Source organism: Anolis carolinensis, chromosome 4 (genome assembly GCF_035594765.1).
Source record: "Anolis carolinensis isolate JA03-04 chromosome 4, rAnoCar3.1.pri, whole genome shotgun sequence".
NCBI classification, from domain to species: Eukaryota; Metazoa; Chordata; class Lepidosauria; order Squamata; family Dactyloidae; genus Anolis; species Anolis carolinensis.
In genome coordinates this window covers 187,720,199-187,792,287 of record NC_085844.1, presented here as the reverse complement: position 1 = coordinate 187,792,287, position 72,089 = coordinate 187,720,199, and the positions used below count along the sequence as shown (strand labels likewise).

The window sequence follows — 72,089 nt, the reverse complement described above, 5'->3', positions numbered from 1 at the left end:
GTTTTTAAAGTGTAATCTTTCTCGCCCAGACTTGAATAGTCACAAATGATGCAAAACACTCAACAGAATAAGACTCTGAACATATGAAAGTGCCATATGGAAGCTACATAATATAACACAGTAATGCTTCCTGGCCCCATAGATGGAAATATATTAACTGAGTGAATAAGATTTTCTGCAGAATCTAAATGCCCTCAGAAATCTGATTACTGTAATGGAGAGATTCACACTTCTCTACAGTTCGAAACACAGAGGCTTAAATCAAATTATTCATTCCAGATAGAAGGGAACCACTGGATGAATGGAATGTACATAGCTATTGGTTTACGATTCCCATTGATTCTGGCTGGGATTATGAATTAGACTAAGGGGCTTAAGCACATGAGAAATATGTTTACTCATGTAACATTCACAAAATATAAGCTATGTGATTCAGTACATTCTTTTCTTGTGATTCTGAAATATAGGGGAAATGTCAATGTGTGTGTGTGTACATGTCAACTTCTCTGCTACCTTACGAATTAACAGTTTTCTTAAAAAGTAAACACTCACAGGTGGTTTGCCTTTGCCTTCCTCTGTGTGCAGCTAACATCATTTGGTATGCCTTGCAGTCTCCCCATCAAATGCAAACCTGACCGTGTGTAGCTTTCATACCATTTCCTCTTATGTGTTTGTGTATTTGGAGTGTTAGTATATTTTATAAATGGCCTGAAATGTTCTAAGCACTCTAATGTTCTAAGATTAAAAGGCAAAGCAGCCCTTGTTTCTTGACCCACAATGTAATAGAAATTAATCTAATAGCAAATTATAGGAGAATTATAAGAGATATCCACTCTAGGAATTTCCAACTTGACTCTTATCATAACCACCAGCAGAAGCATACCATAGAATTTCTTGGAGATCCGTGAAAACTCATAGAGAGGACATATTTTGTAGGAAGGTAGAACCACCAGGACTGGTCCCGTGGATATGGGAATTGTACTGTACAGAGTTGACAAACTAAATCTATTTTGCACATTAAGAGATAACATTATTTTATATCCAAAAAGTATGATTTTATATTCAAAACATGGGTAGTTCTTTTTTTAACTACAAGTCTGCAAATTCCCCACGTTGGTTGTTGGTTTCTGTGAAACTGTGTTGGACAGGGTTACACTCCCACTGAAAACACAGGCTCACAGCTTGGGAGTTCTCTTGGACTCATCGTTAAGCCTGGAACTCCAGGTTTCAGAGGTGGCCAGGGGAGCATTCACTCAATTAAAACTTGTGCACCCGTTGTGCCCGTACCTTGGGAAGTCAGACTTGACCACAGTAGTCCACGCTTTGGTTACATCCCGAATAGACAATTGCAACACATTCTACGTGGGATTGCTTTTGAAGACTGTTCTGAAGCTTCAACTGGTCCAACTGGCAGGAGCCAGATTGCTCACTGGAGTGGTGTACAACCCCCATGTTACGTCAGATCCACTGGCTTTCAGTCTGCTACCGAGCACAATTCAAAGTGCTGGCTTTAGCCTATAAAGCCCTAAATGGCTCCGGCCCAGCTTACCTGTCCACAAACCGATCTCCCATGATAAACCATTTCAGAGTTTAAGATTGTCTGGGGTGGCCCTGCTCTCAGTCCTGCCTCCTTCGCAGGCGCGACTGGTGGGGACAAGAGACGGGGCTTTCTCAGTGGTGGCCCCTCCGCTGTGGAATTTTCTCCCCTGGGATATTAGATCAGTCCCCTCCCCCCTGAACTTCTATAAAAGAGTGAAAACGTGGCTTTGTGATCAAACCTTCAGAGAACTTGGGCAATAGATATTGAATTATGTGCAATGACTATTGGAACGGCCTGGATTACGCTTGTGGATAACGTGGTCAATAGCGAAGGTATTGTTTTAAATGTTTTTAAATGGTTGAATGCAGTCTATAATTCTATTTTAAAATGTTTATTTTAATTGTATGTTGTTCTAAGGCATCAAATTGTTGCCTATGTGTAAAGCCACCTTGAGTCCCCTCCGAGGTTGAGAAAGGCGGAGTAGAAATGTCGCAAATAAATAAATATTTCTCCAGAGAGGTTTTTCTTTAAAAAAAAAAATGCTTCTGTCAAGCCTGGTGAGTTGTCTATCTAGCTTCTACCTAACTCAGGCAGGCAGCCACTTTCTGGAATCTCAGGCAGTGGTCAGGTCAGGCATCTTTTACCTGACTCTTCTGAGAGAAAAACGTGAGTCTGAAAACAGCATTTTCTACACCCAAAGCACTGACTTACAGACCTTTCTCTAGAACAGTATTAAGTTGGTTTCTGTTTAAGTTAACCTCCAGGCGTCTAACAATGAAGATTAAGTCAGCATTTTGCCTTGTTAAATGTTTCCATTTTTCACACATTCCTTATAGTGGCAGTGTGTGTACATGTTTTATGCGGTTTTGTGGCAGGAAAGGGAGGCAGTGCTATACAAAATGTGTGGCTATACATAATCTTTTTTTGCATGTGTGTCTGTGTCTCTGTGTGTCATAAGCATTCTGTTTGTATCAGTATCTAGCAGATGGTCTTCGTATAAAAATCTCATCTAATTTGAATATATAAATAAATTGTTATGAATAGCAACAACCTATCTAATTTTAGCAGAAAATACTTAACTCTTCACCTAACCATATGCCACATTGAATTAAGTCATTAATCCAAGGAAGAACAAAATTACATTCCCTGTGAAATGCAAGTGCAATGTTTCGTTAGAATAACCAAACATTAATACACAGCTCAGGGTTTATATTGAAGAGAGATAATTGTTTATCAAATGACATTGGGCATGATAATGACCATCATAGGGCCAAATCTAATATTAATCTGAACTAGAGTAGACCAAGTGAAATTAGGTGTACAAAGCCCATTCATTTCATCGGGTCTACTCCAGGTAAGCACTGGATTTAGCCCTATGCTTGCAATTTGTTATTTGAATACCCAATTGCAAAGTATACAGAGAAGGAGAATTTATCGCTGGGATATAATGTTCTTATGCTGTCTCCATTTATTTCAGTGAACTGGATTGTGCCCAGCATCATCTTAGCAGGGGGTTGGACTGGATGGCCCATGAGGTCTCTTCCAACTCTACTATTCTATGATTCTATGATTCTAATGTGAATAGTCAATGCGGTTCCTTCAGACTGTGGTCAGACAATCAACAATTTAAAAAAACTGTAAGACACACTTGCAATTCTATGATGCACCCTGTTTTTAGAAATTTTATATAGGGGATGTGTTTCTTAGAATTGAAAAAAAATATAGTATTAACATTTAAATAGAAAAGTGATACATCTCACCAGAGTGGGGAAGGCTGCAACCAGATGAGTTGCAGTACCTGCAACTCGCACATGGTTTCTTATCTTGAAACTGAATTTGCAGCAGACAGGCTACATGCCAAGGACACCTTCAAGTATTTTATTTATTATGTCAGAAGCAAATAATTGTAATGTATTTAAAAACACAAAATTAAAAACTTGGAATTATACTATATGTCCTTTGACCTGTAGCTGGCCACTTGGAGTGCCTCTGGTGTTGCTATAAGAAGGTCCTCCATTCTAAAACCCAGAACCTCAACCCATGGCTGATACCGAATGAGAGACTCCCTCCTGGGCACACAGAAGACTGGGCAACTTGGAAGGCACTGAACAGACTGCACCATGAGATGCAGAGCCAACCTTAAGAAATGGAGCCACAAAGTAGAGTCCATGACATGCGAGTATGGAGAAGAGCAAACCGCAGACCACCTATTACAATATAGTCTGAGCTCTGCCACATGCACAATAGAGGACCTTCAAGTACAAGAGTATCTTCTGAAAATAAGGACACATGGTCACCTTTCCTACAGGTCTATTATTCTTGTGTCTGCTGTAAATTGTTCAGAATCAATTCCTCCATGGTTTTACTAGACATTCTGTACAGGAACTTCTGAGCTATACAACATGATTAATTATGTTTACAGTTTCGTTTCTCTCAACATTTTTCCATTTCATTTGTTTAGAGTTTCATCTCCACCCCTCCCCTTTTCTCATTCCCCATGGGAAATGTTTGTTGTCATGGTAACCTCCTCCCTCCTCCTTCCTATTTTCATACTTTTTATTTTTGATCTATTTATAGCTGTTGTAGTTGCCCCCTAACCCTGCTCTGTAGTGATGGTAAGATCAAGCCAAGGCAAAGACTTTTTTTTCTCACTGTTATTAGCCAGTTGCCTTGAGGAAATGGAGGCCTCCCATGATTTTCTATGTAGTTGATCTTAAAGAAATCCTCTTTAAATGTTTATTTCCTTTCTGGAAGACTTCAGATGGATTAATTTGATCTTTCTGGGGGAGTTGTGCATAATTGTAAATCTATCACTGCTGAGGCCTCAGAATATTTATATTTCACTCTGGTTCTTACCTGAGATCATGAGATTGTTAGCTAACTTCAGTTTCACATAAGGTGGAAACTGAAATATTATCTCCCTGTTTGCCAGACCAGGTTGCATTTGTTAATGGAAAAAGAAAATCCCTTAGAGACCTTTTCTATGATGCCTGGGAGAAAAAAAGCACTGCAGAAGATGCACCATCATGTAAAAAGTTATTCAGGTACAAAGCAAGTATTTGGTGCCAGATTCCACCTCAGAAGGTCTCTGCATGTCACACAGTTGCATCCACTTCAATCTTTCTCAATCTGCCATTTCTTAGACTACGGTTCCCATTCCCACAGCCAGGACTGGTCTTGCTGGCTGATGAGCTGAGGTTGTGGATGATTAATGTTGTGGCCCAACAGGACTGGAAGTTCTCATGTTGTCTCTCTTGTGTCTGCCATGACATGTTGCAGACTTAACTGTAACAAAGGGGCAAGTACAGGGCAAAGAAAACAAGTGGTTCCATGACTTCAGATCTGGAATATGGGATTTTCCACATTCACACGGACATCCACGGTACTGCACTTGTCTGGACAATAGGATCCAGTACCTTGGATAGCTCCAGTAAATGCAGGAATACCGTTTGTAAGAGCCAGCATATTTTCACCTCCACCAAGCATTTAATGTCTGCATCTGGTGTGTGTTTTTTATTGCTGCTGAGCAACTGTCAGATGTATTCCAGACATTGAAACATCATACACCTTCCTCCTGATCAGAAGCTGAAAGCTATTATTAATGAATCTTGATTGTGGGAATGTTTTTCTTGTACTCATATGTGCAGTTAAGTGCATACACATTGGGTTTCATGACTAAGTTTCCCACTGAGCTATTTAAGGTATAGCAGGCGACTGCTACATTGCTATCTGTAGACTGTACTGTCACAATTTCTCCATTTTTCTATTAACGTTTGGGAATTGGTACTTAATCATAACCAACACATTCCTTTCCAACCCCTATGGCAAACCCATGTGCTTTAAAGTAGTTGAAGATATAAAGTTGGCTCCAGAGGCAGCTTTCCCTATGGCTGTTCTTGCAGAAGGGCTAAACTGGGAGAACAGGGAGTGAAGAGATAATTCAGTAAAATAGTGATATGGAGGGTTACTTGATATTCATTTTGATTACTCTCCCACTCATGCCAATCCTACAAGTCTTCAATTTGGCATTTTGGCTGTCAGGATTTATACTCATGTATCATAATAGAGCCTCCGGTGGTTCAGTGTGTTAAAGCACTGAGCTGCTGAACTTGCAGACCAAAAAGTCCCAGGTTCAAATCTGGGGAGCGGAGTGAGCACCCGCTGTTAGCTTTAGCTTCAGCTTCTGCCAACCTAGCAGTTCGAAAACATGCAAATGTGAGTAGATCAATAGGTACTGCTCTGGCAAGAAGGTAACGGCGTTCCATGCAGTCATGCCGGCTACATGACCTTGGAGGTGTCTACGGCTCTTTGGCTTAGAAATGGAGATGAGCACCAACCCCCAGAGTCGGACACGACTGGACTTAACGTCAGGGGAAACCTTTACCTTTACCTTTATCATAATAGAGTCCAAATGATGAATTAGGGGGGTCCCCAGATCTGAATCAGTTGGGCGATGATCTCAATTGATCTGCTTAGGCAAGTCCTCCTCGCTTCCAGCTCAGTCTATCATCTGTAATATGAAAGAATACTTATAATACTGACTTACCTTAGGGTGATAGGATGGTGATAGGACTAAAACCAGATAATGAGTGAAGCACTGAATATCTGGGAGTGCTATACAAATGCAGAAGAAGAAGAGGATGAATCTTGTCTTCTGGGTGCCAAGCAGAAAGTGCCACTGTGGCTGAAATGTGCAAGAAGAACCCTCCATCTAATCTGATAGCATCCCCTAAAACAACCTTGAGTGTCTGAAAATGAATGATAGATAGGTTCCAGCCTCCTACAGAGGTTTATATTTCACTCATAAGCAACAAACCAAAGTAGAAGTGCCATGGTTAACTTTACATAGGAAAAAGAGGAACATTGGCATTCACACTATCCTACCTTGCGAGGTGAGGTCAGCAGAAGAAGGAGAAAGAAGAATGAGAAGCCCTGGCTCTCAGCTTTTTGCAACACTCTCCACAGGCATTAGCTCTTCCAAACACCGAGACAGCATTGTATCACGTAAGGGTAATCAATAGTGTTTATATTTCAAGGATATCTGTTACAGCTGAGTTAATGTAATGAACTTGCTTGTGAATGTACAGAGGGAGTTGTGTGCTTGACCCTCTCAAGACACTGTTTGGTTCCGAATTAGTGACGCTTTGATTCAACTGTTTCAGTTGAGGTAAGGGTTTGAACTCCACCGAAAGCACAATTCGCTCCCATGAGAGAGCCTACTGGAAACAGATGGTCTCCTGAGGATAAAGGAGCTTTCCTGTTGCATTTTGCACTAACACCCAGCATCGGAGAACTGCCACTCAGAGTAAATTTTGCAAACACTGAACATAGGATAGCACAGGTAAGGAAAAAAGAGAATAAACAAGAGAATAAACACACAGGAAAACAATTCTGCAATTTCAGTGACTAGTTGGTTGGGTGGTTGATCCTACAGAGTGTATTAGCTGCCTGTATGCTTTGATATTGAGAAAAGACAGTAAATTATGGGTAGTTTTTTAATGTCCTTTTTCTAACCTGGGAAAATGGAAGAAAGGTACATGTAATATTTCCTGCCAAAATAATTGGGTTGAATTTGCAGACTATGAATCAGGTACTTTACAAGCGGAGAACGATTATTTCTGCTCTATGTCAGGCAGCAAAATCCCTTTTGACCTCTCTTTGGATATGCTATGTTAAGGAGACACACAGCACATATCTGCATAACCATAAAATATCGTCAGTACTGAATCAATGTACATCAAAAAACACAAGGAATACTAAAAACCAAATTTCGTCTGGAGCCCGATACGTATCTATTAGGCTTAACAAACGCTAAGTTGAATGGAAACCAAGATAAAATATTTTTCCATATTAGTACGGCAGCAAGATTAGTGTTAGTGAGAGTCTGGAAAGAAATGAAAATACCAACCAGAGATGATTGGATTCTAAAAATGATGGACTTAATACAAATGGACAGCCTGACAGAAAAATTAAGAGATGGAAAAAAGAACATAGACTGGTAAAACTTCAAAGACTTTTTTCAAAACAATGGAATGCCATTTACAAGAGATCTGTCTCGTATATGACAGATTAAGTTGGAGAAGGAAAGCTGAAAATACCTACAAAGGACAATTGAATGGGGAAAAACTCTTGGAGTGGTAGATGGGAAATCAAAACAAAAATTCTTTTTTTCCTTTTTTCCCCCTCTTTTTTTCTTTCTTTTTTTTCTCTTGCATCCTTTCTTTTCTTTGTCTTCTATCAGCCTAAATTGTTTTCTTCACTTTCTCTGTATATACTTTAAAAACTTTAATAAAAATCATATTTAAATAAAGAGAAATTAGCTCCTCTCTTCTGCTGTTATCTGTGGCCTCGAAGATTGTTTTTCAGTTAAAACAAATAAGGAAACTACATTTCAAAGCAGATAAAACAAATCTTACCCATACTTACAGTCCTATGTAAGCAAAGGGATTTTGATCTTCAAGAGGGCTATGACAAGATGTTCATTTAGTTAGCATTCCTAATCACATCCCTTAAGGAAGACACGTCTGAATACATATTTGCATTTAGCCGCAAGGCATCAGATTTGCATATAAAAATGTGACTGTCAGTGCTGGTATTGACAATTTAGTTGCCTGGAGCTTACACCTCAAAAAAACCCATACTACTGCCAGCACTTTTTAAAGTCTTACATTATTATCCAGCTATTTGTTGCTGCCTTCTAGGTGTGTGTGTGTGTGTGTGTGTGTGTGTGTGTGTGTGTGTGGCAACTCCATGAATTTCATAGGGATTTTTTAAGCAAGGGATACTCAGAAGTGGTTTTGCTGATCGCTTCCTCAGAAATATGGTATTTGTTCACATCTCATCCAATTACTAACTAAATGGTATTGAATGTTTGGCGTATATGTATTCTGTAATCCGCCCTGAGTCCCCTTGGGGAGATAGAGCAGAATATAAATAAAATATATTATTATTATTAAAGCTGACCCTGCTTATCTTGCAAAGTTAGTTGGGATCTGGTCGCTTTAGTGTATTATCACTACATGATGGGAGATACAACTTTTAGATACCACTTTGGGGGTCTTAAAAACTCCCCCAAATAGGATTTATTTTCAGTTCAGCTTTATTTTCCCCTGAAAACACAGAAAGTCCTCCAAACATATAAACATTTGTAAAACCTTTATCCCCCCCCCCAACCAAACATCTCCATGTTCATCCATATCCTTCTCTATCCATGGGAAGGATATGGATAAGACAGTGTAACCTCTGGTAGCCATCTTGTCTGGAAAAAGATGCTCTTGGGGTGCTGGGAGGGAGTGAAGAAGAATTGGACCCTACCTCCTGTACAGTCACCAGACCAGATCAATGTGGTTGAGATCTAGAAACTATGGAATAAGTAGATTCAGTGAACCACTAGAATGACACAGTTCCCTTCTTTCTAAGGTTGGAATAATTTTTCTATGAGGCTGCTCTGGCTGCATATAAATAAAAGCCAAAATAAAGAATTTTGTTGCACCATAAAGACTTAACATGTTTTATTTGTTAGAAGCTTTTGTGGACTCCAGCCCACTTGCATCTGATGAAATGGGCAGGAGTCCATGAAAGCTTTTTTCCAAGTAAAACTTGTTGGTTTTGAAAGGAACACGGGGCTCTTTGATATCAAGTAATTGAAACCCCAAATTATGAAACATATGAAATTATATGAAATAAAAACTGCTTCTCCACAAAGCCCAGTGAGGACATGCCCTTAGTCTTTCATTACCATTATGTATAAATTGCCTCTGGAATGTTGTCCATTTGCACTCAAGATCCCTACCTTGATTTTCATAAACCCTTCACAATGAACTAGGAGACTCGGGGCGGCTAACATGGGACTAAGCCCAGAAAAGGCACAGTGTATACAAGTTAGAATATAAAACAAACAATAAAATAACAAGCAGTATAAAATCAGAATAAGTTCAAGCACAATTATACATAAATATATAAGACAAGATAAAAAGTTTTAAAACAATCTCAATTTCAACCACCAAAAGGACAAAATAAAGGGGGGGTCAGAGCAAAGTGCAGATTGGGGCTATCTGTGGCAAAGATCACCCATGCTTCAAGCCAGCTTCACCTATTGAGATGGTCATCGTTCCCAAGTATCCATTGTGCACACTGGACTAACCCTATTGTGCTAAACAGGGCTCACCCAATAAACCCAACAAGAACTCATGACATATACCACATCTCATTCTTTTCATTTATTTATTTATTTACTATATTTTTACCTCACTCTTCTCATCCCAAGGGGGACTCAGAGCAGTTTCCAAGCTGACAACCATGCCCCTTTCAGAGACAGACATTAAACGGACTGATACTTCAAATGCTCCAATTACACTTTATTGAATTTCCTGCCATACGAAAGAAAAGCCAATCTGCTAAGACAGCCAATGGAGACCTGAGCCCCTCTGGATACTGATCCTAGCTGGACTGTGTTTCAACCAATCAGGAGTGGGAGTGGCTTCACTGAATAGCTGTCAAATGAAATAAAAATGCTAACAATTGTAGTATGCTGGTACTTTGGAGTGCTTACCTCTGCTTTTGCCTTCTACTCATCTGTGTCTGATTTGGCCTTCTGCGAGACATGCCGAACTTCTGAACCCACAGTTCTTGTGGATGCTGAAACCACACAATACCTTAACTGTTTTATTTTGAATAATTTTCAAAGTTGTGATCCTGAATTTCAGTCATGTGCTGAATGATTTCAAAGAATTATTGCTTCAGTAAATCTCCAAATAACAACTCAGCCACACCATTCATTTAAAAAAAATCCTTGATGAAATTTATACAAGGAAGAATTTATTTGAAGACATCTTGAAGCAATCATATTCATAAAACCACAAACAAATATCCCATGCCAGTTCTACTTTAAGGACCTGGGTTTAAGAAGAGACTTCTCACACCTTATATGTGCCTGCTATTGACAAACATTGTCCAGCCATATGTTCGCCTTCAGGGTAATATTGGACTCAAAAAAAAAAAAAAAGCACACACCGTGTTGTTTGAGTTTGGAAACATTACTTTTGTGGGGTATAGCACACAGATTGTGTCCAAATAGTATAGTCATGACTGGAACATCTAAATGCTATAATTTTAAAAAGTAACCTTTTACAGTGGATAGCACTGTAGAAGACAGTCTGTTGCTATGCTAGATAGACTTTGAGTTACTAGGACATTTCTTATCTCCTTATGCAGAGGTGAGAGACTTCCCATTATCTACATTCCTGCTCGGGAAATTATTAGCATATGTTTCATATCACAGATCCTAGATGATGAAATGATTTTTTTTAAACCAAGTCTTGCTTTACATGCATTGATTGACAAAATTAGCTTATAAAACATTCATTAAAATGCCTAACACAACAGAAAAATCTTGTAAAACACTTAACATGGAACCATTTATTAGATAGCCTGGGCAAATTCCAACTTAATCCAGATCAGATTTTTTTTTTCTATAATGGGAAAGTTAAGCACTTTCTGCAAGTGAAACAAATGGGGGCTAACAGCCAAAGCACTCTGTGTATGTGTGTCACATTATGGAGAAATTATCAATAAACCAAGCTGGTTTATGACAACTAGGGGAGAAAATGCAATAGCTACCTCTCATAGATAACTGATTGTGGCAATTTTTTATTTTATTATTATTATTAATTTTTGCGGGGATGGGTTGGTGGGATGCTCATCCGCATTTGGTTTATCAAGTATTTTTCTCTCATTGTTGAATGAAATGAATAAAGATATACCAACTTCAGAACTGGCATTCATACTCAAGTCTTTTGGCAGCTTTTGATGGGAGCAAGAAGGGCTCTGGATGAGATCAGCCCCATACACTTAAACTTGTAACTTTGACAGGAATATTCCTGATTAGCCCTTTGTCATCCCACTTTTTGAGCTGCTTTTAAAATGTGCCAGTTCCTCATTCTTCCTCCCATTTTCCCACTTGATCCTCAGCTTATTTCCATCGAAGAAAACTGATTTCAATTGCAAAAGTTATTGTACTCAGTTAATTTCAGCAGGAGCCCTTGATGGCACAGCATATTAAAGTGCTGAGTTGCTGAACTTGCTGACCAAAAGGTCGATGGTTCGAATCCAGGAGTGAGGTGAGCTTCCACTGCTTGCCCCAGCTTCTGCCAACCTTGCAGTTCGGAAACATGCAAATGTAAGTAGATCAATAGATACCGCTCCTGAAGGTAATGATGCTCCATGCAGTCATGCCGGCCACATGACCTTAGAGGTGTCTACGGACAACGCCGGCAATTTGGCTTAGAAATGGAGATGAGCAAGTTGGACATGATTGGACTTAATGTCAGGGGAAAACCTTTACCTTACCTAATTCAGCAGGGGGAAAGAAGAGGGGGAAATGGAATCTTTTTCCTTCATATAGGCTCAGGAAAAAATAAACTGCTGCAACTTCTTCATTAATAGCTTTTATCATCTTGATCACACTCTGATGTTGCTTGGTCAGCCACACAAGTGCCTGTTTGTAGCTCTGAAAATCTGGTCCTTTCATGCCTCAGGAATTCTTAGCCCTGGCATCCACAAAGCACCGCAGCAGGGGAGGAATTCCTGCCATGGCAGTAGGTAATCCCAAACACAAAGTCTACAACATTCATGTGCTGCTCTTTATTAACAGCTTTTATTTGCCTCCTCTTAGGCTTGAATCTGCTTTGAGCAATATGGTAACGGTTGCACTTCCCAGACTGGAGGTGAAGGAACACAGAAAAACATCTCCAATGTCTTCCCTCCTTCAAGTCCCCTCAGTCTTTCTCCTCTAACTAGCAAACTTATATCAGCATACTGTGCCAGAAGGATTCCGGTCACATGGTTCCTATGTTTGGTTGGATTATTTCCTAAAATTCCAGGGCATAATATTTATTTAATGTGTCAGATTTCATTCACTTGTGATACTGCAAGGATTTTTCCTTATTCTACAAAATTATCATATAGTAGACTGTTAGTCTGAGAAATTTTTCAGCTGGCTAATTCAGACTCACCAATTCAACCTTAGTCATTCAAATTACTTTACTCATCAATAATATACAATTCACAGAAAGAGACACTTCCACAAGAGGATATAGTATTGCCAGCTACTTACAGTAAAATTGGATTGTGTTACTGCCTTGCTCCCATATACCCACTTCTAATCATTGTGATCAGTCAAAACAGTAATCAGTTCATAGAATCATGAAGTTGGAAGAGACCTCTTGGGTCATCCAGTCCAACTCCCTGCCAAGAAGCAGGAAAATTGCATTCAAAGCACCCCTGACAGATGGCCACCCAGCCTCTGTTTAAAAGCCTCCAAAGAAGGAGCCTCCACCACACTCCGGGGCAGAGTTCCACTGCCGAACAGCTCTCACAATGAGGAAGTTTTTCCTGATGTTCAGGTAGAATCTCCTTTACTGTAGTTTGAAGCCATTGTTCTGTGTCTTAGTCTCCAGGGCAGCAGAAAACAAGCTTGTTTCCTCCTCCCTATGACTTCCCCTATCATGTCTCATCTCAGTCTTCTCTTCTGCAGGCTAAACATGCCCAGCTTTTTAAACTACTCCTCATAGGGCTTGTTCTCCATACCCTTGATCATTTTAGTCACCCTCTTCTAGACACATTCTAGCTTGTCAACATCTCCCTTCAATTGCGGTGCCCAGAATTGGACACAGTGTGATTCCAGGTGTGGTCTGACCAAGGCAGAAAAGAGGGGTAGCATGACTTCCCTGGATCTAGAAACTCGACTCCTATTTATGCAGGCCAAAATCCCATTGGCTTTTTTAGCTGCCGGTTCAGTCAAAAGCAAGCTACTACAGTCTAACCTAATTGTATTTTCTTCCTTGTTAATAACTTCCTTCATCTTGACCATACTCTGTTGGTGGCTGGCTATTTCCATCTCTATTCAATGTGCCAAAAGTTACATAATCTCTTGCTACCATCTTTGGAACCAGACCTAGACCATAGAGTCCGTATTCTGTATCTGTATTCTGTTTCCATGCAGTGTTTTTAAGATGGTGTTTTGGAGTAATCTATTCCATACTTTTCTAGGTGGTTTTGAAAATGTTAGTCAGAGTGATTAACTATTATATTTGTTAATTTTTTGAAAACATGAGTGTGATGTGTTAGAAACAACCATTATTTATTTATTTATTTATTTATTTCCATCATTTCTATGCCGCCCTTCTCACCCGAAGGGACTCAGGGCGGCTCACAATCTTTGCTACTAATACACAAAAATACATCTTTCATATCATACTACTTATGCTGTTCATATAGAGATGTATTGTCAAAGGCTTTAATGGCCAAAATCACTAGGTTGCTGTGAGTTTTCCAGGCTGTCTGGCCATGTTTCAGAAGCATTCTGTCCTGACTTTTCACCCATATCTATGACATGCTTCCTTAGAGGCTGCAGGGTCTGTTGGAAACTAGGCAAATGAGTGACTAGCTGTGCCCGGCCACGCGTTGCTGTGGCGAAGTATGGTGGTATGGGAAATAAAGTATTGAGGAATTGGTGGTAGTTAAGGTAAAGGGTAAACATTTTCCCCTGACATTAAGTCCAGTCATGTCTGACTCTGGGGTTGGTGCTCATCTCCATTTCTAAGCTGAAGAGCCGGCGTTGTCTGTAGACTCCTCCAAGGTCATGTGGGATGACTGCATGGAGCGGTGTTACCTTCCCACCGGAGCAGTACTTATTCATGCACTCACATTTTCATGTTTTTGAACTTCTGAGTTGGCAGAAGCTGGGGCTAACAGTGGGGGCTCTCTCCGCTCCCCCAATTCAAACCTGCGGCCTTTCGGTCCAGAAGTTCAGCAGCTCAGCGCTTTAACATGCTGCGCCTTCAGGGGATATTATTTCCTAAAGGTTGTGCATATACAATATTTCTGATTGGGGTTTTTTTTTGTTTTTTTTGTCTGTTGGAGGCAAGTATGAATGCTGCAATTAGGGGAAATGATTAGCATGTAATGGCCCTGCAGCTTTAAAGCCTGGTTGTTTCCTCCTTGAGTGAATTTTTTGTTGGGAGGTGTTAGCTGGCTCTGATTGTTTCCTGTCTGGAATTCCCTTGTTTTCAGAGTGGTGTTCTTTGCTATAATTTATGTGCTTCTACTGTCTGTGGCCCTGAGAAAACAGAGGATTTGCCAGACTTTGATGATGGGAATACTTTGTTGGGAGGTGTTAGCTGGCCCTGATTGTTTCCTGTGTGGAATTTCCCTGTTTTCAGAGTGTTGTTCTTTATTTAGTGTTCTGATTTTAGAGATTGTCTTGTTCTATTTTATTATACCACATTAATTTTTATATATTCTGATTTTAGTGTTATTGGATACTTGGAGCCAGATTGTATTCATTTTCACGGTTGACCGCAACACAATAATAATAATGATGATGATGATGATGATGATGATAGTAATAATAATGACTTTGGTAATACACAGTGCTTCACTCCCTTCTCAGCTTCCTTTCTGGAAGAATCCTTTCTTGGGAGGTGTTAGCTGGCCCTGATTGTTTCCTTTGTGGAATTTCCAATTTCCCTGCTTTCAGAGTGTTGCTCTTTATTTACTGTCCTGGTTTTAGAGATTATATTGTTCTGCATTATTCTATCCCAGTAATTATTTCATATTAAAGTAGAATCTCACTTATCCAACATTCGCTTATACAATGTTCTGGATTATCCAAAGCAGTCTGCCTTTTCGTAATCAATGTTTTTGAAGTCAGTGTTTTAAATTCATTGTGATACTTTAGTGGTAAATTTGTAAATACAGTAGAGTCTCACTTATCCAACATAAACGGGCTGGCAGAATGTTGGATAAGCGAATATGTTGGATAATAAGGTGGCATTAAGGAAAAGCCTATTAAACATCAAATTAGGTTATGATTTTACAAATGAAGCACCAAAACATCATGTTAGACAACAAATTTGGCAGAAAAAGTAGTTCAATACGCAGTAATAACTGTATTTATTAATTTAGCACCAAAATATCACGAGATATTGAAAACATTGACTACAAAAATGCGTTGGATAATCCAGAACGTTGGATAATCGAGTGTTGGATAAGTGAGACTCTACTGTAATTACTACATAGCATTACTGCGCATGGAACTACTTTTTCTGTCAAATTTGTTGTATAATATGATGTTTTGGTGCTTAATTTGTATAACAATTACCTAATTTGATGTTTAATCGGCTTTTCCTGAATCCCTTCTTATTATCCAACATATTCACTTATCCTGCCAGCCTGTTTATGTTGGATAAGTGAGACTCTACTGTATATTGATAATCGTATATTATCTGCTTAGAACTGGATTATATGAGGCCCCTTCTTCACAGCTGTATAAAATTCACACTGAAGTGGATTATATGGTAGTGTGGAGTCAAGATAATCCAGTGCAAAGCAGATAATATAAGATTATAAATGGGTTATATAGCTGTGTGGAAGGGCCTTGAGTCTACACTGCCATATAATCCAGTGCAAATTAGATAATCTGTGGAAGAAGCCTAAGTGAGGCCTAAGTCTGCCTGTCCCCTGGGATGAGTTGGTTGCTAGGAGACCAAGTGGGCAGAGATTAGCCCTCTAACTGGCTGCAATTGGATAAAAACAATTCTTCCTTTCCCTCTAATTAGGACTTTATTTTTCTTTTCTTTTTATTGTATCAACCTAGAGGCATGGATGATGGGTTGTGTTGTCAAATTTCAAGGTTGGGGGGCCTGTAGTTTTGTTGTTTTGTCGGTCGCCGTGATGCCATCTCTCATTTATATATATAGATAGATGGTGTACACAAAATGCTCATGATTTCTTATATGTTAATATGCACCCCAGAAAGGCTAACAACTGTACTGTAGATCCCAAATAATCTTAGAAAATCAGTCTGCATATAAAGAATAAATCAGATTGACACTTCAAAGTACTCATTGCAGTGGTGTTACCCTGCAGCACCTCTGTGCTTTGGTAAAATCTTTTTGATTCAAACAAAACGTAACAGTACAGACTTTTCATAGTTTTATTTTCTCAACAGTCATAAATTTTAAAAGAAAGAAGTGTTTTGGCATTTTGGCATTTACACCCGAATAGGTATTGGGAAGAAGCCATTACATTTGAATGAAACAGCTAAATGCACCTATTAACCACTTACATCAAATATCAATTGGTATCTGAACATGAAATATCCTGTTATGTGAATCTGATTCTGATCCTATTTGTGCTATTATACTGGTAAATCAGGGATTACACAACTATCAACCTCATCAGATGGGCTCCCATCCCACAACATCAAACTACTTCCGAAAGGGCTCCATGGTGAAAACGAAGTAGGAATGTTGTATGTGGCAGCATGGGAGGCTTCCCAAGTTGCATTAGGATCAAGGGGTGGGTGGGAGCAGGACTGCAGGTGCATCTCCCGAGGGATAGGGTAAGAGGGAAGCTGGGCAAAGCACACACACACCCCATGGGGCCTTGATGGTAATGTGATAAGGTCATATGAAACTGCAGTACACTTGCAAATCTAGTTAATTAGTGAATTCATTAATTAACATTGTAACATAGACTTCTCCATGGTAATATAACCCTTTTGAATTCTTGTTTTGACCCATTAGGTGTGGAAACTCTAAGAAAGGTGTGATGGATGAGTTCAGTAAAGAAAGGGAGAGCTAAAAAAAGAGAGGAGCTGTAGTTGCCAGAGATATAGATTCAGTCCTTTACCTTGACGAACATAGCAGGATTTTGAATTATATATTTAGAAAGGGACAAAAGGATAAATTCCTTGTAGTATAATTGCTATTATTCATTCCCACTTGTTTCATATATATTTATTTAGTGTTTTAAGATTTACATCCAAATGTTGCAATACAAATGTGCAGCAATTGCAGAAGAGTCCTGTGATCATGACCTGCACTGAGACCTCATTAGATGCTTGAAACTTTTGGGTTGTTACATCTATGTCAAATTCAATATATAAATTGTTGTATTGTTACAATATAAGCCAGACTCCTGTATGATACTTATGTACTACCATACATAATGAATGCTGGTGTACCCCAATCCCCTATCATCAGGTAGCAGATCAAGGGTTGAGAGCATCCATTTCCCTGCTACTTGGAAGTGGAGGCTGCTGTTTCCAACCCCTCCCATGAGCGATTTCCAGCATGACAGGCAAAAACAGAAGTCCTCCTGCAATTCCCCACACACAGACTGGAGATTGCTCACATGAAAAGGGACAGGAATGGCAGTCAGCTGCTTCCCGAATGACACATGAATGGACCCACATCGATTGCAGAAGTTGCACCCCAGCAAGTGCAGGTTGGGGAAAATTTTGCAGTCCCTATGTAGGCTCTAAATAAGGTTATGCTGTGGTACAAGATTCCAGAGATATGCTGGGACTTACATTGTGATTGCACAGATTGAGCATCCCTCATCCAAAATGTTGAGACCAAATGTTTCTTGGATTTTTTCAGATTTTGGAACACATACATTGGAATATATGTACACAACAAGGTATCTTAGAGACAGTACCCAAATCTAAACACGAGAGAGACACTTGGACCTTTTAAAAGCAACTGCAAAAGTGGGCCAGCAGAAGATTATCTGGGGCTGGTCCTTCCAAACTGGTACAGTTGGCAGTTAGTTTATAGATACACTTGAGATGCTGTTCAGTTATAACAGTGCCCCCACCAAACCAATAGTATGTCCATTGACTATAAGCCCTGCCTATTTCCAATTTTTCCTTTATTTATCTATATGAGTCTCAGAATGCTTCCATCTCTCAGAATGGTAATATTCTCCAAAGTGCAGCTGACATTTTTTTCTATAGACAGCAGTGAGAGCAATGTAATGATTTCTTCAGGGAAACTTAAACACTGAAGAAGAAGAAAGATAAGAGACCCAGGAAGCTTCTGAATACATTAACCTTAAGAAACCTGAGAATTTTAGTTGATAAGCCAATTGTCAGATAATTGCTAGTATTTCAGCCCCCTGAATTATAGATCTGCATATTTTGATGAGGTTTTTGAGAATCAGGTAAAGGGCACAAGTGCATAAATAATTTCAAAACTGTATTATTGAGAAAGTGTGGAGTAAATGGTTGAAGACCTGGATTTGGGAAGTCCAAGTTCTAATACTCACTAAACCATGTACCTCACTGGGTCCTCATCCACACTGCCATATAATGAAGAAACTGCATTTGATTATTCTAAACATTGAGCCTTTAATGCAGTGGTTCTCAATCTATGGGTCCCCAGATGTTTTGGCCTTCAACCCACAGAACTTCTAAACTGGCTGAGATTTCTGGGAGTTGTAGGCTAAAATATCTGGGGACCCACAGGTTGAGAACCACTCTTTAATGCAAGTTCCAACTGCATTATATGGCTGTGTAGATGGGACCTGGGTGACCTTGGGCTGGTCTCTCTATGTATTGTATACAGAAGTGTGGCATCCAAAGGTAAATTTTCTTGTTGCACCTCCCTGTTCTTTCAAAACCCTTCATCATTTCCAGCTTTTTTTTCCAAAACTGCTTCTTGGTATTTATTTAATTATATTATATCCTGATTTATTTTGCAGTTTTCTCACAATATGCAACCCAAAGTAGCCTAAACAGGGTGCAGGAGATGAGGGCATAACACGGAGAACTAAACTCCCAGAAGATCTCTGGAGGTCCATGTGAGGCAGTGTGTGTGTGTGTGTGTGTGTGTGTGTGTGTGTGTGTGTTTTACCAGTAAAGAGGGGCTGGATAGTGAAGAGAGCTGATGGGGCGGGGGACAACTCATTTGAAATGTGGTGCTAGATGAGAGTTCTACAGATACTGGGTAAAGCTTGAAAAGATTTCTGTAGAAATTGTATGCCGAGTTTCTCAAACTGTGCTCCTCCTGATGTTTTGGACTTCAGCTCCCAAAATTCCTAACAGCTGGTAAACTGGCTGGGTTTTTTGGAAGCTGAAGTCCAAAACACCTGGAGGAGCACAGTTTGAGAAACATTGGTAGGATTTAACTGAACATCTGCTTTATGTCTACTACTCTGCTGTTTTTTTTTCCACCTCATTCATCTCTTTTTGCACTATCTAGCTTGAGGAAAAGTTAGCTACGTAGCATTTGCGGTTGATCCTATCACCCAGCTGTGGATGTTTTGTTTTTGTATTTTTAACAGCATGACTTCTTTGTTTGTTTTGCATTGTTATTCTCAACAGTCTGTGCTTTCAAGCTTCTGTTCACAAATCCATCAAGACAGAAACCTTGGATTTAAGCAGATTTAGAATCATTAATTCAATGGGATTAATCCAGGGCACATGAACTTTTAGATTGTTTTCATGCTTTTAACATTCATATATCTTCAAAGTGTGTACCATAGATATCAATGAAATTTGCTATCATGTCCAGTCTGCATGAGCTCTGGTTAAATTGTTGTTGGAACAACTATGTGCATATTTATTCAGAAGCAAGTCCTACGGGAGTTCGGTAAGAGCTATTCCAGGTGAATGTGGATATAAGGTTGCAGTTGTGGGTCAGATCCAACACTTGGCAGTGGAACAGCAGAATCTAGATCAGTTGTTCTCAACCTATGGGTCCCCAGATGTATTGGCCTTCAATTTACAGAAATCCTAATAGCTGGTTAACTGGCTGGGATTTCTGGGAGTTGTAGACCAAAACACCTGGGGACTCACAGGTTGAGAACCATTGATCTAGCTGGAATAGGAGGGATCTCCCTACAATAACTCAAATGAATCCAAAAACACTGTCAAACTCTCTGGGATCATTTCTGTGAAGGGAAGAAGGGGAAGGGGGGGGCAAAGGTTATGTAGAATTGCACCAGGGGAAAGAAAATTGGATCAAGGCCCATAGCCCTGGGGAAAGGGGTATTAATCCTTCCACACATGCCTCGTGCTTGAGCAAATCCCCTCTGTCTCTGGCTGCTTTTTTCCTGCAGCAGAAAAGAGGAGACAATATGCAGCGGCTACCATTAGTAATTAGCAGCTAAAGGAGGTGACTTTAACTAGGAAAATATCTCAAGAAAAAGATTTAATCTCTTCTGTCTTCTGGTGCTGCAGGTCAAATCCAGTTATTTTGATTCTAGTTTAATCCTTCTATCATTATGCAGTTTCAGAGCTCTGGGACTTCCGCCCAAAGAAAGCTTGGCTGAACCCTTCTACACAGACTTTTGAGACATGTTTGAGAGAAGACTTTGGAGAAGATTTTTGTAAGCAGCTTTGGTGTGACAAGTATCCTGTTCATAGTTATTTTCCTGATCAAGTGAAATTGTGTAAGAGTTTTGAAGTGCAAGCTTTTATTTCAGTTTGCAGCAATTTAAAGAAGCTGAGGGGGAAAAAATCAAAGGAATTAGGAGGAGAGAGAAACTAGGATATTTTAAAAGCAGTCAAATAAAATGGTCCGGTAGAAGTTTAATCAGGACAACTGGGGGTGGGGTGGGGTATGTCAGCCGTGAAGGTGTACTTACCAGTAGTTGACCACAGTAGAAGGAAGAGTGAACCAAGCATCACCATACAGATGAATCTAGATTCCATTTTCATTTCTCATCTTTCCTTCAGTGCAATGTTCTTTATAAAATGTTCTTTGCAGTGTTGAAAATACAGATTATATTTATACTTTCTTTTTACAGGGCTTTGGCAAAGTTTCTTTTTTCCCTACAACTTGCAGAACTCACTAGTTAATTTGGACAGCTGTAATTTGTGGGATGGTGGCTGCTGTCAAATATTGTTAAGCCAAACTGTGATGGATGGGATGCTGTATGCTTGGCTTCACTCATCCCAATATCTTCATTCAGTAAATTACATCCAAGTGCTCCAATTTACCCATTTTGAGTTAGACACAATAAGGAGCCAACTGACAGACATTAAAATTACTGTAGTGAAATTAAATGGCCTTAAATCTATGGATGTCACTTAAAATTGATAGAAAGACTGTAGCTCTGTGCAGAAATATTTGATCTGGGATCCTTATCTGACTGTGTTTGTTTCAGCATGAGATTTGTCTTAGGAATCCTCTTTCAAGTTCATATCCTTTTGAGCTCTGGCTTGTATCTTGTATCCTGCTGTGCAGTGTTTTGAAAGTAACTGAAAAAGTTGAATGCACAGCATGTGAATCTCAGCTGTATGCAGGCATCACCATTACTTGCTAGAAAAGCTGGTTGTTTCCTGTTCCCCACACTGTACAAAATAGAGTGTCATTTCACTATTCCAATGGTGACAAAAACTGGTTCCTCATCAAAAACAGCAGTTCCTACACAGCCGTCTTTGTCTCCCTACATAAAGCAAAAGTCCGTTGTCCTGTCAATGACATTGCTCAGGTATAACTTTTGCTGTTGTTTCTAGAATTGATTAGCAAAATTCAATCTACACTGACCCTTAGGAAAAACAGCTGATATGGCACAGCTAAAAATTGATGTAAAGCTTTTAAAGTAATGCATTATAAAACTTCAGAAGACTTAGAATCAAATGCCACTGAAAGAACCAATGCTTCCTTGCAGATTTCAAGGTCATCTTTAGAGTATGTTCTGTATTCTTGGCAATGAAAGGAAAGACTCGATAGAATGGCATTTGAGAGTAGGACCTGGCAGGTGTTATAGCTGTATGTCAATCTGTACATACCGGCTCTGCTCACTCACTTATGTTGATTCATTAGAAGAAGCAGAATGGTTTGATAGTACTGTATATCAAACTAGAACTGAGAATATTATGCAACTATTTAAGTATCCATTAGGGATGGTTGAATCTGTCAGTCTTGGGTGGCTTTGCTTATTCAAATTTGTAAAATGTTAAGTTTGTTCCATTTCATTTTCCATTTTTGGTAGCTTAGCAAAAACAAATTCTCACCCATGTGAATCCAATAAATTCAGCCAGCACAGTTGTTTCTCACTCAGAAAGGACAACATTGTGTACTTGTCTGCCACATAGCTATGAGAGGTTAAAAACTTCTCAGAAAGAAAGAAAAAATAAAAGGCAACACTAATTTAGCACCACACACACACATTGGTTAAAATACCCAGGGATAGAAAAACAGAGCAAAGCACTCAAAGCCATCAGCATAAATGGATGAATCTCAGTTCTGCTTTCTCCCAATTCCATTTTTTAAAAAATAAACCTCTAAAGTTCTTATCCAATTGTTTATGAAGAAATCAACTAATTTCAGTATGCTCTTATTTTAAAATGCACCTAAGGAAATACTAATACATCCTTATTTCCCAGGGGGTACATGACTTTTGCATATAAGACTTGTACACATAAATGCCTGTTCTACACATTGTCCTGAATGTAGATGTGAGGAGGCAGATAAAATTGTCAGGTCACAGGATATGATCCTGAGCCACCAATTTTCATGGGTAAACCCCAGGTGGGAGATGGAAATTGAAAATTCTCCAGTTTTGTGGGATGCAACTCTGGGCAAAAGGAAAGGGCTATACAGAAATAATAATCTCACCCAGGAGAGCACCAGCTTGCTCCTATGTGAAGGCTTTATTCATTTATTGATGCAACTTGCCAGTCCTCACCAGAGGCTTTATGTATTTAGTTAGCTTCCTCTTTCCCTCTCAGTCCTTGTGGCATTAGGACTCCATCCTCCATGCTGCTCTGCATCCACTTTCTGCCATGAGGCAGGCAGGCTTGATTAAATGGCCCTCATCTCTATAAGTAAGAAAGGATATTCCGTGTATTTCACCTAGATCTAGGAGCAGTTCCTTTAGTTAAGAATTCTCTTTCATTTCCGCTCAGGAAAATGTGCATATGTGTATCTGTTTGAATGATAAGCTGTGAGCAACTGTGATACTTAATACATAATACTTACTGACATCTTCAGAAGCCATCTCTTTGAGGTCATCTAAGATGTAGATTTAATGAAGTTTGGCACCATTTTAATTGCCATGACTTGGTGCTATAGGCTCATGGGAGTTGCAGTTTGTTGGAGCACCAGTACTCTTTGGCAAAGAAAGCTAAACCACAGCTCTTATTATTCCATAGCATTGAGCCATGGCAGTTAAAGTAGTGTCAAACCGCATTCTACAGTGTAGATACATCCTTATGCTCAAATTAGGGCTTAGAAACATAATGACCTGGGGCAGCCATGAACTAGCAATCTTAGAAAGATAGCAGGCTAGAAAGCACTGTGAACATGGGAGGTTTCCCATGTTCTCATTGAATAGCATGGGGGCAAGCCAGCCGTGATACAGGCATGGAGCGATGGTTACCCCAGCTGCCCCATGAATTTGCCACACTGCCCAGAGAATCCCCCCACTGTGGTCTACATTAGGAACCTCCATGTGATGAAGTCCCTCATAAGTGTAGTTTGCACTCCAGGTTCAGAGCAATATGATCCTCACTTAGCAGGCGCAGAAAAAGAGGTTCTCAGGGCTCTGTATTAGGATGTTTCCAGGATGGAGCTCTACTGGAAGCAGGCCTGCATTATGTGATAGGCTCTGGTGAGCTCCATCCTGGAGGTGTCCTCGGACGGAACTGGAGCCCAATATGATGAGGTCCAAGGATACATATGGGCTGTTTTCTCCATTGTGTTTGTCATTATGTAAGACCTAAAATAAAAGTGGCAAAGGAAACATTTAAAGGCTCGATCTACACAAAATAACAAGCCACACTGGATTCTGGACCAAGATTACCTTCAGATAGCCTAAACCAATTTCTAAGAAAGATTTCAGCAAAGTTTCTTCTAAACCAGATATTGCAGCAGTAAAAAAATGTTCTAGTCTACTGCAAATTCTGAGAGGCTTACCTGTGACTTTCACAAGCCACAAAAATTAATTCAAATAAACAAATTTCCCAGATTTCCTACTGATGTCATCATGTTTATTATTTTTAATGGTATAGAAAACAATACTGAAGAATCTGCACAAAGAATGTGTATTTACATTATCTGATGCATTGATATTTATGAACAGTGCAGTTTCTCTTATGTGTGAAGCACAAGATTTAAAAAGTTTTTCCAGCAAACTCAGATTTGCATAGATGACTTCTGTCATTTAGCTACCACTTTCCTATAATGAAATCCAAATCCTAATTGCTCGTAGGGAAACAAATACTAGTTGCAAAAAGTTAGGGCTGGGATGTAACGCAACTGGTTAGTAGCCAGCAGCAATAAATCACCACTGGTCGGGGTTAAGCTCCCAACAGTAAATAGCCTAGCTCACTGTTTACCTAAGCAGCTTGAAAGCATATGTGTCTGCAAGTAGAAAATTCTAGCTACCACTAATTGCGGGAAGACTAATTTAACTTAATTTATGACCACAATAAATCTGCCAACAGCAGACGAAGAACATGAGGAAACACTATCAGCAAAATGACTTGGTGTCACAGTGGATGATGGAGCGGCAGCTCCTCCTGTGGCCAGAATCGAGCATACCCTCATGAAGTCAGAAGCTGGAAAGTGTTAAATAACCTCTGTTTGTCTGTCTGTATATGTTGTATGTCTGATAACGGCATTGAATGTTTGCCATGTATATGTGCACTGTAATCTGCTCTGAGTCCCCTTCAGGGTGAAAAGGGCGGAATATAAATACAGTACTATAAATAAATAAATATCACCACTAAGGAACAAAATATCCATTCAAAACCATGTAGCTAGCACAGAACTTTGGCAAAGAAAATAACTTTGTGAACATCTAACTTTTAGAACTTGCTTTAGCAGATTTTGAATGTAACATGATCAACCTCAACCTATGGTGCCAATTCATCTTATTCTTGGAGGACTTTTCAGATGTTTTAAATCAGGAAATGAGGTTCTACTACAAGCAGGGCCGTAGCCAGAAAAAAAATTTGGGGGGGGGGGGGTTTAACCCCTAGCACACACCCCTCCCCGCTACAAACCTGTCAATATCTGCTTGAGATAGTGCCTGGAGGGACTCTTAATGTTTTGTGTCTCATAGACTTAGCATGGGGATTTGGTTAACCAGTTAAAATTCATGAGTAAACCAGGTTTTTTTTATAACCTGAAAATTTTCGGGGGGGGGGTTGAACCCCTAAAACCACCCCCTCGCTACAGGCCTGACTACAAGTATATTACAGGGTTTCTCTGCAGCTATCATGTTTATTTGTTGGCAGTTACTCGATCCATGTGTTAAGTGCCCTGTTATTTAGGGTTTTTCCCTCCCTGGACTGATGACAGAATTAATTTGGGTTTAGCTTTGAACCTGGTTTAATTGTATTTGAGCTTATACATATATTCAAAGCATGGTAACCTGGGCACTTTGGAAAGCTGCTGTACTTTTAATTGGTAGAGTGCTGATTAATAGCAAAATTAACTTTAACACAGTTTTGGATTAAGAAGATCTGCGATCCTTCAGTTTAGACTATCAAGTAAATGTTGGGATGAGGATCATTTGGATACTTCTAAAAACACATTTGGCATCACAGGAGGTATAATTCTGGGAATCTGGCTTTTTCTTTCGTTCTTTCTTTCTGTCTTTCTTTCTTTCTTTCTTTCTTTCTTTCTTTCTTTCTTTCTTTCTTTCTTTCTTTCTTTCTTTCTTTCTTGGAACAGTTATATTTAGCAAATGGGAGGATGTATTTGCCTAGGAGATAAAATATCTATTATTTATTGGTATTGGCAGTGTACTAATTTTAGCAACACTCCAGCAGAGCTATTAGTTGGCAGCACAGATTACTTCTCCCCCTTGCCATTCCACTTGTGATGCTTCTATACACCCCAATATAAGTTACATGGGGTTTTTGGGGGGTCTGGTTCTTTCCTCTTTTGAAGATGACATTGCTTGGCACTACAAACAGAATGTGTCTGCCTCAGTGCATGAGAGTGTGCCTTTTAAAGGCTTCCCTTCTCCACACTATGCACTAACGCAATCCTGACTTCTCTACATATGAGGTCAAGATAGAGCATAACACTACAACCACTAGGTGAGTGGAGCTATGTTTAATTGTTTTCAACACCATCTTTGGAAAAACAAAAAACAAAATTGCAAAAGCACAGACAAAAAAAAAACAATGGTTAAACAAGGGAAATGTCTCAGCAATGCAATACCAGGCACTTAAATTGACATTATGGCATCTTTAGACAAAGCAATGAAGAAAATAATGTTACTCTGGTTGTGAAATTACTTTCTAATTACTTCAGATTGTAATTTAGCCTTCCTGGCTCAACATTAATGGTAGCGCATAGTGCTGCCTGGAAGCAACCATGGACAATAGATGTTTAGAACTGTAATCTCAAAAACCATTTGAATACCTAATACTAAAAACATGTTTTTTTAGTATTCCTTTTAGCCACCCTACTAATTTCAAGAGAGGTTAGGACTTCTCTCTGTCTTCTCAGTCTTCTCTCTGTTTCTCTGTGCTGACAAAACAGAGTCCCATGGAGGCCATCACTTGACACAAGGCCACTTCTGGTGGTTGCCCATGGGACTTCATTGTGGCAGTGCTGAGAAATAGAGGGAAGACTGCACTTTCAGACAGAAGACGAAGAGAAGCCTGATAGAAATGGGATGTGGGATTGCTGCCATCACTGAAAACACTGGTAGTAGGGAATGAAAGACGACTATTCCCTCAGCTTTCCCTGCATTCATATGCTCCTAGACTGAAGCACAGCTCAACTGACTATGACTTTATGTGCTCACTGACAAGTAAAGGTAAAGGTAAATTCCATAATTGCCAGTTACCCCTATTGCAACAAGTAAGACTCTTTATGATCCTCCAAAGCAGCTCATGAGACCTGGGTTCTAATGCAACCACACTTTTGATCCTTCCCAACTTGCTGATTAGCATGCGGTTGTTAATCAGCCCATTTAGATTACTGGTTATTGCAGCATTATACAGTAATATTGGGGTAATTAAAGAAACATGGCTGTAACTCCATGCTGATCCTCTGGGAATAAGTTCCACTGAATTCAGTGGAGCTAACTTTTTTGTAGGAGCCCTGGTGGCGAAGTGTGTTAAAGCACTGAGCTGCTGAACTTGCAGACCGAAAGGTCGCAAGTTCAAATCCCGGGAGCGGAGTGAGCACCTGCTGTTAGCTCCAGCTTCTGCCAACCTAGCAGTTTGAAAACATGCCAATGTGAGTAGATCAATAGGTACCGCTCCAGCGGGAAGGTAACAGCGCTCCATGTAGTCATGCCAGCCACATGACCTTGGAGGTGTCTATGGACAACGCCGGCTCTTCGGCTTAGAAGTGGAGATGAGTACCAACCCCCAGAGTCAGACATGACTGGACTTAACGTCAGGGGAAACCTTTACCTTTACTTTAACTTTTTTGCAGGACTACTCTGATGATATTCTTCAAAAGGGGAAATGCCTATTTCCAAGGAACAATTGACTGAAGCTATACTTAGCTTTTAAGTATATATGCCTTATAACAGCAGTTCACAAAATGTGTTCTGTGGAAATCTAGGATTCTAGGATTGAATGAGATTTTCCTGCTTCTTGCAGGGGTTGGACTGGATGGTCCGTGAGGTCTATTCCAACTCTACAGTTCTATGATTCTATGATTCCACAAAGGCATCTTAAAGATTCCACAAATAATCTTAAAATATCAAAATTTAATATGAATTTTTAAAATAAAACCACACAAGGCCAACGATTTGATTCACAATCACTGTCAGTGCTATTTTGTGCTACAACTATTTATGTCAGGGATGTAGCTACTGGCTCCATGTTTCAACCTTTTACAAGAACGATTTACACATTGATTTTTCACATCAATTCCACGTTTCTTTTTTTTAAAAAAAATCTTTCTTGTACGGTTTTTGAGATAATAAGGATTTTGGATATTGTTAATAAAATATCAGAATAAAATTTACTCAACAGCTAGATGTTAGAGAGGAAATCGTGAGTTGAATTGGAATTGGTGTAAAATGATGCAGAACTGGGTGCATCTTAGAATCACAGGTTCTGTGTGTGTGTGTGTGTGTGTGTGTGTGTGTGTCTTTTTTTTCTATTGTTGGCACTGAAATTAATCTGAGTCTTAAAATAAAAAAAAAATCTCCTGAAGGCTTCAATGGCCAAAAAAGTTTGGGAACTTTAAATATTTTCCATATTTAAATCAATGCTGCAAACAAGGCACACCTATTAAAGCTTTTCAAAGATATTTGGGGAATCATTTAAATAACTAATATCTCTTTGTATACAAAGACTAAAACAAGCAGGGATGCATTTGATAACAAAGGTATCACTTTAGAAACAACACACATGTAACTGGGGGGGGGGGGGGGTTGTTATTAAAAACAGAACAGATAACAATTATTCATTTTTTGTTACAGCCCAAAATAAGCTGGTGCAAAAGAAAACAGATGGGATGTTTTACAGTTGACACATTTGGTAGGTTTATTAGCAGCTCAATGTATATTTAATTTCTAGTCACTGAAGCTTGCATGAGAAGTTTTATGAAGGCAAGAACATTGTCCAAACAGTTATACTCCTCTTACCCAGTTTGGATCTTGCTCACAATATTGCATTTCATTTTCTCTTGGTGACACAAAACACGTTCAGTTCTACATAATGCACTTGTTAGAAAAGACAGAAAGGCAAGAACTTGTTTTACCACCACAAGTTAAAATACTGAGACACAAGAGGGCAGATTGTCCTTCAGTTCAGAGCATGACTTTTTTCTGTTCTCGGTGATGGATCTTTTGATAAATACTTAAGAAGCTGATTGGAGTTCTGTTGCACTTACTGAGACATCTTCTGTTATCTGTTGAGCAAAATAAATTACAGCATTTACTGTATATTCAAGCACTGAATGATGGATGACATATTTTGAAAAGCAAAATGGAATCCCTCTTGCACAATAATTGTGTTTGAGAACATTTGCATCCTTGTGCCCTAAAATGAAAAGTGAAAATTGGAACATCTAAATTTGGCATTCTGCTAGATAACATTTGTCATTCACGGGGCTAAACAGGTTAATGTGTACCATTCATTTGACAGGGATAATAATTCCATATGGACAATCAGTTATAGTTTGAATCCACAATTCAAGTTTGGGGTACATTGCATTGCCCTGGCACTAAATGGGAAATAATATTTTACTTTGGCATGCATCACCCATATTGGGTGTCAGATATATTGCCCAAATACATTTTTAAATTCATGCTTCCGGGGGGAAAGGTGTTTAATTTCATCCAAAATGTAAACAAAATATTACAGTAGGACAAAATATGACCAATAATAGAATGTAAAGTAGCTGATCAAGCCAACAATCGCTTTTTTAACAATACCTATAAATATTTCAGAGCTGTGAAGCCTTATATGGCATCATTTATAACAATACAAGAGATGAAAACTGAAGCATTTATTTGTTAGTGAAATTAGTTTCTCTTTGCCCTTTGGCATCCCTTCATACTAACACTGATTATTTCCATACCATTTGTTAATTTCCTCTTCCCCTTTCTAATCTCCCCCTCCCCCGCCCAATTCTCCAGACATCAATGACATATCAGTGTGCAATCACCATCTCTTTATGTGTACATATACAGACACTCTTAGGAAGAAATGAAGTTCTTGCTATCACAGTCTTCCTAACAGGATGGTGGGTGGGTGGGGGGGGGGGGGCTCTTGCACTACAAAAAATTAATTTGAAGGAGGGGAATGTAGAGAAGTTTTAAATATTGCAGTCTACAAGATAGTGTACACTCTTGTCTTCAGGCCAGAGAGAAAGAGGTTTGTACAGATACCCTGTTTCCCCGAAAATAAGACATCCCCAGAAAATAAGACCTAGTAGATGTTTCGCTGAATTGCTAAATATAAGGCCTCCCCCAAAAGTAAGACCTAACAAAGTTTTTGTTTGGTAGCATGCCCACCAAACAGAACAAAGCATGCAGGATCGTTAAATGTATGTACTATAGATTGTTGTACATGGAAATAATGGTAGTAACAAGAAATTCTTGATAGGATTCACAGTTTGGTTATGCTGGTTTGTGATGACAACTACTGTACAGTATATAATAAATGTTCATTTTTTTTGTTCAACAATAAATGTGAATTCTTCTTCATGGAAGAATAAGACATCCCCTGAAAATAAGACCTAGCGCATCTTTGGGAGCAAAAATTAATATAAGACACTGTCTTATTTTCGGGGAAACAGGATAGGAAGGCGACATGAGAAGTCAACATGCTTTATAGGACCCATGTGGCCCAAAGAAATTAATGAACAAATTAAAGCAGAGATCACACTAACGATTATTTCACTTTAACTGCCTTGGCTACATTCCATGGAATCTTGTGGCTTTAGTGAGCTCTTTAGCTGAACACTTTCAATGCCTCTCCCTGAACTACAGATCCAGTATTCCATGGGATGTTCCCATGGCAGTTGAATTGAAATCATAATGCTACTTTTCTTTAGTATGAGAGGACATCAAATTGGTGCTACCTGGATATTTCAGCATTCATTTTTTTGTAAGAGAGAGGGCTCCCATATCTCATACTGCAGTCATGATAAATCACTTCTGTACAGATTTACCATTGCCTAAAGCAATGGTTCTCAATCCATGGGTCCCCAGATGTTTTGGTCTTCAACTCCCAGAAATCCTAACACCTGGTAAACTGGCTGGGATTTCTGGGAGTTGTAGGTCAAAGCACCTGGGGATCCACAGGGGACCCACAGGTTGAGAACCACTGGCCTAAAGGTCTGAATAGGAAGACAGCCCCCACAAGCTATACACATAGACGGCTATTGCTGCCACCAACTCTACACCTTGGCTCCCCCTTTGTTAGTGGACAGAAATGGGTGCCTACTAGGGATTTCCTCATGTCTCCCTCCTCTTTCCATTCTGGAGATAAATAATAAATGAAATATGTCTACCAGGCATCAGTGAAACAACTGAGCATAAGCACCTCTATCACCAAGGCATCAATCTCTTATATATTACACCACTTTTAGCAATATTTAGTAGGATTCAGTTCTTTGTGATTTTTTTTTCTTGAAAGCAGCAATGAATAATTTCAGCAATTTTCTTCCCACTACAATACAGCTTTTGAAAACTATTCAATTTTGAAGACGTTTTTGCAGCGTGGGACTTGTTCTGTGAAAAAATTCCATATGAGTGTCTTGTGTAGCAATAAGATTTTCTGCCTTTTCTGTGTGGAAAATAATATTTCCATTCAGAAATATTAATTCCTGCACAGAAAATGCTTATTCCACAACAGAAAGTGCTGTAATTGTGGATTTATTCAACATAAAAGTTGAATGTGATTGATTTTCATAGCAATCAGTTTTTTCTGCACAAGAGTTCATCCTTCTGGATTGAAATATTGTTTCCTAAGCCGAAAAGGCAGTTTCATAAGCACAAGATGCTGATTTCAGCACAAAATGACCAGGTACAAATTTTGCACAGAATAAGTCCCAAATAGCAAAAATTATCATCAGGCCAGGATTTTTCTCATCATTCTTTCTCAAGACACAAAAATATGTTTTTCACTCATTTCACCAATATTCTTTCTATCTCTAATTGGAAGTGATATTTTTACAGTAACTTCCTTCTTTCAGATCTTAGTAACATAATTGCTTTTAAGATGTCAAACTTTCACATTCTAGCTTATTCTGCTGAGAACCATCTTGTTAAAACCTCTTAATAGTTGCCATTAGTATTATGTTTCACTAAATTCCTTATGGAAGAAATTTATGATATATTTCTGTTGTTGCATACATATATGATGGAATTTTCCTGAATTTGTAAACTATATTTGTTGATTTTGCACCTTCGTGTTTTCTAACTATAAAGGCTGGTTTATGACAGTAACAGCTATAAGTAACTATGATGCGGACTTGCTCATTCCAGACCCTTCCCATCTTTCTATCTGAGAAAGTAGAATCCCTGTGTCCCAACAGGTGAGCATGTGTGAGGGATGACTCAGTACCTTGTAGTAAGGAAGCTTTTATTCTAAAGTAAGAAAGTTACATCATACTGAGAAAGAAGAATCGTTATTCTCTGAGTTCTGCTAGAAATCACAAGACATGCATTAACATATTTAAAACTGACAAGCAGCCATGGAAACAAAAATTTCGGATACTAGAGCTTCTGATTGTTGTTGTTGTTGTTGTTGTTGCTGCTGCTGTTATTAATTCATATTTATCCCACTTTTCTCCCATGGTGGAATTCAAAGTGGCGTACAGTGGTTAAAAACAGAAATTATGTAAAATACACATTCAACTAGACATCATAAAACAACTAAGGCAGATACCCAATGCCTAGACCATATACAATTAATTAATAACTTACAACATATACCATTAAAATTCCCTAACCTCAGGCCACTGAGGTTATTCATAAAACAGATTATCCAAGATCCTAAAAAGACTCAATTTTCATTAGGCCATGTCACATTGCCAGGTCCAATATAGCATTTAAGAGGTAGATATTACCTGCCGCTAACTGGTAGTTGCCTTTTATCATTCATCTGGAAGGCCTGGCTCCACAAGAAGGTCTTAATTTGATCACACTAGGATGCCTCTTTGATCCTATTTGGAAATCAGTTGTGAATGAGATGAGCTCTATACTCAACCAGCAGAACCCCCACAGCCTTTCACTCTACCCCATAATAACACTATGATGTCACCCCATTTTCCACATCTACATTCCATGGAATCAAGGAGTTTTTAGTCTGGTGAGGCATAAGAACTCTCTAGCTGTGAATTCCAAATGCACCTCCTTAAACTTCAAATCCCAGGATCCCTTAGGATGTTGCCCTGGCAGTTAAAGTGGAATCATCATGTTGCTATAACTGTGTAATGTGATAGGGACCCAGTTCTCTAGTCCACAGCTTATGTAATGATTGTAATGCAATGACTGGGGTCCTGCCCATTTAAAATCATTTGCTCTGAAAGTTGCAGTTTTAACCCTGCAACACCTCTCTGGGCAGGCATCTCTTGGGTGACCCGTATATCAAGCCACCAACTAACTCTTTGCCTTGGCCATTTGCTAACACCACACTGAGTCAACATGCAGTTTGCATCAGTCATCCACTTTTGGAATTGTGCGTGCACATAATAAAGAACATAACAAGATTAAGGATAATGGCAGTGGTGTCAAAATCAATATATATGACCAGACGTGCTAGTCAGAAATGGATTGTGCTGAGAGAAGAGCATTAATGGCTCCAGTGTTCATGTTCTGGGTACAGTTTGTACTATCTCAGCAAGGCCTTTTGAGAACTATTGAATAAAACAATTGAGTAGAATTAAATCATCAGCTGAGATGCTAAAAGACCAAAATAAGACTTTTAGCTCTCATTCTGCAATGCATGCAAATGATGACCAAAATGACCCACATGGATGCTTCCCAAATAACTGAACTTTAGAATTTTTCTCAACTTTCTTCTTCTTCTTCAAGTATCTGCCCACCCCCGCAAAACTAACAAAAAACAAAATTACATAATAATGTTAAATCAGGAAAATTATTTTAGACAAGAACACGATGGAGAAATGGAAATAAGCAAAAAGTCAAAGGTGACAAGCTGCCTTATTTAATGACCACATGTTTATTGTATATATCAATTTGGAGTCTTGTGTGTTTAACAAGTGTATAGCTGAGGAAATTTCAGCTTATTCCTTTTTTTTTCATCCCCACAATACCTCCAACCCATTTCTCAATTCAGAAAAATCCATGACTACAACAGCCACAGCAGGGAGTTGCCCAACCTCTGCTTAAAACCTCTAGAAAAAGAGAACACACATTTCTAGGTAATACTTTAAGTTCTACAGTCTAAGATCGCTTGTCAATAGGAGTTTTCTCCCAATGTTCAACTTGAACATCCTTCTATAAATTAAGCCCAGTAGATTCATTCCTATGCCCAGGGCAACAAATTTTGCTATTTTCTTACAAACTGTCTCCATGATCCCCTTCCTCTCCTTTTCAGGCTAAACATGGCCAAATCAAGAAAAGTAATAGTCCCCCCCCCCCTCCATATTCTGTGTTGATCAGGCTTTACCTGGAGTAAGTATGTTCTGTTCTGGGCACCTCATTTGAAGAAAAATTTGGACAAGTTTGGCGTGAGTTCACAGAAGGACAACAAAGATTAAAATAGGTATGAAAACAGAACATATGAGGACAGGTTGAAAGAGCGGGCAATGTTTAGCTTAGAGAAAAGAAGACTGAAGGATATGATTGTATTCTTTAAATGCTCAACAAATGCCATAGCTGTCCCAGGGTGTGAAACTGCAGTTTGACTCCACTTTCACTGCCATGGCTCCATATGTTGGAATCCTGGAACTTGTAGTTTAGGGAGACATTGCCCACTCTTGAGCATAGAACATTAAAGACCCTATGATTCCATAACATTGATCTATGGCAGTTAAAGTGGTACTATATATTAATTATACACTGAAAATGTACTCTCAGAGGGTAGAACTAGATCTAACAGTTTTAAGTTACAGGGGGGTAGATTTTGATGGAACACTAGAATGAACTTCTTGACAATGACTTTTTGGATACATCCTGAATTTATTAAATTCAGCTTTTCTGAAATATAAAGCACAGGTTTTTACTATACTTACATTTTACTTTCGATAAAATCCTGAATTCCAGTACAACATGTATATCTTCTGAAGTACCTCTTCTTCAAAACTTTACATGGTGTACAAGAACCCTAATACCAAAAGGCTTTCAGGCCTGAGTTGGCATAATGTACATTTGGTAATGCAGGAACGGGTAATCTGAACAACACCTTCTATAACCTCTTGTCATCATGACAATTGGTCAGAGATTATGAGAGCTGTAAGCAAAACAACTGAAGGCAATAGGTAGCCTACATTTGTATTGGAATAATTCTAGCTATGTGTTTGAAAGGTTTATCATAATTTCACAGAACTGGAAGACAGCACTCAAGTTATCTTCCAGTGCATAAATCCATGCTCAAAGTATCCCTGAAAGGTGGCCATTAGAGCTACAAAGCAGTGGAGAGGGGAGGACAGAAACATTCAGGAAAAAAACTGTGTGCCCCCCCCCCCATAAATACTTTAGAATATGGCCAAATTTAGGCCCACACAAGTTATTTCTAGCTATTACGTAATATTTTTAGTCCCAATTTTGATGGAAAGTTGGAGTATAAATAAAGTGGTAGCAAAGAGAGAGAAGAAGAAAACAACAGTGTACAGTATATGTTCATCGCAATTCCTAGCCTTGTTATCCTTATCTCAGTTCTTTTTTATGGGAATGACTCTATGGAAGCTTAGAGAAAACATAACAATTCTGTATGTTTTACTAATGTAGATATTATTCTGTTCTTATTGAATTTTTTATTATACCTAATAAATTTTATTATGCCTAATAAACCAAAGAGACTGCTTACAGATCAACACCTAGTACCCTGTTTCCCCTAAAATAAGACATCCCCAGAAAATAAGACCTAGTAGAGGTTTTGCTGAATTGCTAAATATAAGGCCTCCCCCAAAAGTAAGACCTAGCAAAGTTTTTGTTTGGAAGCATGCTCGCCGAACAGAACAACAGAGCATGCAGGATCGGTAAATGTACGTACCATAGAGTGTTGTACATGGAAATATTGGTAATAATAAGAAATTCTTGATAGGATTCACAGTTTGTCTGGTTATGCTGGTTTGTGATGACAACTACTGCACAGTATATAATAAATGTTCATTTTTTTGTTCAACAATAAATGTGAATTTTTCTTCATGGAAAAATAAGACATCCCCTGAAAATAAGACCTAGCGCATCTTTGGCAGCAAAAATTAATATAAGACACTGTCCTATTTTCGGGGAAACACGGTAGCTCCATAAAAATGAATTTTAAAAGAGAAATTAGTTTGTAACAGTTACTTGATCTGAACTCTTAATATCCCAAACAAAATGTCATGCCAAACATAATGGTACAATAATAAATTTCATATTCCTAAAATAACAAAGTTATTTTCAATTTGTAAAAGATTCTAGTCCAGTTTTATGGTTTTTCGGAACATTTCTATTCCCTCATCAATTGTTTTGTTTTTCATTTTTCCCCACAGTGCCCCCATGGTTTCAAATTTCCTGAAATTTTACATCCATAATGGCCATCCAACCTTAATTTAAAAACTATCATGAAAGAGAGTGCACCACTCTGCATTTTGGATTACACCTCTCAACTGCCCTCACCAGCATGGCCAGCAGTCAGAGATTATGGATGCCATAATCCAAAACATCAGGAAGGTTGTAGGTTGCAGAGCCCTGTAGAGTTCAAGCTTGAGCTGTGTGGTAGAAGAAAACCAGGTACCTGCTGCATACCAGTACTGCCATCCAGAGCCGACCCTAGGTATTTTTCAAGTGTAGGCGAACAGAATTTTGGCACCCCCCCCCCCCCCAAACCAATCACTGAAAAATAAAAGCGTTGGATAAGTGAAAATGTTGGATAATAAGGAAGGATTAAGGAAAAGCCTATTAAACATCAAATTACATTATGATTTTACAAATTAAGCACCAAAACATCATGTTTTACAACAAATCAATAGAAAAAGCAGTTCAATACATGGTAATGTTATGTAGGAATGACTATATTTGCGAATTTAGCACTAAACATTGAACAGGGATATAGAGCAGTGTGGACTTAGATAACCCAGATAGCCCTCAGTATTTAAAAAAATATCTAAAATCAGGACAATAAATAAATAACAACACTCTGAAAACAGAAGAAATCCAGACAGTAAACAATCAAGGACAGCTAACACCTCCCAAAAAAAGATTCTTCCAGGCAAGAAGAAGCCAGGCCTTGAAGCCACAGGGCCATTAAATGCTAATCAAAGTGATTAATTACAACATTCACACCTGCTTCAAAGAAGACTTCTTTCTCCCACCCTGTACTTTCTACAGATATATAAACCCCACATACCTAGCTTCCAAGTTCCCACAGACCTCACAATCTCTGAAGGTCCCAAAGGTGGGCTCACGTGGTGTGAAGGCGGGCCCGCGCTGGCCGGAAGGCCCAGCACGGGCAGTGGGAGGCCCAGCGCGGCCGCCAGGAGACCTGAAGGAGAAGGAGGCGGAGAGTGGCGCCCTCCTCCCAGGACGATGGTGCCCCCGGGTCGATGGCGCCACAGGCAAATGCCTAGTTCGCCTTATGGTTGGACCGCCTCTGCTGCCATCTGTTGAGGAGTTACAAAGTTGGAGGCATTACTTTTCATTCCACCCTCATACACTAAAAAAATTGTTGCAACCTTCCCCCCCCCCCCCATTTTTTTTCTGGGTACAGGTCTGGGAGTGGGGTGGGACATGGCAGATGCAGGGGAGCATATATGTTAACTATCCAAATTCATGACCAAGACTCACAGGAGTCTCTGGAATATGTACAGGAGCCAAGGATATATGCATAGTGAAACATAGTTGGACTTAGTAAGCACTAATAGCGTTCCCATTTTGATTTTTTAAAAAGAGTTTGATAGTTCATTGTTGAACTCTTCCCTTGATGTGTCTAAATATTCCCCCATCTCTGCCCAAGAGATACCTGAATACTGTTTACAGTGTATCTTCTGTATCCACTGGAAATGGATTCCTGGACACCCACGGATATTAAAATCCGAGGAAGCTCTAGTTCCATTATATACAACGGCATAATAAAATGGTATCCCATACCTACAATTTCAAAATCAAAGTTTGCTTATGGGAATTTTAAAAAGTATATTTTTAAAGCTAAGGATAGTTGAATTTGTAGATATGAAGGACTAATTGTAAAGCAGTGTCATTTTATATTCATAACCATATATTAGAGGGGCTAATTGTAAAAGCCAGATCTTTCCCTTTGTAATTGGTGATGACAGCAGCAGGGTAATATAGATTAATTACTCAATCTGTCTACAGATCCAGAACAAAGAACCGTGTTTTCTTTGCAGAGCTCAAAGCCTCTTCAGGCCCTACAGTTCTCCAATAAAAATATTTGTTCTTAATGTTCAAGTAAAGAGCTATCATTAATTCATATTATATAAATTCAAATATGTGTACAAAACCAAGTAATGGAATATTTAAATGTGATTCATTAACACGAAAACAGTTATTTCAGTTCTAGATTTCTGCACTTTCTCAAAAACCTGTTTTTTTGTTCTCTCCCCCCCCCCCCCCAGATATCCTGATGGTTTTGCAAAGATCCATCACATACATCTTGCAAAGAAAGAGCGCTTATTTCAAAAGTAGGCATATAGGTTGGTTCAGCGAAATCATACCTCAAAGATGAATGTAAAATCTTATGAAGGTGACAAGAAACAAAATGTCAGATCAGACATTTCAGCAGAATCAGTCAAACTAGCAGGCATAAAATAATAACCATATCATTAGAAATTGAAAGAATACTTGCAATTATTCATCTTATGGCTGGAAATTTTGTTTCCCGATACTCAAGAAATTATGCCAGGAAGTATTTATTTATTTATTTACAGTATTTATATTCCGCCCTTCTCACCTCGAAGGGACTCAGGGCATATCACATTATATACATATAGGGCAAACATTCAATGCCCATATACACATAGAACCGAGACAGAGACAGACGCAGAGGCAATTTAACCTTCTCCTGAGGGGATGTTCGATTCTGGCCACAGGGGGGAGCAGCTGCTTCATCATCTACTGTGATGGCACTTCCTCATTCCAACGTCGTAAATTAGTTAAATTTGCCTCCCCACTTTATAAGTGGTACCTTATTTCCTACTTGATAGATGCAACTATCTTTCAGGTTGCTAGGTCAGCAACGAGCAGGGTCTATTTTTTATTTTTTAACTGACGGGTGCTCACCCCGCCATGGGCTGGCTTCGAACTCATGACGTCATGGTCAGAGTGATTTATTGCAGCAGGCTGCGCACCAGACTGTATGTGATGTCTCATGGGCCTTGTAGTCCCGTTCCTAGTACTAATGTGGCAGATGAGGAGGAAAACATGGGATTTCCACCGGTTCAGCCAGAATCGGAGCCCCTGCACCTGGAGGATGTTTGCCCTCAAGAAGTCAGCCAAACAAGCCTTGGGCAGAATTCTCCCCCGTTTTCTCGAAGGGACAATTATAATAGAGATAGAGGAACTAGGGAGGCGAATCGCCGGAGCGCCAGAATCGCAGCCAAACAATTAGCTGATTAGGTCTGCTTCCCTTGGGAAATTCTAAGGAGTCATGCATCTGGACAGAGTTGGGTTTCACTTCTAGTTCTCCAGGGAAAGTGTTCTTCTGGCGGGAAACGAGACCCTATTTAGGTGTTTTGCCACGAAGGAAACCTTGCGGAGTCAACTCGTCAGCTTGAGGAGTGAGATCGTGTGTGGACTACGCAACTCCAGTTCCTTGTTTCCAGGACCAAGTTCCAAGCCTGCCTTGTTCCCCGGACCTCGCCACGGACCTTGTTTTTGCTTCTTGTTGCCTCGTATCAAGTCTTGTTTGCCAAGAATCTAGGTTGTTTTCCAGCCTTGTTGTCAAGCTCCAATGGACTAAAAGACCTTGTCATTTCCCCACACTATTGCTCGGCAAAGTGTGTGTTTCGGTTATTGGATTATAACTTTGGACCTTAATATCACATATTGGACATTATTTTCCTGGACTATATTTGACCTTTCCTGAAAGGTCTATTTCTGAACTTTATTCTTCACTTGTTTTTATTGACTTTATATATTCCTTTAATAAAGATATTAGATAGAATCCGGCCTCTGCACACGGTTATTGGTGCTCCGTAGCCTGGGTCCTGACACTGTGCCACAGCCCGGCCCCACTTATATTCCTTATATTCACACATCACAAAGTGTTTCGGGAAATTATTCTGCACGGAAATACACACTTACAGGAATACTGTGAACAGGATTCACAATGAAACAAAAATAGTGCATAAGAAATATTTCATAACAAAAGATTTCAGTTTTTGTCAAACATTTCTCTATGTGATTTTTGCTGTGCAAGATTTTTGTCTGCACAACATTCTTACTATGTAATACTGCTGGGTTTTGCATGAGAAATGGCAATCTTGCACACACACAAAACACATAGTTACTGGGAAATCATGTTTCTGGCATGAAAGCCAACAATTCTCAAGCAAAGAAAAACCTCCTTCATGTAGTATTTAACAGAGGAATTTCCCCAAACATTTCAGGATGAGCAAATACCAGACAACAACTTTGGAGAACTCATTTTTTTCAAAGTGGGAAGAAAACCATGGAATTACTTGTCCCTACTTGCAGGAATTAAATATTCATATATTAGCATCTATATATTACATGATAGTTAAGTTATTATGCTGTAGTTGTTTGAGCGCTGAACTAGGACTCCAGAAGACGAGGACCATATCTCTGTTTTGCCTTGGAAACCCACTATGTGACCCTTGTGCAAGTCACATTCTTTCAGCCTCAGATGAAAGCAATGGCAAGCCCCCTCTGAGCAAATCTTGGCAGGAAAATCCCTTGATAGAGTTGTCTTAGGGTAGCCACAAGTCAGACATTATTTGAGGGCACATAACAGCAACAACATCTTGTAAAGTAGAAATTGTAGTAGAACTTTCAGAAGCTAGCATAGAAAGCCCATTTTTTTCAGTAGTAAGCGCTTTGTTCTAAATGAGGCATTACTCAAACTGAATACAACTTGCAGCTTTTAGGTCTGTACTACTAAAAGTAATCTGATCTAAAAACAATTACCACTGACATGATGCCCAACTTATCTTCAGCTCTGCAATAAAACAACAGATGCCCAAAAGTGAACAGGAATCAGTATAAGTTCTTGTATCAGGTAAAAAAAAAAGGTAAGGGTTTCCACTGACGTTAAGTCCAGTCATGTCTGACTCTGGGGGTTGGCGCTCATCTCCATTTCTAAGCCAAAGAGCTGGTGTTGTCCGTAGACTGAATGACTGCATGGAGCACCGTTACCTTCCCGCCGGAGCGGTACCTATTGATCTACTCGCATTGGCATGTTTTCGAACTGCTAGGTTGGCAGAAGCTGGAGCTAACAGTGGGCACTCAGTCCACTCCCGGGATTTGAACCTGTGACCTTTCGGTCTGCAAGTTCAGCAGCTCAGTGCTTTAACACACTTCGCCACCGGGTATCATATCAAGTGAACAACAAATCCAAATCTGAGTCTTACATTGAAAAGGAACTATCCAAGGTACTGAACCTTTTAAAGCGCTAGCATTCAATACCATAGATCAGGGGTCCCCAAACTAAGGCCCGGGGGCCGGATGCGGCCCATCGAAGCCATTTATCCGGCCCCCACGGCACAAGGGCAGAAGGGGATTGGGCTAAATGGCCCAAGGGGTCTCTTCTTCCAACCCTTATTATTATTATTATTATTATTATTATTATTATTATTATTATTATTATTATTATTATTAACATTGAGGCTGGGTGGCCATGGCCATCTGTCAGGGGTGCTTTGCTTGTGCTTTCGGTGCACAAAGGCAGAAGGGGATTGGACTCAATGGCCCAAGGGGTCTCTTCCAACTCTTATTATTATTATTATTATTATTATTATTATTATTATTATTATTATTATTATTATTATTAACATTGAGGCTGGGTGGCCGTGGCCATCTGTCAGGGGTGCTTTGCTTGTGCTTTCGGTGCACAAAGGCAGAAGGGGATTGGACTCAATGGCCCAAGGGGTCTCTTCCAACTCTTATTATTATTATTATTATTATTATTATTATTATTATTATTATTATTATTATTAACATTGAGGCTGGGTGGCCGTGGCCATCTGTCAGGGGTGCTTTGCTTGTGCTTTCGGTGCACAAAGGCAGAAGGGGATTGGACTCAATGGCCCAAAGGGTCTCTTCCAACCCTCTTTTTTGTTGTTGTTGTTGTTGTTGTTATTATTATTATTATTATTATTATTATTATTATTATTATTATTATTATTGCTTGGTGGCCAACTATAGTCCAGCCCTCCAACGGTCCAAAGGATTGTGAACTGGCCCCTGTTTAAAAAGTTTGGGGACCCCTGCCATAGATAGCTGCTTTAAAGTTAAAATAAATACATCCTGCATGGATTCATTTTCACTGCCTCACTGTCATGGGAATCAACAGCCACCAGATGAAGAAATTATTTTTGGATATTGTCATATCAATCCCACATCATCCCAATACAGAGAGCCCAACATAATCACATTTAGATATTCCTTGCCAAACTCATAGTAACTCTGAAGTCAAGCAAGAAAGGAGAATGATTCAAGGCAATATATTCTGTCTGATCATGTGCTTTTCATAAATTAATCTTTTGCTCATAGCCATCACATATGTCGCCTCATCTGTCTCCTTCTTTCTCTTATAAAGCCTACGATACAACAGCATTTGGCTCTTGAAACATGATAGGCATGTTAAGGAGACCTTAAGTGGATGCACCTTGGTATTACTTTGCTTTAACACTGGCTTAATTAATGTCAGTTAATTGCAAGCTTTCCATGGACTGCAGTACCATCTTTAGTCACTAAACAAGAGGCTAGTGAGAGATTAGATAGAAAAACAAGTGAGAAAGCAAAACAGTGGGCAGAAGTTAAAAATTGTAGGGTGCTGTGGCAGAGAGGGAAATATGGGTTCTACTCTTTGTGAAGCTGTGTACCTCTGCTAGAATAGACTGGACAGAGGGTTAATACAAAATGACAAAGATACACGCAACAAAATGTTTTAAAATATGCTGGATTTCAATCAGGGAGGGCCTAGTCCAATAGAACCTGGTGGCTCTGATATCAGTGGGGTGGTAAATTCTCTTTCTGCTTTTTAATCCAAACTTTGCAGGAGTTATCCAAGGTACTGAACCCAGTTGGGGGTAGGGTTTGGCATCTTAGGTTGCTCCTTTAAAGTTCAGACTAAAAGCCAGAATGGATTCTTCACTTGACAAAGATCATACCACCAGCCTCTACCGCCCGTGTGCAAACATCTACGCAATTGTGAAGCAAGGCCTCAGCTACTCTGACCTTTTAATGCACTTTCAATCTGGTATCAAAGAAAGTAGTTTTGCTGTGCTAATGACCAGACAGGAAATCCTGGATGCAGTTTATACAAACCACAAGCACTGATATACATTAGATCTTTCTTTCACATGCTTTTGTGGGAGTTTCATGTCTGACTGCCATAGTTTGAAGCTAGCTTTGAACTGCATCAAATGGTCAGTGTAGATGGGGGCCAAGTCATTGCATCTCAGGATCATCATTAATATAAGTAAAAGATACAGAATATGCTACCCCTAAATTTCTTCCAAGAATGGAGAGTCAAAATGAAAGAATTTTTTCAAGCTACAGTAGAGTCTCACTTATCCAACATAAACGGGCGGGCAGAATGTTGGATAAGCGAATATGTTGGATAATAAGGAGGCATTAAGGAAAAGCCTATTAAACATCAAATTAGGTTATGATTTTACAAATTAAGCACCAAAACATCATGTTATACAACAAATTTGACAGAAAAAGTAGTTCAGTACTCAGTAATGCTATGCAGTAATTACTGTATTTACGAATTTAGCACCAAAATATCACGATGCGTTGGATAATCCACAACGTTGGATAAGCGAGTGTTGGATAAGTAAGACTCTACTGTATTTCCTATAGATAAGATGGTTAAACGATAACACAAAGTAGAAGTATATAAATAATAAATTGGATCTAACAGTTGGATTGTTGGATTTAGTACCACTGTACTAAAAGTAGGGAACATGTGCCACATATAACACAGGTACCAATAAACAAATACTGATTCTAATATAATTTTCAAATAGTTTAGGAAAGCAATACCAGTGTACGAACAATAGGAAATTTGCCAAATTCCTGCAGTTTTCCTTGTATTTCAGTTTATACATCTTTCTGTCTTGCTGAACATTTCAAAAGAGTGAAGTAGAAACAAGTGAGAAACATAGTCATATTGAACCAGGCTGGCAAGCTAAATATGAACACTTTCCACAGTTCAGGCTTTTACAAGACAAGTTACATTTATGTGAGCATGTCTCAGTTCATGAAAGAAAGATGAAATTATGAAGACCGGAGGGGATTTTTCATGCATGAATATTTTGCATTGTGTTACTGCAGGGCTTGCTGTGAACCAACCATCTAAGGACTATATGTAAATGGCTATTTGCAAAAGGTTTCATAAAAATCTGTAAATTCAGTGAAGGAGCATGTTACTTACTGAAGCATAAAACCAAATAGTCAAAGCAGAATTAAGGGATTTTTAAAAAGAGGTCAATGACCATTGTGCAAACCTTCATTTTGGCATCAGTATTATTAAGCCCATTGAGCAGCTCAAGCCTCTGCATGTTCACTCAGAAGTAAGTATGAGTGAAATCAGTAGACCTCACTGTCAGGTAAATATGCATGGGATTATAGCTGGAGGAGAAAAATGGGGAAAGAACAGTACTACTGGCTCAGATTTCATGACTGAAAGAATCCAATTTGTTTTTGTGTCAGTTATACTGCAAAACTACTTCCGAATATCCTTATTTAATTGGTCCATGAAAGAAAAGCAGCAGCATTGTATTTACAGTAAACAAAAGGATAGGTAGCATCCTAAGATCACTTTTCTGCCCCAGGACTGACCATGGACTAGCAAATTGCCATCCAAAAGGCCTAAGTTTTCTGGGGAAGATATTCATGGCTTTCATCAAATCCTCAAATCCATGCCTCAAAAAAAATTAGGAAACAGGGTTTCAAGCTTCTTTAACTGTGGGTCCTGACCCCAAATGGGGACCCCTTAGCTCAGTGTTGGGGTTCTAAAAATTTGGTAACAGTAGATGTTTTCCTAACATCACCTACTGGCCATTTTATGACCTCATCACAAAGGTGGTGATTTCGGCAATACTCGTTTCGGGGCATGGGGAACCCGCATCACCCGACTCACCAGAGTCCCCATCCCATAGGGGGAAGCAACTGTCATCCAGTTTCCCCCCTTGATCCAAGGCAACATGGGAAGTTGCATACACTGCTTCACCTTCCCTTTTATGATTGAGCCCTGCCTGAAATTGTAGAGCACTGAGGAATGGGAGCCAGCAGGCTCCATTGTAAAAGGGAAGGCGAAACAGCACATGCTTCTGGGAGCAGAAGTCCAAAACACCTGTCCTAGAGTTTTGGAATTACTGGTCTAGGGTAAAATCATAGAGTTGGAAAAGACCACAGGGGCTGTCCAGTCAAACCCCTTGCCATGCAGGAATACACAATCAAAGCATTCTCAACAAATGGCCATCCAGCCTTGCTTTAAAACCTCAAGAAAAGGGACTCCACCAGCTCCAAGGCAGCATATTGCCCTGCAAACAATGCTCACCATCAGGAAGTTATTCCTAATGTTTAGGTAGAAGCTCTTTTCATAGAATCATGAAGTTAGAAGAGACCTCATGGGCCATCCAGTCCAACCCCCTGCCAAGAAGCAGGAAAACCACATTCAAAACACCCCTGTTAAATGGCCATCCAGGCTCTGTTTAAAAGCCTCCAAAAAAGGAGCCTCCACCATACTCCAGGGCAGAGAATTCCACTGCTGAACAGCTCTCACGGTGAGGAAGTTCTTCTTCATGTTCAGGTGGATTCTCGTTTCCTGTAGTTTGAAGTCAATGTTCGCATCCTAGTCTTCAGGGCAGCAGAAACCAAGCTTGCTTCCTCCTCCCTATGACTTCTTCTCACATATTTATACTTGACCATCATGTCTCCTCTCAGCCCTCTCTTCTGCAGGCTAAACATGCCCAGCTCATTTCCTAGAATTTGAATCCATTGTTCCATTATGTCCTCATCTCCAACCAGCAGAAAACAAACTTACCCCACCCTCAATGTGACACCCTTTCAGAAATGTAAACATGGTGATAATGCCCCTTCTGAGTCTCAGGCTATCATGTTCCTTCTCAGACAGCTCCCTCAGCCATTCTTCATAGGACTTGGCTTCCAAGCCTTCGATCATTTTGGTCGCCCTTCTCTGTACATGTTCTAATTTGTCAATGTCCTTAAATTGCAGTGCTCAGACCTGGACATAGTACTCCAGATGAGGTCTGGACAAAGCAGAATAGAATGAGACTATGACTTCCCTAGATCTCAACACAATACTCCTATTGATGCAGCCAAGAATTGCAATGGCTTTTATAGCTGCCATGTCACACTGTTGACATGTGTTTAGCTTGTGGTCTATTAAGACTCTCAGATCCCCTTTGCATGTACTGTTTTCAAGGCAGGTGTCACTCATGCTGTATCTGTGCATTTAATTTGTATTGCCTAAGTGTAATATCATACATTTATACTTGTTGAAATGCACAGCACCACACATCTACTGTATACACATAATAAAAGTGAAAATCTGTATGTGTGTATGTGGCATGGGTGTTTATTTATAAAGACAGGCTCCAACCTCCACAAACAGATACAACTCCCAGTGCTGAGAAGCCACCAATGGCCCTCCCTCTAAAGAACATTGCAGGTTATAGTGGGCAACATGAACATGTCCAAGAGCCCTACCAATGTCCTCCACAAACACCATACTGTCCACCACCCAAGTGAAGGCTTTCATTCAGGGACAATTTCATCCTAGATTTTCTGTTTTTCCTCCACCAAAGAATCATGACTTGTTTTTGGTAAATCCGTGTTGACTATTAGCAATGACTGCATCTGTTTCTAAGTGTTTGCAGACCACTTCCTTAATGATCTTTTCCAGAATCTTGCCTGGTATCGACGTGAGGCTGACCGGACGGTAATTGTTTGGGTCGTTCTTTTTTCCCTTCTTGAAGATAGGGACCACATTTGCCCTCCTCCAATCTGCTGGGACTTCTCCCGTTCTCCAAGAACTCTCAAATATGATCGCCAGTGGTTCTGAAATAACTTCCGCTAGTTCCTTCAGTACTCTTAGATGTAGTTGATCTGGCCCTGGCGACTTGAATTCGTTTAGAGTGGCCAGGTGTTCCTGGACAACTTGTTTCCCTATTTGGGGTTGGATTTCCCCAAATCCTTCGTCCATTTCATGTTGCTGAGGTTGAAGATGGCTTTCTTTTTGTGAGAAGACCGAGGCAAAGAAGGTATTAAGCAGTTCTGCCTTTTCCCTGTCCCCTGTTGCCATCACCCCATCTTCTCCTCGCAGAGGCCCTATCGCCTCCTTTTTCTTCCTTTTTCTACCAACGTAAGCAAAAAAGCCTTTTTTGTTGTTTTTAATGTCCCTGGCAAGCCTGAGCTCATTTTGCGCTTTAGCCTTGCGAACCTTTTCCCTACAGGAGTTGGCTATACGTTTGAATTCTTCATTGGTGATTTCTCCCCTTTTCCACTTCTTGTGCATGTCACTTTTGAGTTTTAGCTCAGTTAGAAGTTCTTTGGACATCCATTCTGGCTTCTTCGCATGTGCCATATTTTTTTTTCTTTGTTGGCACTGTTTGCATTTGCGCCTTGAGTATTTCACTTTTAAAAAATTCCTATCCATCGTTAACTCCCTTGTCTTTTAGTATTGGCATCCATGGAATGCTGCTCAGTATTTCCTTCATTTTTTGGAAATCAGCTCTCTTAAAGTCCAGAATGCGTGTTTGACTTGTCTTAGTTTCAGCCTTCCATTGTATCACAAACTGCAGGAGCACATGGTCACTTGCCCCTAAGGATCCGACGACTTCTACTGTATTGATCAGGTCTTCCACATTTGTTAAGATTAGATCAAGAGTTGCTGATCCCCTTGTCTCCTCTACCTTCTGGACCATAAAATTGTCTGCAAGGCAAGTGAGGAATTTGTTGGACTTTGTGCTCTTGGCCGAGTTTGTTTTCCAGCAGATATCAGGATAGTTGAAGTCGCCCATGACTACTATATCTTTTCTTTGTGCCTGTTTGGTCAGCTGTTGACAAAAGGCTTCATCAAGTTTTATATCCTGGTTCGGAAGTCTGTAGTAGACACCCACGACGAGATCTTTTTGAGTCCCGGTTCCCTTGATTCTTATCCAGATGCTTTCAAGCTGGTTTCCCAGATTACAGTCTTGCATTTCTTCTGCAACGTAACTGTTTTTGACATATAAAGCTACTCCCCCTCCTCTCCCCTTTGTTCTATTTCTGTGAAAGAGGTTATAACCCTCAATGGCTACATTCCAGTGATGGGAGTCATCCCACCAGGTTTCAGTGATGCCTATGACGTCGTACGTGTGGTGCTGTGTTAAAAGTTGGAGTTCGTCTTGCTTATTTCCCATGCTCTGTGCATTAGTGTAAAGACATGTAAGCCCCTGTGACCTCCCCTTGAGCTGTTTATTTGGGATTATTGTGCTCTCGGTAGTTGGTCCTTGCTGTGTTTGTGCAGCCCTCCATTTAGCCTTTTGGCAGTTCCCTGTGGTCGTGGGTAATATAGTGTTTGCCAGGCTGTTGTTCCCCTCCCCCAGTGGATCTAGTTTAAAGTGCGCCTGATGAAGTTTGTGAGTCTGTGTGCAAAAAGATGTTTTCCTACTTGTGTGAGATGCACCCCATCGCTTGCCAGTAGGCCATCCTCCTGGAAGAGTAGACCATGGTCAAGGAAGCCAAAATGTTCCTCTTGACACCATTTTCTGAGCCAGTTATTGACCTGTACTATTTTTCCGGCCCTTGTAGAGCCGTGTCCTACAACGGGGAGGAGGGATGAAAAGATCACCTGTACATTACACAGTTTTAGCTTACTTCCGAGGGCTCGAAAATCATTTGTGATCTTTTGAAAAGTATGCCTAGCTGTGTCATTGGTACCTACATGAATCAACATAAGGTGGGGAGGGTGATGGGGCTTTAGGAGCCTGCTGAGCCTCTGAGTGATATGGTGTATTTTTGCCCCCAGGAGGCAGCATGTTTCTCGAGCCATCCCATCTGGTCTGGAAATGATGGCTTCCGTTCCTCTAAGGAGGGAGTCACCTACTACCAAGACCTGTTTCCTTTGAGGATTGACAGGGTCCCTTTTGTGCAAGACAGTGTGTATGTCCCCTGAAGTGTGTTCCTGTTGGAGTGAATTGTGTAGGTGTAAAGTGTTGCCCTCCTCCTCGACATCCCCAGTGCATTCATCAATGACAATCCATTGAGATGCGTCCAAGAGCCCATCACTCTCCCAAGGGTGTTCCTGCTGTGGCTCATCTACAATTGGGGATGGAGCATTTGCATGATTACATAAGTTTGAATGTGGCGATGCATTGTCCCCGTCAGGGCTATCCCCTGCGCATTGATCAAGAGTGGCCCACTGATCTAAGTAACTGTGGTCCTCCACAAGATGTGTTTCCTGATTGTTTGTTAATGGTGTGAGAATTTGGAATCTGTTGTGCAAATGCAGCTGAGCAGAGGAGTTCTGTGGAGGCTGCCTGGTCCTGTGTCTCTTTCTATGGGTGACCTCCTTCCAAGCCTGAGAGTTGTCTACCTTTGAGTTGATCTCCCCATAAAGTTCCTGATCATGGTGGTGTTGGTGTGATGCAGGTTGCAGATCTACAGCAGCGTGTTGTGCAGTGTCCAAGAAGAGCTCAAGTGCCTGAATGTCCTTAAGGGTCTTAATGCGGGCCTCGAGTTGTTCGATCCTCTGCTCCATCAGAGTAATCTGTTTACACTTGGTGCAGGTGTAGTGGAGTAGTTGTTGTGCAAAGAAGGTGAACATGCCGCAACTTGTGCATGTGGTGGCAAGTATTTGCTGTTGACACTTCCCAATGTTCCTTTCTCCCTCCATTGGTGTGGAATTTGCATGACCCTGCCCACTGCCTATCCCTTAACCCTTTCCTACCCTTTCCTATGGCACACAGCATACAGAACAGAATTGATCAGCAACTAAACATACTGGAGGGGTTTGAGAGACTGAACATGATGGCAGTTGTAGTTCACTCTGCATCAAGACTCAGTGCTGTGACCCCCCACCATCAATGGACCTGGACCACATTTGGCACACAGAACCCACATGACCAATAGAACATCCTGGAGGGGTTTGGGCGGAATTGGCCTTTACATTTGGGAGTTGTAGGTACTGGGATTTATAGTTCACCTGAAATCAAACAGCACTATGATCCCCACCAACGATGGACAGGGACCAGACTTGGCACACAGAACCCACATGACCAACTGAACCTACTGGAGGGGCTTGGGGAGAACTGACCTTCATTTCTGGGAGTTGTAGTACACCTACATCAAGAGACTCCATGACCACCACTGACAATACACCAGGACCAATCTTGGCACGCAGAACCCCCATGACCAACTGAACCTACTGGAGAAGTTTGGGGAAAACTGACCTTCATTTCTGGGAGTTGTAGTTCACTTAAATCTGGAGACACTGGGTTTTTTTCATAGTAGAAGCAAATTGAGAATATGTAGCAAGTTGCTTCTGGTGTGAGAAAATCAGCCGTCTACAGAGACATCGCACAGGGGATGCCAGGATGTGTCACCATCCTGTGGGAAGCTCTCATGTCGCCGCATGAGAAGCTGGGGCTGACAGACGAGAGCTCACCAAGTTTTGTGGATTCAAACTGCCAATCTTCAGGTCAACAGTTCAGCTGGCACAAGGGTTTAACCCATTATGCTACCACAACTCTTGGAGACACTGTGATCCCCACTGACAATAGACCAGGACCAAACTTGGTACACAGAACCCCCATGGCTAACTGAACCTACTGGAGGGAATTGAGGGGGACTGACCCACTATGGTGTGACCTGTAGTTTACCCTACAGTCAGACACCACACTGAATCCCACCAATGATGCATCTAGAAAGCAAACTTGCCCAACTTAACAAATTTTAACCACTGATGGAGTTTCAGGAAGTTAACTTGGCATGATGTAAGTTGTAGTTCACTCACAACCTTATGCATTTTGGACAATGAAAAAACTGACTTTTTCAAATAACCCGGGCAATGCGGGTACCCAAGCTAGTTTGCAATAAAAATGAAATTCACAGATCTAGGATGGGTGACACTTGGCTTGGAAACAGTACATGTGAAAGGGATCTGCAAATCTAAATAGACCACAAGCTAAACATGAGTCAACAGACATACATACTCTGGGTCATGTAAAAATGTCTTGGGCTGAAAGGGGTCGTGAATGGAAAAGTTTAAGAAACTCTTTACTAGATAATAACTTCATCAGACCTTTTGAAAAGGTGCTCCTTCAAGTAATAAAAATGCCTGTTTGTCATAGCACATAATTATTCTCATCACATTCTCCATTAGCATTCTTTGCTTTGCCATAGTTCATTGGAAGGTAAACATGGACTTAATCTACATATCTGATTGCAAAGACAGGGATCTCTTGGGAAATCCTGTTGTTGAAAGAAAAAGTGTGTTCATCATAGGGAATAGATATTCCCCATGGCTTCTAATTTGATCCTAACTGCATTTTTCATCACTCTGTGCAGGCTGACAAGCATCCTTAAAGAACCTGTTTCTGATCATTCTCCAGCACAGAATGGCATTAGCTTGGAGCTTGGTAAACAGCTATCAGGTTGCACAATAAACAGTGAGCAAGAAAACTCAAGCAGAAAGTAAAAGCTTTACTAGTCACATTGTCCCCTACAGTTCCAGGCTGTTTTATCAATGGGAAGGATTAATGCTGGCTGTAAAAAGCAGTGCAGGGTGGATTACATTGATAAGAAGCAAACAATGTATGCCACAAGCAAGCCTTTTGTTGAAAAACTGCATATACAGATGTGACTTGAAACAGGTCCTACTATTACTGTAAAACCAGTGAGTAGGGTTTGATTTGGTGATCTAGTCAGATGAATTCTAGCCTTACTGTTATAATTGGATTATAAAACAAATGGACTCTCACTATTGGGTAACATGTCTAAAATGGACAGGAGCTGAAACCCAAACATATCTGGAGGTCCACATGCTGCACATCCCAGGTCTAGTTGCACAAACCTTGCAAATCTGTTGCCATACCTTTCAAATTATCTGCAGAGGAAAAATACTGGAGACCGAATGAAGAGATGACAGAATGAAGACAAAGAATCTACAGGTTTCAGAAAAGAATCAATACCTATCCTTAAACAGCAAATATAGTTATCAGAAAGGAAGAAATAAAAGAAACGTTCATGTTAAAGGCAGAAAATTCTATGTCAAATTCAAAGAAAAATATTCATAGAGTTATGTCATGCTTAAAGATTTCTCATTGTTTTTAATTCCCCAGTGGTGTTCTCAAAAGAATATGCTCCCTCTGTATGATGTACATATTGTGGAGATACATATATGTATATGAGAGCAAATTTATCGGGATATGTGTAAAATATTGTTTTAGCCTACAGGCTACTTTTCAGAAGAAAAGAGTGCTTTCTAAGTCAATGGTCATTGGCCTAAATTGAGATGATAAAGTATCTAAGATTCAAAGAATGCACATACCTCTTACACAATATTGAACCTCACACCTATACCCCATGATTTTAAATATATATATACTATAAAGTTACTGAAAATGCCTCACTACACCCAACTGGAGCAATTGTGCTATGATTCTCCCTACCCACTCCTCAGAGAGGGATCCAAGGAGAAATCTGGAGGAGGACTTTATAAAACCAGAAAGTAAACCAGAAGTCACTTCCAGATTACTTCCTTGTCTAAAAATCATTTTCCAGGGCCTAAAACCATGAAGTGAAATTACCTCAAACACCTAAGAAGGCAACATAGATGTACTTTTTGAGTTTGAAAATAATCGGGGACTTAAATTAATTAATTTTAGAATACGAATTTAAAGTCCAACAAATTCCTCACATGTCTTGCACACATTTTTATAAATTACTTGGATGATGGAATAGAAGATACGTTTTTCAAATATACTGGTAACACCAAACTAGGAGGGAGAGTTAATACACTAGAGGAGAGAAGCAGAATTCAAAATGACCTTAACAGGTTAGAGAGCTGGGACAAAACTAACCAAAAGAATTTCAATAGAGAGAAATGTAAAGTACACTAAGACAAAAAAGTTATCTACAGATAAAAATGGATGACACCGGGTTTGACAACAATACATATTAAAGGAATCTAGGTGTCTTAGAACCTCTTCACACAGCCCTTTCAGGCTGTGCAAAAGGGAAGGTGTGTGGGGCGGCTCATGACACCCCACACACCCTCTCTCCTTCCCTCATGACACAGAGGGGGCAGGAGAGGGTGCTTTGGCACCTTTTCCCTCCCGCCATCAAATGGTACAAAGGGCAGCAGTGCGCATTGCCCCACTGCCCTTTCTGCCATCACATGGGGAAATTGAAGGAAAGTACAAGAAGCTCTGTCAGAGCTACCCAAAATACACTTTCCTCCCCATAGCTTTTCGGCACTTCTCCCCAACTTTGGGAGGGTGGGGCCTGCCATGCGTTGTGTAATGGCACGTGGCAGGCCCTGTCCTTACCATGAAGCAAAGCAGCAAAATGGGGCAAAAATGCCCCCTGTGAAGAGGTGGTAAGTAGACCAACAACTGAACATGGGTCACCAGTGTGATGCAGCAGCTAAGAAAGATAATTCGGTTCTAAGCTACATCAATAGAAGTATGGTGATGAGCTTGAGCAAAGTAATACCATCACCAAAAGTAGAGGAGAAGGAAGTCAACTGAGTAAACAACATGTACTCCATGGTGATTCAAACTTAGTTTTGTCCCATATGACTCGACAACATTTAAGTACAACTCCTTTTTTAAAAGCCTACCATGTTTCCCCGAAAATAAGACAGTGTCTTATATTATTTTTTGCTCCCAAAGATGTGCTAGGTCTTATTTTTAGGGGATGTCTTACTTTTTCCATGAAGAAGAATTCACATTTATTGTTGAACAAAAAATGAACATTTATTATATACTGTACAGTAGTTGTCATCACAAACCAACATAACCAAACTAGACAAACTATGACTCCTGTCACAAATTTCTTGTTACTACTGTATAAATATAAATAATATAACATTTCAATATATTATTACCATTATTTCCATGTACAACTGGTATGTACATTTACCGATCCTGCAAGTTCTGGTGTTTTGTTTGGCGGGTGCCGGGCATGCTTCCAAACAAAAACTTTGCTAGGTCTTACTTTCGGGGGAGGCCTTATATTTAGCAATTTAGCAAAACCTCTGCTAGGTCTTATTTTTTGGGGATGTCTTATTTTCAGGGTAACAGGGTAGTATCAAGATGCCATGCCATCTTTATACGCAATTTTAAAAAGTTCTATAGGACAACATTTGCAGCAGAATTATTCTTACAGACCCAAGCTAGAACAATACAATGGGGAAGGGAGTGATGGCATTAAGGTTCAATTAACCAGCCTACTTTTCCCAGCCTTGTCTGTTGTGGAAGTAAACCTTGTTTTTCTTCAGTGCTCTGTGGGAAGGTCAAAACTGCACTTTAGCCCTCAGTAATTGCACAATAAAAACTTGAGGTTTTTAAATACTGGTAGCCAGATTTTGTTCATTTTCATGGTTTCCTCCTTTCTGTTGAAGTTGTCCACATGCTTGTGGATTTCAATGGCTTCTCTGTGTAGTCTGACTATGATAGCTGTTGGAGTGGTTGAGCATTTCTGTGTTCTCAAATAATATACTGTGTCCAGGTTGGTTCATCACGTGCTCTGCTAGGGCTGATTTCTCTGGTTGAGTTAGTCTGCAGTGCCTTTCATGTTCTTTGACTCATGTTTGGGCGCTGCGTTTGGTGGTCCCTATGTAGACTTGTCCACAGCTGCATGGTATTCGGTAGCTTCCTGTAGAGGTGAGAGGATCCCTCTTGTCCTTCGCTGACCGTAGCATTTGTTGGATTTTCTTTGTGGTCTGTACATGGTTTGTAGGTTGTGTTTCTTCATCAGTTTGCCTATGCGGTCACCTTCCTTGCTTAGTTTCTCCATACCTCACAACCTCTGAGGATGCCTACCATAGATGTGGGCCAAATGTCAGGAGAGAATACTTCTGGAACAAGGCCATACAGCCCAGAAAACATACAATAACCCTGTGATCCCGGCCATGCAAGCCTTCGACAACACATTAAACTGACATGTTTGTCAGTGGTTTGGAAGATTAGTCAGTTTTCAGGCAAAATAATGACATTCAGTCCAAATTTTAAATGTGGGGTCTGGGATTTGGGGGGCCACAAGGGTCCCAAGGTCGGCATGCAACCCACATGCTGAACCTTCTTCCTGCTTTTGTGGAGCCATGACTGTTTCTGATCCCAAAACAACAAAACAACCCAAGACTCAGGTGACCCAAAGAGATGCAATATCTTTCTCAAGCACACTCTCTAGCAAAATGTTGGCTTTGGTGATGCCTTGTGGATCTCCAGAGGTATCAAAAGCAGCCACTGCACTACCTGCACTCTGGAATACACCCATCACTGCTTAAAGTGACCGCTTACTTCCATAGAATCCCTTACTTCTGATGAGTTTTTGTAGCTGGGCACTTCTTCTGGAAGTCCTCTTTCTGTCGGTAGATTGAATAACTCACAAGAGTCCCTGCAACATCTTCTATGTTTGTCACGACCCAGGCTGCAGAGCACCAATAACCATGCACAGAGACCAGAATCTATCTAATATCTTTATTAAAGGAATATGTAAAGTCAATAAAAACAAGTGAAGAATATAGTTCGGAAGTAGACCTTTCAGGAAAGGTCAAATATAGTCCAGGAAATCAATGTCCAATATGAGATATTAGAGTCCAAAGTTATAATCCAATAACCAAAACACACACTTTGCCGAGCAAAGTGTGGGGAAATGACAGGGTCCTTTAGTCTAATGGAGCTTGACAACAAGGCTGGAGAGCAAACTAGATTCTTGGCAAACAAGGCTTGATTCGAGGCAACAAGAAGCAAGAAACAAGAACAGGGTCCGTGGCGAGGTCCGGGGAACAAGGCAGGGTTGGAACAAGAACAAGGTCCTGGAAACAAGGAACAGGAGTAGCGTAGTCCACACACGATCTCACTCCCGAAGCTGACGAATTGACTCCGCAAGGATCTCCTTGCGGGTAAACACCTTGTTTTCCCGCCAAGGAACACTTTCCCTGGGGAACAAGAAGTGAAACCCATACTGTGTCCAGATGCATGACTCCTTAAGATTTCCCAAGGGAAACAGGCTTAATCAGCTAATTGTCTGGCAGCGATTCTGGCGCTTCGGCGCTTCGCCTCCCTAGCGCCTCTATCTCGATTATAATTATCCTTACGAGAGAACGGGGGAGAATTCTGCCCAAGGCTTGTTTGGCTGACTTCTGGAGGGCAAACATCCTGCAGGTGCAAGGGCTCCAAATCTGGCTGAAACGGTGGGAAACCCAAGTTTTCCTCTTCGTCTGCCACAATAGTACTAGGAAGGGGACTACATGGCCCATGAGACATCACAATGTTGGAGAATGGGGTACATGTGTAGGAAGTAGTTTGCCTTGGGATCTGACCGAGGCAACTGCCATGATTGCTATGACATTCCACAATGTCACTCAGTTTAGCCAAGTGATATCAATGTGACCTGCCACAAGCCACAAGGAGAGACAGGTAAGAATAATAATTATTATTATTATTATTATTATTATTATTATTATTATTATTATTATTATTATGACAAGTTTTGCAGAGTATATACAGCATAATCAGGAAAGTAGAACTTAACTAAGAATCAGGACCATGAATCACCTTCTAGATATCAATACATCCAAATAGCCACACTTCCCCAAGGGTTTCCACATTTGACAATTTCATATATTTACTAAAGAAATTGGCTAATCTTTGTCTGCTGCCTTATTGGTTTTCCTATATTAGGATTTGCACACTGGTATCACAGCAGCAACACCAACCCTTCCACATCAAATTTCTGTTCTAATGAAAAGATCAGCACAAATTACAGGAGATATGCCTTCAATGTGCCTGTCAACTTACAGAAGCCCTCTCAATTCATAAGTTTTTCTTAGTCAAGGAATACTAGAGAAGTTTACAATTGCCTTCGTAGCTTACAACAACTGGTATTCCTTGGTTGTATTCCACGAAATACTAACCTAACCAGGGCTGATCCTGTTTAACTTCCAAGATCAAATGGGAGCTAATGCCTTCATAATTTTAGGGAATTAGCATAGCTATGCACTTTACAAAACACATGGACAAAGAAAGCCCTGAACTTGAATTTCCATCGTTCAGATTTTCATGACTTTTTGTGTTAGATCTTGCCCTTCTTTCTTGCAAGGGTCTTGCTCTTACACGATTCCTGCTCTTTATCATTCCTTAAGAATCTTCTAACTTTGCCACTTTGACCACTTATGCCAAAATCCCTACTAAGCTAGAGCTTCACTCAGCCTGATACCCTCGAGCTCAAAAATCACTTGACAAGAGGCTCTTGTTGCTCTTATCCTGCCAGCTAGAGATCTTTGCTAAAGTCAGCTCTCCTACAGATGTAACCAGAATTTTTGCAATCCTCAGTTTCAAGTATATTCAAGTGTGATCCAAAGAAAGGTGCCTTTTCCAGGGATCCATTCCCTACAAATTGTAATCTTCTAAATATCCTTCTGCTTTTCTGGGATGATTGAGAGTGACTAGGGAAAAGGCAAGTTCTATTTTGAAATCACCTTTTCAATTGGAAGCCCAGCCAATTAGCACAGCCTTTTCCCCTGATAATCCAGTGAAACAGATCATGGATCGCCTCCTTTTTAGTTAATTCCCCCTCCTTTCCCCTACCTTTTCCTTAATTCCTGCACTATTTGTACTTGTCAACCTGCTACAAAAAGACCAGTAGAATAAACAGTGAGCAGAACAAAATAAACAGCTAGAAGTGGTGAGACACACAAGGCACCTAGTCTTGAATGACTGGGCATGTCTTAGAAGTAGCCTTCCCAATAGTATACTAGGGGAGATTCTGTTACATGACCAGTCACCCTATGAAGTTAGGCTGGTGTATACAAATAAACTGGTTTTGTATGCAGCAACACTCTGGTAGAGGCTGGAAGGCCACCTGCCAGGGATGTTTTGATTGTGCTTGTCCTTTCACCCCCAGACTGTGGATCTGGTTCTTCAGGGGGAGTGTGACCCCATCCAACACAGGCTGCAACCATGTACTCTGATCTTTCTTCTGACTGACCAGGAGTACCTCTGTCTTGTCTGGATTTAGTTTCAATTTATTATCCCTCAACCAATCCATTACTGATGACAGGCATCCTTGGCATTGGGTGGAAAGGAGTAATAGAGATGGGTGTCGTCTGCATAAATTTGACACTAAACTCCAAAACTCTGGATGATCTCTCCCAGTGGTTTCATGTAAATGTTAATAAGCATGGGGGACAAAACTGAACCCTTAGGGACCCCACAGGCCACCGGCCAGGGAGTCAAACAGGTGTCTCCCAGCACCACCACCTAGGTCCAATCCTCCAGGAAGGACTAGAGCTATTGTAAGACAGTGCCCCCAAATCCCATCTCGGAAAAACAGCCCAGAAGGATACCATGGCCAATGGTATCAAATGTCGCTGAGAGGTCCAGGAGAACAAGCAGGGACATACTCCCCCATCTAACTATTTTCGTAGATCATCTACCAAGGTGACCACTGCCATCTCAGTTCCATAGCCAGGCTTGAAACCAGATGAAATAGATCTAGATAATCAGTCTCATCCAAGAAATGTTGGAGTTGTGAGGCCACCACCTTCTCTAGAACCTTGCCCAGAAAGGGAAGATTTGATACTAGCCAGAAGTTGTTCGGCTGAGTGGGGTCCAGTGCTGGTTTCTTTAATAGCGGCATTATGCCTTAAGTCAAGGAGGCGTTTACCAGCACTTTCACCCACTCTGCCAGTCCCTCCCTGGCCGATTTAATAAGCCAGGATGGACAAGGGTCCAGAGAACAAGTTGTTGCCTTCATCCCTCCCAAGATCTTGTCCACGTCCTCGGGCTGAATAAGTTGAAAAGAATCCATTAAACAAGGACAAGCAGATGCCTCAGTTACAACCTCGGAGACTGCATCAATACTGGTGTCTAGTCCTTGATGCAATCATTTTGAATGTTGATTCTTTTATTTTCAATGAAGAGTCAGTGTGCTTTAGTAGTTTGAGTTCTGGACTAAGACTCTAGAAGATAAGGGTGCATCTACTCTGTAGAGTTAATGTGGGTTGGCACCACTTTGACTTCCACAGTTCAATGCAATAGAATTGTAGGAATTATGGTTTGATGAGGCACTCAGACTCTTTAATCAAGAAGGCTGAAGACCTTGTAAAGCTCCCATGACAGCACAGCACCAAGCTATGACAGTTAAAGTGGTATCAAACAGTATTATTCAAATCCCCCCTTGGCCATGGAAACTCACTGAGTGATCTTAGGTAAGTCACACTCTCAACTTAAGATGAAAGCAATTACGAATTTCTAAATGAAACAAAGAATAATAGCACTGGAGGAAAGCACAAGGGCCATCCAATCTAGGCACTGCCAGACAGGAATACACAAGGTCTCTATTGAAAAATCTCCAAAGAAGGAAACTCCACCACATTTTAAGGCAGCAAAATCCACAATCAAACTGTTCTTATCAGTAGAAAGTTCTTCCTAATGCATAGGTGGAATCTCTTTTCCTGTAGTTAGAATCTATTACTCTATATCCTAGTCTCTGGAGTAGCAGAAAACACACTTGCTCCTTCCTCCATATGATATCCCTTCAAATACGCAAACATGCCTATCATGCCACCTCTTAACTTTCTGTTCTCCAGGCTAAACATACCCATCTCCCTAAGCTGCTTTTCACAGGGCATGGTTTACAGACCTTTTACCATTTAGTCACCCTCCTCTGGACACTTTCCAGAGGCTTTTGGCATGCTTGATAAGAAACTCCTATGACACGGCTGCCATAGGATGAATTGGCTTGAAGGCACAATAACAACAAGAAGTATTCAACACAATTCTCGAGAGAGAAAATGTGTGAGCTACTGAATTAAATCTTCCTAGACATAGTACAGATGAGGTTCAGATATCTATCATACAGATGTATTCAAGTGATGGTTGAATTGAGATTATACTTTCATTTGGGGCACATGTTGGAATAGCTCACAACTCCGCAATATACAGGAGAGCTCTCCCCTCTGTTTGTGTTATCCCCATTACCCACAAAGGCCACGATTAAAACAACACAATTATGAGATGGGAAGCATAGTGTTAGTATGTTTTCCATGTAGTCCTGGTAAACTGAAGGTGTTCATGGAAAATAACAGGAATATAACTGAACGTGAGAAGGGGGAAGCAGCTGTGCTACACCTCCCAAAACATCTCCATAAGCATGACTGTGATCCATGCTGACTGAGAGATTCTGGGAGTTAGAGGCTTAAAAGAGTAATTTTCCAAGCTCTGGAGAGAAGAATGCCTAGAATGAGGGAGCTAATTCATGTTGTACATAGATCAATAACTTTTTGCCTGGCCCATTCATAACCAAGAGTGTTTCTTATTTTGCCAGGATCATTTCATCCCATCACTTGGGCAGTCACTCTAGATTATAGGTCCACCAAATCTTGCAATCAATTCTCACTTCTCAGAGACTAGCTGACAGGTTTTCCATCACAATAGCAATACTAAAGTGAAATCAAGAATGGAGAAAAGCTCCCTTCAGTGTTGCAATATGCATACCCAAAACCCCAACAGAGTACTGTCATAGAAAACACATTGTTAGCCTTACTTTTGTGTGTGTGTGTGTGTGTGCACCTCAAAAGGATAGCTAAGGATAGGAACAATTTGAAGACAAAGATGCCTTTCCTGCAAACCATCACAAGAAAACAAACACAGATAAAACATATCTTTATAATGTCACAGCTTTTATTAAAAGATATCAGTGGCAGTGTAAATTCTAGCAGCAGCAACTGGCCTTCATGTTTTGCAGGGTTCCTGTGCCTCTGACAGAGGCAAGAGAGACAGCAGGGCAATAGGGGCAGGGGGTCCTCATCGCTGCATCTCCATGCTGCTTAGGGCTGAACCAGTTAAACTGATGTCTGTCATGCACTGTAGAAAGGAACAGGAACCTTGGAGCATGAATATTAACATTCCACTGAGGCACAGTTGGTTTCCCACAAATTACTGCTTGTTATAGGCTTTGCTTGTGGTCTGCATGGTACTGTGGATAGAAGCCACCCTCAAATCTGTGAAAACTGAATGGTTGTCTAGTTGCCTATGAAAAGACATGAGCAGCACAGAGTAGTGATAAACAATTGGGGGAGGGGAGTGAATCAACTAAAAGATATAGTGAACAGATGAAGGAGTAAAAGTGAATCAGAGAGCTCTTCCATTCCGCATGCCTCAGCCTAGTTCCCCACACCACAGTCATAGTTTTTCCTTACTTGCATGCCAAATAATGACAAGATAGCCATGTTACCTTGAGTATGACAAGGTAGTCACAGCAATAATACTCACCTGTCCACTACAGGGCCTGCAGTATTTGTCCAGAATTTTGGTTTGTTCTGCTACATGAGCCTTAGTTCTGATCTGGCAAAAGAAGAATACAATTGAAATGGTTATGTCAACAGCAGCTATAGGTGCCTACAGTTTACCAGCAAAGGCAGATATGCTTCCCATTGCTTTTACTGCCATATTTTGAAAAGGGTTGTTGTGTGTTTTCCAGGCTGTATGGCCATGTTCCAGAAGTATTCTCTCCTGACTTTTCGCCCACATATATGTCAGGCATCCTCAGAGGTTGAGAGGTTGAGAGGTTAACCAGAACAAAGTTGTCCTCTAGAAAATCAGTAAAGAAAATTTCTTCTCTAGGAGGTCCTTTGAGTTGGTGGCTAGATCACCTAAACTTACTGAAGGATACATTTGGGCTGAATTGCTGTTCCTTGGTGGTTGTTTACAATCAGACTTATCCTACTGTATTATTTATTAAAATATCTAAGGCCTTAATGCACTTGCTAGTTCTGAGTAGACTCTGAGCTCTAATCACTTATACGGGGTGCTGTACCTGCTTTGGAGAGAGAGCCCAGCACCTTGGATAACTCCTTTACAGTCTGGAATAAAAATATCAGAATAAATTTACCACCTCAGTGACAGAAGTTGCTAATCTTCAACTGCATAGTATGAACTGCCCCTAGTTCTTCTGGAGAAGGTCATTTCTCTATCTTACAATACATATGATGGAGCTGAGGAAAGCAGATGAGCTCCCTCTGTCAGCTCTAGCTCCTCATGAGAGAAGCCTCCCACAAGGATGGTAAAATACCAAACGTATGGGAATCCTCTGGGAACGTTCTTGCAGACAGCCAATTCTCTCACACCAGAAGCAACTTGGAGTTTCTCAAATCACTCCTGACACGAAAAATAAAAAATACATATGACATCAATGTCATGACTCATGCATATAGAATGTACAGATTCATGATGTTCTAGTCCAATGGTTCTCAATCCTTTGGTCCCCAGGTGTTTTGACCTACAACTCCCAGAAATCCCAGTCAGTTTACCAGCTGTTAGGATTTCTGGAAGTTGAAGGCCAAACCATCTGGGGACCCACAGGTTGAGAACCACTGTTCTAGTCAGTGATGAAGAAAAATGAAGCAATACTGTTATCAGAGTTTCATTCTAACATCTAGGATTTTAAAAATCCCTTGATTGGATTTTTTAAAAAAATCCTTAAAATATATGGTGGGCCAGCCATCCCTAGGGCCAACATAATGGCCTGGCTCCATCTTGGAAACATCTTCCAAAATAAAAAAAATCAAAAGTAGTTTTTGACTAATGATACCAGCAACGAGGTGTTGCATTTTAATGTGTTTGTTTAGGGTTCCAATCAGAATGCCATGTCTTTTTCCAGGGTGTTCTCTGCTATCCACTTCCATTTTTCCATATTTAAACCCAAGAAACAGCATTGTTTTCACTTGCTTAGCAGCAGAAGGATGGAAGCAATAAGGAGATTCTCTTTCTTAAAAGCAGGGGTCTGAACCTGGTCTCCAAAATCCTCAAACCACTGTACCACACTGGTTCTCACTATTGTGCTATTTTTTATTTTATTTTTTTTATTTTTTTGCTAAATAAACAACTCTCAAACAGCAAGAAACAGGAATGCATTATGGGATGACATGGAGGGAGTGGAGTCTGCCAGTGGGGAAATCCAAATAGTTATGTTAATATCTTTAAATGCACCCAAAGCAACACCTTGGCCGATGAATTCTAGCTTTATGATAACATTCCACAGGCATTGAACAGTCTGAACAAAAAAAATGAAAAAGAGGAAAAGAAGATTTCCATTACATTTCCTCATCATTCACCATTTCCAGCCAAACTCACAACAGGATGAAATTTGCAGACAGGCAAGCTACTCTGACCATTTTGCTGGCACAGCTCTCTACCCCACAGACAGTAATTAGCCCAGTTCCCAGCTGGTGGAAATTACAAGATTTGATTGCAGCTCTACATAAGTGCCCCAAATAGCCGAGGACTCAGCCAAGTAATTCATCTCAGGGTGCTAGAACTGATTGAAAATGCAAAGCAGATACAGATCCTGAATGGGATCAAGAGGGATCACTGCATGTAAACTGCAATTCTAAACAAACGGCGTCAAATCATATGCTAATGAGTTGAATCTCAGATCACAAAATACCTGCAGTGAGGTAAATCAAACTTTCCCCTTTCCATGACTATTTTATATTTCGAAACATACTAATTCCATGAAGTCTGTCTTTATCTGTAGCTCATTTTGCTTTTCAAATATTTATATATTCTCAAAGATGTAGTCAGTCGACCTTGTTGAATCATAACATCACAGCTGGTATGGTTCACTAACTTGCAACTCTTAAGGTCTGGCTGACTTTGAAAGGAAATAGCAACTTTACTCTGAATCTGTGGATCTAAAATAAAAACCAGAAGTGAATGTTGGTATAAATGAGATGGAAAAGCAAATTAAGGTGCTTTAAAACAAAACACAGTTGCATGTCAAATGTTTAAACAAACACCGCACAGAGGTTGTGTTTTAAATCAGTGATGGTCTCATGTAGCTGATACATCCACACATATCTTAGGGAGAGCAATGTTTCCGACAGTAGTAAACAGCTCACCTGTGTCTTTCCTGATACTCTACAGCCCCAGGTGTGTAGATGGGAGAAGATGAACATATATTCCCCAGATGGTTTAAGTACTTCTCAGCCCCATACTTTGTGGCTCATTGGTGTTTATTTCCCTAGATTTGCATCCTTTCAAAATGTTTGGGTCTTCTTCTCCTTCAGTGCCACACATGCTTTGAAATGAAGGGTCCTTTTGCATAAAACTAGGTCATGCGCCATGAATTAATAAATGTTTCATCCTGAAGGAAGCTGGGAATGGTGCCATCTTTTATTTGCCTTGGTGGTGATGTGGTACAATGAGTAAGGAATCATTCCCAGTTTCAAATATTGGGGTACCAAATAGTAAAGGAGATTCAGGAACTTGGAGTTGCTGGTGTTTTTTTTGTGGAACAGGTGTTTTGTTTCTATCAAAACATGAGGAACGATTTATATTCTCTCTTGTCTTTGTGATTTTGGCTGGCACCAGGACACGAAGAATTTTGCACATCCAAAAATGATGCATACCGAATAGCACTCAGTAGTTTCCACACTTAAATCTCTCTGGGATTACTGCCGCACGTATGTAAGTGTGTGAGTGTGTGATTTATCGGAGCAGAGGCTTTTCTGTGGAACCACAGAAGTTGGAACCATCTGGAATGGTTGCTATGGAAACAGCACAGGAGTGGGGGAGGGAGAGACCGGATGCCATAGCAACCTCTGGGAGTCTCCCAGGAAACCAAATTGCTATGGAAACTGCATCACTCAAGTCCAAATTAGTAACTTCCGCTGCAAGGCGGGCGCATTTGCCAATTTAATCTTCTTGCGATAGATGCAACCGCTTATCTTGCATGCATTGGAAATGGATGGAAACATCCCTTTTGTTACTAGGGTTTCCAGGGGAGGCTGCAGTCTCTGCCAAAAGCCCATCGGAGATTTACTAGGAGCGGAGCAATTCACGATACGTGGAATGCACAAACACTCAGGACACGTTCCGGACAATCCACTGTTCATTGTACTATGGGGAGAGAGATCTTCCACTATACCATGCAGGTAGATTTTCAGGCTCAGGAAAGCAATTATTTGGTCTTGTGGCCCAAAGATACCCAAAACCACAATGGAGGTTTTTGTTCTTGTTCCATCTAAATGATTAGACAAATGACCAGGGCAAGTGGCACACAGACTCTAACCCGACATAAAGAAACCAGGACTGCACTCTCACAGACTGCACATTAGATGTTTCAACAATATGCATCATTGTAGAACAGGATGGCAGAGATGCGCTGTGTCATTAAAATCATCACCTGTTTTTTTTTTCCTCACTGTCTGTCAGCAAGATGGTGACGTTCACTTTGCTGTCACTTCCTAACTTTCTGTCCAACAAGTGCAGCCAAGCAAGGGAACATAAAGTCGGCAACGGAACTGTTCTTTGCAAAATCAGACAACAAAGCACGTTCGCTGACAACAACAAAAAATCCCCAAAGCCCCGCATCAAACAGCGCAGAACAAAAACCTGTTCCTGGAGGGAGCGGCACGAACGTACGTCTTTGAATCCTCTTATCTGTCTCCTTTCTTAACATCTGCTTGGTTCGTTTACCTTCCCCAAATCCTCATCTTCCGAAGGAAGGACGAGAAAAGTACACATATGAAACAAGAGCACAAAGACTGATGATGGTGCATGTTCCTCACAACAATGATTATGCAGACCCTCTTGTATATATGTGTGTGTGTGTTTTTATATACTTATATATATATATTTATAGCCTTGAAGAGTCTCTTAAACATCTGTAAAGATCTTTTTAATATTCACACAGTTGGGATTGTTTACGGCTGTGCAGTTGCCCGTCTTGAAGGCAGCCTGTTTGAATGCACTGTTGCTGATGCCTCCCTCTTCGATCACCATGTACTCTGACTTGCTGATCGTGGAATTGCTGCGAGCTTTTCTCAGCTCCTCGGTGGAGGAGAGATGCTGGCAGCTTCCAACATGCATATACTGGGCTTGTTCTTCACCTTCTGTTTCCCGGTGGTAGAAGTAATTGAAGTTGGAGACAATCACAGGCACAGGCAAGGCAATGGTCAGCACCCCAGCTATGGCACAGAGAGACCCGACTATTTTGCCCCCAATTGTGATCGGGTGCATGTCCCCATAACCCACGGTAGTCATGGTCACTACAGCCCACCAAAAGGCATCAGGGATACTACTGAAACTCGAGTTGGGATCGTCAGCCTCCGCAAAGTAGACCGCACTAGAAAAAAGGATAACTCCAATGAAGAGGAAGAAAATGAGCAAGCCCAGCTCTCTCATGCTGGCCTTGAGGGTCTGCCCCAAGATCTGCAGCCCCTTGGAGTGCCGAGAGAGCTTGAATATACGGAAGACTCTAACTAGCCGGATGACTCTGAGGATGGCCAGAGACATGGCTTGCTGGCCATTCCCTTGCCGCTCGGCCAACTCAGTCCCCAAAGTGATGAAATAAGGTATAATGGCCACAATGTCAATGATGTTCATAATGTTCTTGGAGAAGGTGGGCTTGCTGGGACAAGCGAAGAAGCGGACAAGCAGCTCGAAGGAGAACCAGATAATGCACAGTGTCTCCACAACAAAAAAGGGATCGGTAAAAGACGACACCATGGAGGCTGCAGGGGAAGAAGAATTCGTGAAAATGTCAGCCGCAAAAGGACCCACGCCCGTCCCAAATGTCCCTGCAATGGTATCATAGTCACGGTCATCTCTGAACTCGGGCAAGGTCTCCAGGCAGAAAATGACAATGGAGATGAGGATCACTAAGACCGAGACAATGGCGATGCCCCGTGCCGGTCCAGAACTTTCCGGGTACTCAAAGAGTAACCACACCTGGCGCTGGAACTCCTTCTCGGGCAGAGGTCGCTGCTCCTCGCGGATGAAGCCTTCGTCTTCCCGAAATTTCTCCATGGCCTCCTCGCCCAACTGGTAGAAGCGGATCTCTTCGGAGAAGATGTCGATGGGCACGTTCACCGGGCGTCGGATGCGCCCGCCGGACTGGTAGTAGTAGAGGATGGCGTCGAAGCTGGGCCGGTTGCGGTCAAAGAAGTACTCGTTGCGCAGGGGGTCGAAGTAGCGCATCCTCTTGCGGGGGTCGCCCAGGAGGGTCTCGGGGAACTGGGCCAGCGTCTTGAGCTGGGTCTCGAAGCGCAGGCCGGAGATGTTGATGACCACCCGCTCGCAGCATTCGTGCTCGCCTCCTCCTCCCCCTCCTCCTCCGCTGCCCAACATGAGGTGGTGGCCGGCGGGGGGCAGGGCGTGGAGCCCGGGGTGCTCGTAGCGCTCGCCTCCCAGCAGGGCCTGGGGGTGCTGGGTGTCGTCCAGGAGGGGGTCTTCTCCCCCCACCACCGTCATGCCCCCCTCCAGCTCCGCCACCGCCTCCTCCTCCTCCTCCTCTTCCTGCCCTTCCTGCTGGAGGGCGCCCTCGGGGAAGGGCTGCTCACTGTAGCCCAGGTTGTGGTGGCTGCTGGCCCCGACGACGCCGCTCCCGCCGCCCCGCGCCTGCCTGCCAGAGGACGGGGCGGCCGGCGAGTGCAGGAGGCTCCGCTGCTCGTCCATCCACGGGGCGCGGCGGGAGCCGAGGGGAGACGCGCTCTCCCCAGACGGCTCCGCCCGACTCTGCCGCCGCCGCCGTCGCGCGGAGGAAGCAGCCCGCCCTCGCCGCTCACGGGCTCCTCCCGCCGGAGCCACACACGGAGCCAAGCGGCAGCCAGGCGGGGAAGGGGTTCTTCACGCGCCCGCGCCCGCCGCTGCTGCCGGGGAACCGCCTGTTGTTGTTGTCGCCGCCGCCGCCGCCGCCACGGGAGGAGGACAGTGAGAGAGAGCCAGGCGGGAGGAGGGGGAGGAGGAGGAGGGAGAGGAAGGGGGAAAGAGGAGAGGGAGAAGCGGCGCAGAAGCCCCCCAGGCGACCACGCGAACGCGGAGGCAGCGCGCAAGAATCCTCCGCTGGAGTCCCTGCCTCACCAGCCGCGTTTCAGGCAAGGATTTGCGCCAACAGCGAAGATGAGGTCCAAGCCAACTAGAAAGGATAAGGAGCTCAGCCAAGTAGAGAAGATTAGGACCCCAAACAATTAGAGAAGGTGAGGATCTCAGCCAACTAGAGAAGGTCAGGAGCCCAAGCAACTACAGAAGATCTTGGAAATAACTGTACCCCAGTCTCTGGGCAGTGGGCACATATCCCTTTGGAAATAAATGGCAGTCATAACCTTGTTGAAAAGGGAAAATGATGTCATATCCGTTTGGCAGATGTGAATCTCCTTGAACATGTGGAGACTACCTTTTGAAAACTACTCCTCAAGAAAAGCATGACCTTGTTAAACGTCAACTCTTTGAACAAGTGATATTCATGAGCATTTGCATAATAGTACACAGGTAACTCAGCTGTTGAACTGAAGAACTATGTCTTTGAACTGCCAAGGACAAAGACAGGCCACTACAAAAATATATTTGTTTAGCAGAGGATGGTTGTTTCTTTGAAGTTGAAATTGCAGTTACTCAAAAGATATACACTCCCTTGAAACCTCTTAGTTTAAAATATGCATTCAGAGATTTTTAAAAAATAAAGTCTTATTTGAAAAATAATGTATCTTGTTTATTCACCATTAATTCACCATACAGGCACATTTCTTATTAAAGTTCAGTTACAGATAGATGTAGTTTCTCTGTGTGTTGAGTACACAGGGTATCATTCTTAATCAATAGTCCGTAGTCTCAGGCATAGTTGAAGTCACTGAAGTCCGTAAGTCGCACTTCTTTACTGAAGGCCAAACAGCAACATGCATCCACCTCCAGTGAGGTATAAAGCAGACAGAACACAAAATGGAGTCCTGAGTCTGAACATGCTCAGTACATGTGTATAACCCCACACCAAAGAGGTACAGTCAAACTGTCTAATCAACATAGAATACAGGTTAGAGGAGACATGATAGCCATGTACAAATACGTGAAGGGAAGTCATAGGGAGGAGGGAGCAAGCTTGTTTTCTGCTGCCCTGCAGACTAGGACACGGGCCAATGGCTTCAAACTACAGGAAAGGAGATTCCACCTGAACATCAGGAAGAACTTCATCACTGTGAGGGCTGTTCGACAGTGGAACTCTCTCCCCGGACTGTGGTGGAGGCTCCTTCTTTGGAGGCTTTTAAGCAAAGGCTGGATGGCCATCTGTCGGGGGTGCTTTGAATGTGATTTCCTGCTTCTTAGGGGGGGGTTGGACTGGATGGCCCATGAGGTCTCTTCCAACTCTACTATTCTATTATTCTATGATTAGCAAATATATACATTAACACATAAATAGTGAAAGGCTTGGGAGGTTGCTATTGGCCAACTAGAGAAGATGAGGATCCCAACTTGCTAGAGAAGATGAGGATCTCAGCCAGCTAGAGAAGATTAGGATCCGAACCACTGAAGGATGAGGATCCCAACTAATTAGAGAAGAGGATCACAGCCAACCAGAGAAGATTAGGATCCCAACCAACTAGAGAAGAGGAGCATCTCACCCAACTAGAGAAGATGAGGATGCAGACCTACAAATGAGTCCCTGCAAAGGAATGAAACTCATATTTCAAGCCTGAACCTCTAGCATTTTTTTTGATACAAGTGTATCAAATAATACAATATACAATAAGAGACAATCACTTAAAAAAAGCTTTAGATGGAGGAGGGTCCTATCCTCTTCTCATGCTACACTAGTGGTCTCAGGGCTGTCACATAAGTGATGGAGTTGTCTTCTTGTCAAAAGTTCTTCATCCTCTTTTTCAAGAGCTGATCAGCAGAGCTGTAAATCACACCAGCACTGTTCCTCATGTTGCCCATTTGGCAGGAATGTGTTTTTGCAAACTATTTCCTGGTTAATAATAATAATCTTTATTTGTACCCCACCTCATCTTCCTAGAGGTACACGGGGAGGCTTACAGCCAGACAAAAAAACAGTAAGTAGTATACATTAAAATAATCACATATTAGTTAATAAAAACAAAATATCACAACAATATAAGCATAAATAACAAATTTTAAAAACACTGTAAAAGCCTATAAAACATTATATAATGCAATTTAAAACCAGCCATTCCTATCATTAGAGGATCCAGATTATAGTTATAATAGCTATTTAATGCAACAAATATCCACCAAGAGAAACAAGAAGAAGCCCAGGGGAGTTCTGCCCCACCTTCATTCAAACCAAGTTTTGGTGGGCTGCAGTTCCTGAGGTTTTCCTGCACTGGAGGCTTCAAGGTGCTTGACAGAAGTGTAGACTGTCTCTGCGCTTAGGAAATCGAAGGGTGCATCTACACTGTAGAATGAATGCAGTTGGAGACCACTTTCGCTGCCCTGGATCAATGTTATGGAATTAAGGGAGCTGTGGTCTTACACAGTCTTCAGCCCTCTCTGCCCAAGAGTGCTGGGGCCTCACCAAATCACAAATCCCAGGATTCTGTAGCATTGAGCCATGGCAGTTAAAATGATGTCAAACTGTATTTGTTCTACAGTGTAGATCGGGCATGGGCAAACTTCAGCCTTCTGGTGTTTTGGACTTTAACTCCCACAATTCCTAACAGCCTACTAACTGTTGTACATAAATACCAAACTATCCAGTTGAAACTTTAAGAGTTGAGTGAGCTAAAATTTAATTGAAGTTGTACACTCAGACTATTGATAGCAATAAATGAATGAACAGATTCAAACTGTCAGTAGTAATAAATTAACAGATTCAAAGTGTGTGCAAGTATTCAGTTGAATGCAGACTGCCATATTTGAAGTAGCTAAAATATTTAAAACAAGGGCCACAGTTCAGAGACTGATCACCTTTTGCGTGTTAGAAGTCCCCCGTTCCATTCTTCATATATCCAGGTGGAGCTAGGACACAGCTCTTTCTAGAACAGAGCTTTCCAAACTGTGGGTCATGACGTATTAGTGTGTCTGCTGCAGGGCATAGGTGTGTTGCACAAACGTTAATGAGAAATCTCTGAGTCTATGTGAAATAACTAACAAATCATATATTTCAAAAAAAAAATAAATGAAAGATTTTCATGAGATACGTTGTGTCACCATACATTTTGTTATTATAATCTATGTATGTATCCCTATTTCTTACAAAAGATTGATTTAACTTCCAGTTTGCTAATAAAACTGAATTACTATGTCATGAAATCATGCATGTCTACAAAATGTGTCACCAACAGGAAATGTTAGGAAAGCTGGAATCTTGAGAATATATGGAGCCAGGGCGAGTACATAATTCTGAATTAGTTGGACAATTCATATGATTGTATACACTGCAGCTGTGTCTCATGTAGTTGCAACAGCAATAAGCTTCTGTTAGAGAAATTTTGGTCTCACACATACAATATGCATGCATATTATCAAATATATATATGTGTGAACCTCTTCATCCCAACAGCACACTCTTAGTTTATGTCTTGGGAAACAGGGCTCATATGCAAGTGACTATTTTTATTCTACATTCTCTAATTCCTCTCCCTCCCCATGTTTTTGTATAGTGAAATATTTTAGTGGTTGTTAAAAATAATGTTACACAAAACACTTCCTCCACTGTCATCCCTCCTCCACAGTACTGCTTTGCACATTTTCAATAATTGCAATAAGATGCCAGGAGGAGTGCAGTAAGCACAACGACAACACAAGAAATAAAAGCAAGTTGCATATGAGTCAGCAGTGTGGTGTGGCTGCAAAAAGGGCTAATGTGATTTTAGGCTGCATTAATTGAGGTAAAGCTTCAAAATGACAGGAAATATTTTTGCTTTATTTCCCCTTAGTCAGAGCTCAGTATTTTGTCACTTTGTAGATTCTGCTCTTTAAAAAGGATGCAAATAGACTGGAGTTCAGAGGACAGTGAACTTTCAAAA

At 40.9% G+C, this 72,089-nt stretch overlaps 1 protein-coding gene across 6 annotated transcripts; it reads right to left on the bottom strand.

The window, feature by feature from the left end:
• Nucleotides 1-28,001: 28,001 nt before the first annotated feature.
• Nucleotides 28,002-68,417, bottom strand: kcna3 (potassium voltage-gated channel subfamily A member 3). Of its 6 annotated transcripts, none has more exons than XM_062978386.1 (6): nt 64,227-68,417; nt 61,600-61,671; nt 37,293-37,545; nt 34,407-36,778; nt 32,842-32,937; nt 28,002-29,172 (listed from the first exon to the last, which is right to left on the bottom strand). In XM_062978386.1, exon 1 carries the CDS (start codon nt 67,783-67,785, stop codon nt 65,986-65,988), a length of 1,800 nt encoding a protein of 599 aa, XP_062834456.1. In that variant the 5' UTR covers nt 67,786-68,417; the 3' UTR covers nt 28,002-29,172; nt 32,842-32,937; nt 34,407-36,778; nt 37,293-37,545; nt 61,600-61,671; nt 64,227-65,985. The 6 variants fall into 6 exon arrangements, with proteins under 6 accessions (XP_062834456.1, XP_062834458.1, XP_062834460.1 ...); XM_062978388.1 differs by having other exon boundaries at nt 36,563-36,778; XM_062978390.1 differs by lacking the exon at nt 34,407-36,778.
• Between the last annotated feature and the right edge of the window lie 3,672 nt (nt 68,418-72,089).

Excerpts from the sequence above, each read along its gene's own strand:
- kcna3 (XM_062978386.1), bottom strand. The coding sequence starts at position 67,785 with ATGGACGAGCAGCGGAGCCTCCTGCACTCGCCGGCCGCCCCGTCCTCT.